This window comes from Quercus lobata, chromosome 8 (assembly GCF_001633185.2).
Source record: "Quercus lobata isolate SW786 chromosome 8, ValleyOak3.0 Primary Assembly, whole genome shotgun sequence".
Classification (NCBI taxonomy): domain Eukaryota; kingdom Viridiplantae; phylum Streptophyta; class Magnoliopsida; order Fagales; family Fagaceae; genus Quercus; species Quercus lobata.
In genome coordinates, this window is record NC_044911.1 from 17341924 (window position 1) to 17401458 (window position 59535).

General features: G+C 36.3%; 8 protein-coding genes across 10 annotated transcripts; 6 read left to right on the forward strand and 2 right to left on the reverse strand.

Annotated features, from left to right (window-relative positions):
• The first annotated feature begins 2044 nt into the window (after positions 1 to 2044).
• LOC115958010 lies at positions 2045 to 2699 on the forward strand. The gene has a single exon (XM_031076371.1). The coding sequence runs from the start codon at positions 2291 to 2293 to the stop codon at positions 2555 to 2557; it is 267 nt and encodes an 88-aa protein (XP_030932231.1). The 5' UTR covers positions 2045 to 2290; the 3' UTR covers positions 2558 to 2699.
• Positions 2700 to 12478: 9779 nt separating this feature from the next.
• Positions 12479 to 13020, forward strand: LOC115958608. Its single transcript, XM_031077035.1, has one exon. It carries the CDS (start codon positions 12738 to 12740, stop codon positions 13005 to 13007), a length of 270 nt encoding a protein of 89 aa, XP_030932895.1. The 5' UTR covers positions 12479 to 12737; the 3' UTR covers positions 13008 to 13020.
• Positions 13021 to 22129: 9109 nt separating this feature from the next.
• On the reverse strand, positions 22130 to 36208 carry LOC115954700. Of its 3 annotated transcripts, XM_031072625.1 has the most exons (6): positions 36032 to 36208; positions 35831 to 35897; positions 35678 to 35749; positions 35226 to 35335; positions 34930 to 34994; positions 22130 to 22981 (listed from the first exon to the last, which is right to left on the reverse strand). In XM_031072625.1, exons 5-6 carry the CDS (start codon positions 34936 to 34938, stop codon positions 22301 to 22303), a joined length of 690 nt encoding a protein of 229 aa, XP_030928485.1. In that variant the 5' UTR covers positions 34939 to 34994; positions 35226 to 35335; positions 35678 to 35749; positions 35831 to 35897; positions 36032 to 36208; the 3' UTR covers positions 22130 to 22300. The 3 variants fall into 3 exon arrangements, 1 of the variants encoding a protein (XP_030928485.1); XR_004083943.1 differs by lacking the exons at positions 22130 to 22981; positions 35831 to 35897; positions 36032 to 36208 and adding an exon at positions 33621 to 33964; XR_004083942.1 differs by lacking the exons at positions 22130 to 22981; positions 35831 to 35897; positions 36032 to 36208 and adding an exon at positions 34506 to 34634.
• Positions 30277 to 30904, forward strand: LOC115954701. The gene has a single exon (XM_031072626.1). The coding sequence runs from the start codon at positions 30510 to 30512 to the stop codon at positions 30777 to 30779; it is 270 nt and encodes an 89-aa protein (XP_030928486.1). The 5' UTR covers positions 30277 to 30509; the 3' UTR covers positions 30780 to 30904.
• Positions 32873 to 33579, forward strand: LOC115954702. The gene has a single exon (XM_031072627.1). It carries the CDS (start codon positions 33148 to 33150, stop codon positions 33415 to 33417), a length of 270 nt encoding a protein of 89 aa, XP_030928487.1. The 5' UTR covers positions 32873 to 33147; the 3' UTR covers positions 33418 to 33579.
• A 2033-nt stretch (positions 36209 to 38241) lies between the features above and the next one.
• Positions 38242 to 38846, forward strand: LOC115957927. The gene has a single exon (XM_031076268.1). The coding sequence runs from the start codon at positions 38511 to 38513 to the stop codon at positions 38778 to 38780; it is 270 nt and encodes an 89-aa protein (XP_030932128.1). The 5' UTR covers positions 38242 to 38510; the 3' UTR covers positions 38781 to 38846.
• Positions 38847 to 39147: 301 nt separating this feature from the next.
• LOC115956517 lies at positions 39148 to 40692 on the reverse strand. The gene is made up of 3 exons (XM_031074869.1): positions 40461 to 40692; positions 39902 to 40325; positions 39148 to 39757 (listed from the first exon to the last, which is right to left on the reverse strand). Exons 1-3 carry the CDS (start codon positions 40690 to 40692, stop codon positions 39148 to 39150), a joined length of 1266 nt encoding a protein of 421 aa, XP_030930729.1.
• Positions 40693 to 53817: 13125 nt separating this feature from the next.
• On the forward strand, positions 53818 to 54501 carry LOC115957906. The gene has a single exon (XM_031076245.1). The coding sequence runs from the start codon at positions 54079 to 54081 to the stop codon at positions 54346 to 54348; it is 270 nt and encodes an 89-aa protein (XP_030932105.1). The 5' UTR covers positions 53818 to 54078; the 3' UTR covers positions 54349 to 54501.
• Positions 54502 to 59535: the final 5034 nt, after the last annotated feature.

The following is a 59535-nucleotide window of genomic DNA, read 5'->3' on the forward strand; positions in this document are numbered from 1 at the left end:
CCACAGAGACCACGACAGAGGTTGAAGAAGGAAAACAGAGGTTGAAGATGACTGTGTTTTGCATTCAGCTAAACGCACCGTTTTCATTAAAAGAAGTCTTAATAGTGATAAGGGCGTTTCGGTCTTTTTTTTTTTTTTTTTAAAGGTAAATGCAGGGGATAGAACCCCGAGCTAAATGTTACAATGGAACCAGGTGTCACTAGACTATAAGGCTTAATGGCAAGCATTTTGGAGTTCAAAGTTTAGTTAAAATAGGCGCGTAAGTCTATAGAAGTTTCTAAACAGAAATTCCAGAATTTATGGGCATTAGATCCCTATAATGTGGAGGATTAGTTGAACATTTATGATTATTATGTAGTATAAATACAGAGCTCCAAGCTCAGATGTGTATTATTGTGATTTTACCGTTAATGAACATAGCTTTTTTCTCTCAAGATTTTCTCTCTCGTTTCTCTCATTTTCTTTCCCTTTTCCCTTACTTTCTGTCACTTTCTCGCTCTTCAATTCTTAAGCTTCACAATCACAAGCTTCATTGACTAGCTTAGTTAATCTTGGAATTAAAGTTTTTCTTCATAAGTGAGTTTTAATAATAAATTCAACGATGTGATTCACCATGTGATCATATGAAAAGAAAAAGGATCTTATGAGACTCCCAACATGTGTGAGTTCTATATATGTGTGTCATGTTGTGAGATTGTAGTATCATGAGATACTATTTCGATTAGATGGGATGAGATGTAACTAAATATTCACACTATAACTAGTAATTTTTTCTAAGATTTCTAGCTAGCAAAGTAGAAAGTCAGACAGGTTTAAAATTTTTCAAAACTGACCAACTAGTTCTTTTTGAGTCTAAACGTTATGACACTATGAGTAAGATGAAAAAAAAATGAATAAAAGTTGAGGACTAAGAGCATCTACATTAGTGGATGTAAAGTCTTGCAAAATGCAAAAAATCCTTCATTTGACACATTTTGACTAAAAAAATACCTACATTAGTGGGTGTAAAATTGTGCATAAATGCACAAGTACTACAGTAACCGTGCATATATGCATGGTTACTGTAGTACTTGCATTTAATATTTTAGTAATTTTTTTCTCTCTCCTTGTCTCTGGTTGCTCTCACTCTCACCTCACTCTCCCTTTTTCTCATTTGATCAACTTATCAAACCACTGCCGCCGATCAAATCATCAGACCAGCACAAAGCTTGATCAAATTGCCGATTGCCACTGCCACGAAGCCTCATCGATCGCCGATCGCCACTGATTTCTCGTTGTATGGTCAGTGGGTTTCGGGTTGGGTGGGTGATGATTTGACTTTCGGATTGAGTTGGTTTCAGATTGAGTGGGTTTCGGCTTGAATGGGTTGGTTTTCCTAGATGATGCTAGTTGGGTAGGTGATGATGGTGGCTGGGTGTGGAGTGATCGAGTGATGATGATGACGATGATGGTTGGGTCTGTGAGAGAGAGGGGTAGTGATGATGATGGTGGTTGGGTTTGTGAGAGAGAGAGGTAGTGAGTGAGAAAATAATAAAAAATTGTAAAAAAATGAATATTTTATTGAATAAATGTATAGAATAGATAGACTAATGTAGATATTTTGTAAAAATGAGCGTGTAAAATAGAAAACAAATAGTTTTTTTTTAGGTAAAATAAATGGAAAGTTTGCATCTCCATAACTCTAAGTTGACTATATAAAGGCCTCTTGTGTGTAAGTTGTATTTCACCCTCCTAGTATCAAGGATGAACACGGATTGATGTAAACGACAAAAAAAGGCAGAGGCAGCACTTTAGATGTACAAGTCATCTGGGCTTATACGCCCTCACTTTCAGTGCATCCCATGTGTAAGAGAGAGAGAGAGAGGACATATAAAAAGGCCTGGCCCATTAGAAAATTTAGTCAACACTGTACACTTACCAATGGCCGAAAAATCTGTTAATAACGCGTCCAAGCAGTAGATATTTCAGGACTTTGGCGTCCGAATCAATAAAACTAGTGCGCTCACCAAAAATATCTGAGAGTTGTAACCTGCCATTTCAAGCTTAGTTAGCCCATGGTTTTGGCGTTTTGTGTCAAAAATACCAGGGCCTCTACTGCCAACTGCCTGTGGTTTTCTACTTTCTTTACCCTTCTTAAAATATTGACCTCCCTACCTATATAAGGAAAGAAACCCCCCCTACAGCTCTCAACAACAACAACAAAATCAAAACCCTCAATTTCTCACACACAACCTTGAATTGAATTCATTTCCAGAAACCCAAATTCAAAAAAAGCTTAAACTTAACAAATATGAATTCAGCTTGCAAAGCTTGGATTGTGGCATCAAGCATAGCTGCAGTGGAGACCCTGAAAGACCAAGGGGTGTGCAGGTGGAATTTTGTTATAAGGTCAATGCATCAACATGCCAAGAACAATATCAGGTCTTATTATCAGGCCAAGAAGCTCTCTGCTCAATCTTCTTCTGCTATTTCTAATACCATTTTGCGGTCCAAGGAAGAGTCTATGAGAAAAGTCCTGGATTTGAGCTGCTGGGGTCCCAATACCATTAGATTTTAGTGTGTTGATTCAAGATACGTAGTCCCATTTTTCCGTGAGATGATTTCTAGCTTAATTAGAGATTGTAAAACTTTCTTTACTTGCCATTGTTGTTTATCTTATTAAAGCAAATTAATGGTCAAATTTCTATATATTATTGACAGATTTTTGGCCATGTGATTGTGAATGCCATGATGGAGAAATGGTTTTGTGTGTAGCACATCACGAGTAGCATTGTTCTTCAACTCTGTTGGATTGATCTAAAGATGTGCGGAAATTATGAATCATGAAACCATTTCCTGATCAATGTAATAATTTTTTCCAGAAAAATCCCTAATGAGTAATGACACAAATAGGCTATCAAGTTCAAGACCTGTTTTGTGAATGGAGTGGGTATCCGGTTCCCACTCTAAATTGCTTCAATTACAATGTCATTAAATACGACATCATTCCATTAAAAAGAAAAAAAGAAAACGAGATCTTGATTTTCTAATTCATTAGGTGGAAAAAAAAGAAGAAGAAGAAGAAGACATTAGTACATTACTGATATTAATTTAAAAGAAAAAAAAAAAAAAACCCGAAATTCCAAAACTTGGCAAAATTGGTTGGGGGTGGTATGGTATCCACCGAAAAAAGAACGTTGTTTGTGCTGGAGCCAACTCACGCATTGATTCTATGGGTCCAAAAGAAATATCTTGGGTGCCAGCCTTCCTGGTAAGTCACTTAATTATTCTATGAGCCCAAAAGAAATATATTGGGTTCCAGGTAAATCATCATATTAAGGGTGTCCATGAGTTGATCCGGGTCAGATATGTGTCCAACCTGTGACCCGACTTGACCAAATCGGGTGAAAATTTTTTAGATCTGCCACCGACAGGTAAAGTATTTGGTTCGGATTGGTCAGATACGCAATGGGTGGTGGTCGAGCTCGATCGGAGTTAAGGAAGAGGAAATCTGGCTGGTATTCCACCAGAAGTGGCTAAATCTGGTCATATGTGGCTGAAATCTTCTAAATTTGGAGAGATTTTGTCAATATCTCGCCAGATTTGGAAAGATCTCAACGAGGTCTCATCGGATCTACACTAGATCTTGTCAGATCTGTTGAGATCTAATCAAATATCTCTTCATTCAGCGGAGATTCGAGGCTATTAGTAGTGGTGGATATCGGTCAAGTTAGTTGGAATCTGATTTTTAAGCCATAACTCGTCAACCAACTTGCCGAAATCGAGTTCAGGATGTCAGAACCTATTGCCAACCATCACAACCCTCGGATCAGGAGGTTTCTAGGTCAATTTTGTTAGAACATACGTGAATCATGTTAGGAACATATGTCAATATTTTATGTAATTGGTTAATCCTTTGACAAAACACACTTTACTTGTAATTGGGTAGATCTAGGATGTGTTTAATACTTCAAGAAATAAGATTTCAAGTTCAAGTGTTAAAGCCATGCGAGTCTGTCCAAGAAACAAGTGAAGATGTGCTAGATTTTAAATCTCGACAACTATCTCGACGGCTAGTATTTATTAAGGTTCAAAAACTGCTGAAGCCCGATGCTTGACAATTAGCTCGATAGATAAGCTATTTATCGAGGTTTATGGAATTCAGTTTTTTAGAACTGATTTTAAGCTAATACGTGTGTATATGTTTGGGCTTTCTTTTCTCACAACCCTAAACATATATAAGGATTATTTTAAAGGCCATCAAAGGTTGCACGAGTGTGAAGCAAAGTTGTGTTCATGCAAATTGTGATCGGAGATAGAATTTGCCCTAATTAATCTTTCTCTTGAAGAAGCTGCTGTGTTTGTATACTATAGGGTTTTGTAACCAAGGAATTTCGTGATCTTCATCGTGTGATGAACTAAAGAACTTTGCAGCCAACATCTTTCTCAAGTTGGTGAGTAAGCGGTGTACTGGGATCCACGCATCGAATTGGTTAGTCACGTACTGGGAGCCGTGATTGAAAATGAGAGATTGTCACTACAGAACAAGTCCAATTGGGTATTGGGGTAAGGGTTCAACTGTAAGTTGGTATAAGGTATTGAGACTTCTTTACTTGTAACCGCTTGTTGTGATAATAGTGAATTCTTGGGAGTGGTGACCTTAAAATCACCCGGTGGGGTTTTTGCCGTGTAGATTTTCTCCATTCATAAACAAACCACCGTATCAATTTAATTTCTGCTGCATTTAGTTAATTGGTGATTTGTTTGTGCTACCACATGTTTTGCATGTTAATTGAATTAATTAATTAACTTGGCTAAATCAATTGGTTAATATATCACAAGGGGTCAATACATTTTTGGCCTCTTAAGTGGCATCAGAGTAGGTACACTCTGATTAGGTGTTAATCTTTGCTGTGTGATCCATTGACCCCTATTTGTCATGGATAGAGGACAGTCTCTTATTATACCTCCTTTATTTGATGGCATTAACTATGTATACTGAAAAGTTCGCATGAGAGCTTTCTTGCAATCATTGGATGAAAAGGTGTGGTAAGCTGTGAAGATAGGCTGGACCAAGCCTACGGAAGCATCGACTGACTAGGACGATGCGAAGATCAAGGCGGCAAACTTCAACAGTATGGCATTGAATGCTTTATTCAGTGTAGTCACGAATGAGGAGTTTAAGAAGATATCCTCTACTGAAACCTCTAAGGAAGCATGGACCATTCTCTAGACAACCTATGAAGGAACCAAGGCTGTCAAAGATTTAAAGCTTTAAACGCTTACTATGAGTTTTAAAGAGATTAAGATGGAGGAGGATGAGTCATTTGATGAGTTCTATGCCAAGCTTAAGGACATAGTGAACTTAGCTTTTAATCTTAAGGAAACCATTCCCGAACCCAAGATTGTTAGAAAAGTGCTTAGATCTCTACCCGAGAGATTTCATGCCAAGATCACCGCAATTGAGGAATTGAAGGATATTGACAAAATTCCTTTGACAGAGTTGGTTGGAAATCTCCAAACCTATGAGTTGGGGTTGACAAGGATAGGGAAATCAAGCAAGAGCAAGAGCATGGCATTAAAGGCTAAGAGTAGTGACATTGATGAGTCTTTAGATGATGAAAATTCTAAGATAAAATCCTATATCACGGGGTAGTTCAAGAAGTTTATGAAGAATGCCAACGCAAAAGGATTTGACAAGGACCAAAAGCAATCCAGTTCTTCGCAGTTCAAGAGCCAAGACAAAGGGAAGAAAGATGCTAGGGATGTCGGTTAGTACATTGTTCCCTCAGGACCAAAGTGCTTTAGGTGTCAGGGCTTCAGTTACATGAAACAAGAGTGGCCTATGTATCTCAAGACTATTGGGAAGAGTAAGGCACTTGCTGCTATGTTGAGCGACATTGAGCCTGAGGATGATTCTAATAATGAGGATGATGGAATCCTAAAAGCCTTCACTATCACTGTAAATCCTACTAAAGGGATTGTTGAAGATGTGGCTGAAGAAGAGGAATTGGTGGAGTCTAAGTTTGAAAAGATGGATGAGCAAAATGACATCCACACAGCTTATGCAAAGTTATATAGGTCTCAAAAAAGCATGAGAAGTTGTATAGGTTGGCCACCAAGAAGCTTAGTGAAGTGGAGCTTGAACGAGAAGAAATTTCTACAAAGTTTGATGAAACAAATCAGACCATTGAAGCACTGAGATTTGAGAATAATTTCTTGGTTGAGAAGGCCAAGAAGCTTGAGGCAGAACTGTTCCAAGTCAGAGCTTAGTTGGAAAGGACTTCAAGTGCAAAGCTCGATAAGATGCTCAGTCTTTAGAAATTTGCTTCTAATCGAACCGATTTAGGGTATGATTTCTCTTCTCCTAGTATTGCTACTTCTAGTACTACTGTTTTTGTTCCTCTTGTTAATAATGTTGAAACTGAGAAAAATGATGCTAAAAATGAATTAGCTAGTGAGAACATAGACAATGATAAATCTATTTTAGGAGCACCACCTAAGCTTGAATAGAAAGAGATCAAGAACCCTAGGACTAAGAAGGGAAATACTTAAAAGCCTAAACAAAAAAAGCAGCATTTTTGTCATCACTGTAGAGTAGCTGGACATACTCGATCTAATTGCTATAAGTGGTTAGCCACTCAACAAAGCAACAACATGATCTCATCGGGAAACCAGAATTAGCTTCTATCTTCTTTTGCTCCTCTTGGAGATCTTCTGAAAGTTTCATGTTCCTTTCGAACTTAAATGGTTTCAATTCTTCTCCCTAACCGCCAGATCAAGGGTTTGCTAAACGGAAAAGTTCTTTCAAGGTGTGGAAGGAAAAAGACTCCAAGTGATTCTGTCACTTTTTCTCTCTTTCCCCCTTCTTGTTTTTGTTTTTGCATTACTTATGTGTTTTGCTTTCGTGTTTTAAGCTAGTCTAGTTTTATGCATTGCTTTGTTTAAGACGTTTTTGTTTGTTTACTTTTCAATTTTGCTTTATTTTTTTTTATATAAAAAGAAATTTGAAAAAAAAAAAAAATACAAAAACAGTGTGTGTTCGTGTACGTTGGTACTTGTGTACCTTGGATGGCTATTGAAACAAAGTTTTCTAAACTTTGTATCATTTGTAGTTTAGATGAGCATCTTTATGCATAACTAAGCAAGTGAGTTTTATGGCTCATATTTGTGATTAGTAAGATTAAGTAATTTCTTGTACTTAACACTCATATCACTCTTTTTTACGGGAAGGACTAGAAAATCTTAAGAGAAAAGCATAGATAACCATCTCACCACTGTTGCCCGCCAATCATGAAATGACATCTATATGCTTCGGTATAGCAAAAGTGCAATGTCAAATGCTTAACATCATTGGGTATTTCTTTTCTATCTCTTATATGCCCATGCATGGTTTGGTTAAAAGAAAAAGATACAAAGAAAAATAAAAAGCAAAAAGAATGAAAATGCTTTATATATGATTGCAAGCGTATATTGTAGGAGATGTGGGAGTTATAGGATGTACCTCAAAGGTGATAGTTTCCATCAAATAGTTATGACTGTGTGTGAGTTAAAGTGATTTTCTCATATCTCAAATCGTCATAACATATAGACATTGATGCAATATTGTGATGTTTTTCACACATAACACTCAATATTCTTTGTTACCATTAATACATGTGTAGGTACAATGTGATTTGACCATCACAAGAATTACATGTGTTAATGTATGCTCACTAAACTGTCTTAACTTATTTTTGAAATATAAAATTAGTTAGACGTGTTTAGTGTGTGTGTGTGTTTTGGATCTATGTGCTTAACATTTTTGTTGTTGTTGAGAGATGATTTTGAGAGCTTAAAATGTGGTTTAGATCTTTGGTTGTGTAGCATACTTGATTGCGTTCATGTTTGTGTTTTTCTCTTCTTGAAAAATTGTTTTTAAGAAATCTCGACAGCTGCTGGACATCTCTCGACAGCTGGGCTATCTATCGAGACCCTTCAGCTTTTTTTATCGCATTCTCGACAGCTTCTCAATAGCTACTTCGATCTATCGAGAAAATTTCTGGATGTTCGATAGCTCCTCGATAGCTACCTTGATCCATTGAGATCCTTTAGCTGTGGACACCTTTCGACAGATTCTAGATAACTCTTTGACAGATAAAACACGCATTTTTAATTCTCGATACCTCTCGATCCATCAAGAAACTGAGATTTCCTATAAATAGGATCCACGCGATTTCTATCCCATTTCTCCCCGATCTCTCTCGATAGAAAAGTATCTCTCCTTCTCCCAAACACCCAAAACTCAATCTTTTCATCTTCCTCACTTCATTTTCGATCTCAAGATTCATGTTCTTCATTTGGTATGATGCTTTCTCCCTCTTTATCATGCATTTCATGATCTTTGACCTAACTTTTGGGTGTTTTGAAATTATTTGAGATTTTTTTTCAAAACTTTTGAGTTTTTGTTAAAGTTTTGGGATGGGTTTTTGTTTCAATGATTTAAAATCATCATGTATTGCATTTCATGAACATGTTAACTATATTTTCATGCATTATAGATGTGTGCTATATATGTTGAATTGTTGTGTGCTGTTAGGTTTGGATTGGGCTGAGCCCACGATATTTTTTTTGGTTTGCATGTCACATGTTCATGCATACGTACCTTCATTTCTTTATATTCTTATATATTGATGTGTTTGGTGCTTTTCTGCGTGTCTCTCTTTCTTTCGATTAGTTGTATCATGGCACCTAAATGAAAATCCACTCTGTCCCAGAACCCTCTTCGTTCTAGGGCATCTTCTTCTTCTGACCCTACACCTTCTCATGTACGGTTTCGTGATGATAAAGCCCGAAAGGACTTTTTGGAGAACTTTTGTTGATGAGGCATTCATTCGAAACGCCAAGTCATCTTATCAGATTTTTCTGATACTAAACTACCTACTATCATTCACAATAGGGGTTGGGGGTTACTATATGACATCCTAGTCACTTGTCCCTCCGTAATCATATAGGAGTTTTACTCCAATATGCACAGAATCGATACTTTTGTACCTCATTTCTTCTCTCGCGTTTAAGGTACACGTATAGTAGTTACTCCAGATATTGTATCCGAGATACTACACATTCCTAGGGTAGCGCATCCTAACTACCTTAGTTGTGCTCGTCTGTGAACTGTGTCCAAAGACAAATCGTCGCCTTTCTTTTGTGAAACATCTTCATCTTGGGGTGACTGTGAAAACACCCCTTGCTCGGGCTTTGCAAAAGGTTCGAGATTCCTAAACATGGTGATGACATTTATTCTTCATCGTTTGTCTCACTATAACTCTATTATAGAGCCTCGTGCTCGATTTTTGTTATCCTTCTTAGAGGATATCTCTATCGACTTCTCTTCTACTTCATTCTATGTGGTAAGCTCATTTTACCTTCGGCTATCATGCATATCCTCCGCCATTTTTTTGTCTCCTTTCCCGAGTCTTCTCACTTCATGGTGATGTGTGCATAGATGCAGTTACAGTTTAACGAAGCAAGGCATAGCTTAGATTGAGGTGGCCTCAGACAGAAACGAAGACTCCTCCAGCTTCTACTGCTCCATCCATCTTTGCTCCTTCATCTTCTGCGGGTGTAGTGACACTTGAGGCCATCATGGCACAACTTGTGCACATGGATGCTCGCCTTGACACTCTCAGTGATGAGTTGTGTTAGGTGAACACCCGTGTTAGTCGTATCGCACAATGACATGCTATCATGGGTGGTTTCACTGTTGCTTCTTTTCCATCTCCACTAGCTTTTGAGGATGAGAGTGACGATGGCTCCGGCAGTGATGATGCTGATGAGGACGATGGTGCTAGCTCGCCCAGTGATGATGAGATGTCTACTTGATGTACTTACCCTTTGTCACTCATGACAAAAATGAGGAGTAGTTTTGATATGAGAGTAGTCATACATAGGGAGAGGGTTAGCATAGGAGAATTTTGTGATAGGAGGAATGTTTATGAGGGATGTAGTGAGAATTTTTTGTATCTTTTTTTTTTTTTTTTTTTTTTTTGTATTTTAGATACATTATCTCTTGTACATTAGTCTTATGACTATCTAGTGAGAGCAAACATTGTACTTATCTTTGATATATATATTTGATGATGTTGTTATCTCATTTTGCTTATCTTTCCATGTGTTGTTTCTTTTATATCTTTATACACATGTTTCTTATTTAATGTATGCAATTTTATACTTCTGTTTCATACTAAGATACTTTGATGAGTTTTGTTTAAAGTATTTCAGAAATATAAGTTGTCAAAGTCTTCTTGCCATAAACTCTCTTCTTGCAAAAATTTTCAAGAGTTTGTGTTAAGATAGATTTTATTGTATTCAACACGTGAGTATGAGTTGAGTGATTTATGACTTTTCTCATATGTTCATTTGTTTGTTGTGGTTTTGTCACAGATTGCCAAAGGGGGAGATTGTTAGGACATGTGAATCATGTTAGGAACATATGTCAATATTTTATGTAATTAGATAATCCTTTGACAAAACACACTTTACTTGTAATTGGGTAGATTTAGGATGTGTTTAATATTTCAAGAAATAAGGTTTCAAGTTCAAGTGTTAAAGCCATGCAAGTTTGTCCAAGAAACAAGTGAAGATGTGCGGGATTTTAAATCTTGACAGCTATCTCGACGGCTAGTATCTAACGAGGTTCAAAAGTTGCTAAAGTCCAATGCTTGACAGCTAACTCGATAGATAAGCTATCTATCGAGATTTATGGAATTCATTTTTTCAGAGCTGATTTTCAGCAAATCAGTATATATATGTTTGGGCTTTCTTTTCTCACAACCTTAAACATATATAAGGATTATTTTAAGGGCCGTCAAAGGTTATGCGAGTGTGAAGCAAAGTTATGTTCATGCAAATTGTGACTAGAGACATAATTTGCCCTAGTTCATCTTTCTCTTGAAGAAGCCGCTGTATTTGTACACCATAAGATTTTGTAACCAAGGAATTTCATGATCTTCATTGTGTGATGAACTGAAAAACTTTGTAGCCAACATCTTTCTCAAGTTGGTAAGTAAGTCGCGTACTAGGATCTGTGTATCGAATTGGTTAGTCACGTACTAGGAGCCATGCATTGAAAAGGAGAGATTATTACTACAGAACAAGTCCAATTGGGTATTGGGGTAAGGGTTCAACTATAGGTTGGTATAAGGTACTGAGATTCCTTTATTTGTAACCGTTTGTTGTGATAATAGTGAATTCTCGAGAGTGGTGACCTTAAAATCATCCGGTGGGGTTTTTGCCGTGTAAGTTTTTCCCATTCATTAACAAATCACTGTGTCAACTTAATTTCCGTTGCATTTAGTTAATTTGTGATTTGTTTGTGCTACCACGCATTTTGCATGTTAATTAAATTAATTAATTAACTTGACTAAATTAATTGATTAATTTATTATAAGGGGCCATTACATTCTTGGCCTCTCAAGTTTGTTTGGCCTGAATGTGTGGGTCGGTTTGGCAGATGGGTTGAACAGCCCTCCACCTAATAAGGGATAAAAACAGATATGGGTTGGATCGGGTTGATCCTTTTTTTTTTTTTTTGTTTTGTTTTGTCTAAGTTTGGTTTTTATTTTTTTAAAATTTTCACACTTTCAAATCTTCCTTTTCTCTGATTTTCACTTTCTCAATTTTTTTTCTCTTCACCCTCCTCAATTTTCCTCTTTCAATATATATAAAGTTATAAACATCAAGTTTTCAATTATTGGGGAAGCCTGATTCAATTTTTATTTATTATTTTTAAAATTTTAAAATCATTTTAATGATTTTTTTTTAAAAATAATACTTATATATCTACAAAAGAAACTCTAAATCCTTTCTTTACCGTTGCGTGCCACTCTATAAAATGGAGCTCAAAATCCAAATCGGGCAAAGAAAATTAGTGGGCGTTGAGTGTAATTTTACGACATCTAAGTCTAACCTTCGTATTTGGTACACGATTCTATTATGAAATCTAAATAGAACTCTAGATTTTTTTATTATTATTATTATTATTATTATCATTTTGAGATAATTCTAGAGACTAGAGGTCATATCTTGGCATGATAGTAAAGGTCATTCACCAAACATACAAGGATTTTGTGTACTGGGAACAACTTTTCTAAATTTTATACTTTAATACCTAGCTATTCTTTTCTCTATGTATTTTTATTTATTTATCAAAAGATTGAACTTTTTTTCTTTTTACTTGGGCTTAAAATTTTTCAATTACTCTAATCAAATAAAAATGTTTTTGAAAAGTATGCAGTTATGATTCTAATCCCCCATTAGCTCCTTTTATTACTTGACAAAAACAAAAGGCAAAACAAAGCTAGATGAAGCAGCCCCACCAACCTTTTCAGCGAAAAAAAAAAAAAAGAAGCTTCAGAATAAAGCAAAGGCCTAGCAACACCACCAACCTTTTCTTTATACACATGTCTCTTTGATTGATTTCTTTATTAGTACTTCGGTATCTTTCTACAGTCCAAATTCAAATTCAAAGGCACAGCCTATGAGCTAAGCAAATGGTTTTGGGGTCCAAATACCAGGGTTTTCTCCCAAACTGCTGGCAAAACTGCCTATAGTTTTGCACCGAATATCTTCTCATCTGCCACTATCTTCACACATTATATAATAAGATCCCTTTCCTTATATTGGGCACCATCAAAGTTCCAAACCCAAAATCTATTTTCCATCTTCCGAACTCTCAAATTTCCATTTGTTTCATTTCCAATTTAGAGCAAGAAAGAAGTATGAGTGCAACAAGTAAAGCTTCTTGGATGGTGGCAGCAAGTATTGGTGCAGTTGAGGCTTTGAAAGACCAAGGTGTTTGCAGATGGAACTATCCTCTAAGGTCACTTCACCAGCATGCGAAGAACAATATCAGATCATACTATCAAGCCAAGAAACTCTCAGTTCAGTCTTCCTCGGCTATATCTAGTAAAGTGAACAACGAGAAGCTAAAGCAGAGTGAAGAGTCTTTGAGAAGAGTCATGTATTTGAGTTGTTGGGGTCCTAACTGATCCCCCCCCCCCCCCCCCCCCCTACACTTCTTGTAAATATATGGCCAAGTTTTGAATCAATATAAATTGCTTCATCCCAAATTTTTGTCTGTTATCCTTATCCCTACCAATTTCATTTTACTAATGGTCGATTTAGGACAGCAGTCGGAGCTTAGTATTCAACTTTTATAGTTATTTTTGCCAAGAATTGTTAATATTTGTATATTTGTGACATGTTCCTCTTTGTTTTTATTTTCGTTTTTTATGAGTATATTTGGGTCATAGAATGAATTGAATTTGGTCGGATTTGAACGGGATAAAGCTGAACTGAGAGAGATTCAAAAGATTTTTATTTAGCCATTTTAAAGTATCTGTTAAAAGAAACGTGATAAAATCTTTCTTTGATTTCTACCGGTGAAAATAAATTGCAATAAAAAATTGTAAAGGGGGTTTTCTGTAGAGTTCTGGATGAGTTTTACAATGGCAAGAAGCAGATAATTATTTTATGAAAATAGCCTCCTTGTCCGTCATCATTGTTTAGCAAAAAAGAAAGAAAGGACAAGGTTATCGCATTTGCTTTCTTGAAGGTTAGCACCTATTGAATGTTAGTAGACTTTAGAAAATTCACGCATTTTCCGTTTTGAAAGAAAGGAGCTCATAAAAATTTGGGGCGAAAAGCAAGAATATAAAATTTTAATTATAAATTTTTGTATTACTTAAGGAAAAAAATTATTAAAAAAAAAATTTGGAGGGCCATCCTGTGGATGGAACCAGAATTTTGCCTTTGAGAAGGTCAAAACAAGAACAACAAATTTTGATAATTCAATTAAGAAATAATTAAGATTCAAAAACAAATTAATTCATGAAATATAAATATAATATCTATTTAGTATTCACAAAATATAAACAAAAAAAATAAACAATTATTTCTTAATACATTTCAACTCAATCATTTATAATATAATAAATTGGAATTGGAAGTTCTTTTAAATTCTCAAAATCATATTTGATTAACTTTGTATTAAAATTTTCAACAACTTCTCTTTTGATGTACTACAAAATCAACGAATCGTTAAAATAATATTGCAAAAGTTAGTTTTGATAATATTTATGAGTGAAAATGTTTGTTCCATATTTGCAATAGAAATTGTAAGAATAAATACTAATGCAACCACTTTGAAAATATATTAATAGTTTATTGATTTTCAATTCCCAAGTAGCCATTGGCATTATTTAAAAAGTATTTTAAATTTTTTTTTGAAGTGCAAATGTACAACTACATATGCTTATAATGGTGAAGTTTCATTTTCAATACTAGATTTATTTTTTTATTTTTTTTCCATAATTTGTGAATTCTTGCACATAAAACTTATTAATTGGTAAACAAATATTATCAATTCTTATAAGATTCATGTACCTCTCAGAAATTCAAAGTTAAGAATAAGCCTATGTTTACTATACAGGAGATTTAAATCTGATAATTGAGAATTTACTACAACATAAAAATCTAATAAATAATAATACACAATTATAAAGTCATTTTACTCATTGGAGAAAAATAAGTGTTAAACAATCCTTTGAGTGGAGTTAGATAGCACATCAACACCCATACATCAAAATTCTAAACTTTTAATTTTTGGTCCTAAATAAGTAAATAACCAAATATCATAAGAAATCATAGTTTTTATATATAAAGAAAAGTTTATATATATATACACACGCGCGCACACAGATATAGTTCTATTAGTAAAAATAGATTTTTTTTTCTTTTTTTTTTTTTTTCAAAAGAGAGCAACGGATCATATATATGAGTTAGGTGGACACTTCAATTCTTTTGGTTTTTGAGGGACTAATTTCCAATTTGGGGGGGGGGGGGGAGTATGAATTTTCAATCGAAATCTCTATCAAACTACATTGTTGTACCAGTATTATTATTATTATTATTGTAGGGATAAGAGGCCCAAAAATATATGTTGGGCCTTGGGCTTAGTCGAAGAGGCTCAGTGGTTTGAGGACAAATCAACAGTAAGGAAGATTTAAGACTTTGAAATTCACGAGCAAGCTATGACTGTGAAAGACAGGGGAAGTATGTCGAGGAGAAGCAACTCCTCAACTAACGAAGTGGTGGTTAGAAAGTGTGTTATGTCGTCCAAGGTGACATTCTAGGAAGTTTTATTGATGAGGATGCACTTTGTGAACGTATAGGACAAATGGGAGATGGGAAATATCTAAGGGAAAGCTTTTACCACCGCATTGAATGCTCTGCATCTAACTCTCTGGTCACATTAATGAAGAAGTGATACCTGGACAGTAGTTTTCAGCCTTACAGCTACTCCCTAGAGACTTTAGGAAGGAGCTGACGTGACAAGGATCAACACCAACAATCTAATTTACACGTGGATGGCAGAGATGAAGGCAAAGGGATAGTATAAAATAGGAAGAAGGCAATGAGAGTGGTGATCGAGAAATTGAGAGAAAAACATTGTAGCAATCAAAAGTTGAACTTGTAATCAGACTTGAGAAGAAATATATAAGAACTGATATCCTCGGATTGTGCCGAGGACAATTTTCTTTAAGTTAAACCAACCTATCTTCATTTTCTGGTCATCTGGATCCACCTTACTTGTTGTCTGACTCGTTAAAGCCCAGTCTTCCAACCCATTCTCTACAAATTCATTGTATTGGGCTCTTTGGGCCTAAGTTCATACCTCATTTGGGCTTGGGATCTAAATTGTGTCCTTATAATTGGCGTTATCTGTGGGAAATTTTGGTGCTGTAGTGAGTCTAACATTTAACTATGGTAGATTCAGGTCTGAATCAGGCAAAATCTATGGGGTCTCAATGTCAAGATCACTTCCGTAATCTTGAACAAAGAAGGGACCGAGAAGGGAGTGTACATACTACCCATATTAGTATGAGCCAATCACGGGGTGGGAGCCACCTGTCTCATGAAGAAAATGCTAGAAACATGCAACAGGAGATTAATCACTTGTAGAGGAAGTTGAGCCGCGAATGACGGAGGAGAACTCCTTCAAGTTCTATTTCTTCTTCTAGTGGAGAAGAAGATGGTAGCTACAGGCCCAGATCGAGGACTCCTCCCAGTGAGTCTTTCTCGTGTGATGAGGATCACCACCGTAGGCATAGGGGTAAAAGCCCATCCCATAAAGGTCGGGGAAACGACGCTATGAGTAGGGCATTGAACCAAATTTCCAAATCACCTTTCACACGCAGGATTGAAGCAGGAAAACTTCCTCGACGCTTCACTTAGCCAACATTTACCACGTACAATGGGCGTACAGACCCTGTGGAACATGTTAGCCACTTCAACTAAAGGATGGCAGTGCACTCCAAGAATGAGACCTTGATGTATAAGGTATTCTCATCTAGCTTAGGGCCTGTGGCCATGAGGTGGTTTGATGGCCTGAGTGCAGGTTTTATTGATTCTTTTAAGGAGCTCACCCGGACATTTGAATCTCGTTTTATTACTTGTAGTAGGGTTCCTCGGCCCTTAGATTCCGTGTTGTCTATGTCCATACGAGAAGGAAAGACCTTGAAAAAGTACTCAGATAGATGCTAGGAGATGTTTAACTAGATTGATGGGGATTTTGATGATATGGCTATAAGGACCTTTAAGGTCGGCCTGCTCACCGAGCATGATTTGAGAAAGTCCTTGACTAAGAAGCCGGTAAGGAGTGTGCGTTGGCTAATGGATCGTATCGACAAATACAAAGGGTTGAGAAAGACCAACAATAAGGAAAGGGAAAGGCTAAGGTTATCCCTCAGGACATGAGGGATTTCAGGTTGGACAGATACAATAATAGTAGGCCCCGAATGGATTTTGTTGGCAATCTGGGTCTACGGCTCTTTAGGTGGTAAAAATGGTATTCCGAGAGCCAGTATATCAAGTCTTAGAGAAGATCAAGAATGAATTATACTTCAAATGACCAAACAAGATGGGAAGAGACCCCATGAGACGCAACCAAAATCTTCATTGCCAGTACCATCAGGAACGAGGGCATACCACCGAGAACTGTAGAACTCTATGGAATCATCTGGAGCAACTAGTCAAAGATGGAAGGTTACAATAGTTTTTGTATCGGCCCAATGGACAAGGAGACCAAGTAAGGTCAGGGGCTCAGGGGAATACTTCTTTAAGGCCCCCTTTGGGCACAATTAATGTCATCATTGCTGCTCTTGGAGTACTGGTTCTCATCCTTCCAGGGTGATGTCTATAGCTCAGCTACCTGCCGAGGACTCTAATTATGAGCTGAAGAGGGTTAGAGTGGAGGTCCAACCAACATTAAGCTTTTAGGACGAAAATAAGATTGGAACCATACAGCTACACGAAGATACTTTAGTGGTCATCCTTAGGATATGAGGGTATGATGTGAAGAGGGTGCTGGTCGACCAAGGTAGTGGCGTAGAGATTATGGACCTTGACTTGTACAAAGGGCTGAACTTCAAGCTTGAGGATTTGACAACCTATGATTCACCTTTGGTAAGCATTGATGGGAAAGTTGTCATCCCAAGGGGTCAGATTAGATTGCCCGTGCAAGCAGGTCTAGAGGTAGTAGAAGTAGACTTCATTGTGGTGGATACTTATTCCCCCTACACTGCCATTGTGGCAAGGACTTGGCTCCATGCCCTAGGGTTGTCTCTTTAACTCTGTACTTGAAGGTGAAATACCCTTCGGGGGACCAAATTGAAGAGCTTGTAGGGAGTCAATCCATGACTGGGTAGTGCCTCGTGGCTGTAATTATGCATCAGCTTGAAGCTTAGTCCTCGGCCTCTGATGAGTGGGGCTCATAGTAATCAAGGGTTCCGGTCCTATCTATGGATGCGGTGTCGGAAGAGGCAAAGTGTGAGAGGTTGGACGAAATTGCTATAGATGGTGATCTGGATAAGTTTTTTCAGGTCGGAGCTTAGTTGCCTCCTCGGGAGAAGGAAGAAATTTTAACATTTCTAAGGAGGAATATCGATGTGTTCGCATGGAATGCTGATTAGCCTCTTGGGGTGGATCTAAACTTCATTTGCCATCATTTGAATGTCAACCCAACTGTCCTCCCTAAGAAGCAACCACCTCGATGCGCATCTAAGGAGCACTCTGATGCTGTTAGGAAGGAGGTGAACAAGTTTAAGTAGGCTGGGCTATAAAGGAAGTCTTCTACCCTAAGTGGTTGGTCAATACAATAGTAGTAAAGAAGAAGAATGGGAAGTGGCGAGTGTGTGTGGACTTTACAGATATGAATAAAGCTTGCCTTAAGGACCCTTTTCCCATGCCTCGGATAGACTAGTTGGTGGATGCCACTATAAGCCATCCCCGAATGAGCTTCCTGGATGCCTTTCAAGGGTACCATCAAATACCTCTAGCTTTGGATGATCAGGAGAAGACAGCTTTTGTCACCCCTATTGGGAATTACCACTACAAGGTGATGCCCTTTGGTCTAAAAAATGTAGAGTCTACTTATCAGAGGATGATAACCAGGATGTTTGAACCACAACTAGGAAAAAACATTGAGATTTATATATATGACATGGTGGTTAAGAGTAAGTTGGAATCAGAGCATATTAACGATCTCCGGAATATCTTTGAGATCTTGAGGAGACACAAGCTGTAACTTAATGCTTCTAAGTGCTTTTTTGGTGTCGGATCAGTGAAGTTCTTGGGGTACATGATTACACACTGCGGAATTGAAGTCAACCTTGACCAAATTAAAGTAATTAACAATTTACAACCACCTTGGAATCCCAAAGAGATCCAGAAGTTGACAGGGATGATTGCTGCTCTAAACCAATTCATTTCTTGATCAACAAACAAGTGTAGACCTTTTTTCTTGTTGTTGAACAAGTGGAAGGGGTTTGAATGGACCAAAGAGTGTGTCTTGGCCTTCCAATAGTTGAAGGAATACCTATCTCGGCCACGTATTATGTCTAGACTCGAAGTGGATGAGGTTTTGTTTGTTTACATTGTTGTGGCTTCCAGTGTGGTGAGCCTGGTGCTAGTACAAGTTGATGTGGTGAACAGAGGCCAGTTTATTACGTGAGCAAGTCACTACATGAGGCCGAGGTCCGTTACCTACCACTGGAGAAGGCCATTTTGGCAGTGGTGCATGCTACGCGTAAGCTACCCCATTACTTCCAATCACATACAGTTGTTGTCCTAACCTAACTTCCACTTAGATCTCTACTTCGAAATGCTGATTACATAGGGAGGATTGCTAAGTGAGGTACGATCCTGGGGCTTTTGATATCAAGTACATGCCTCGTACCTTTATCAAGGGTCAGGTCCTCATTGATCTAGTGGCTGAGTTTACTGAAACCCCATTTAAAGAAAAAGCTGAGAAACAAAACATGGATGAAAAATTAGGTTGCATGGTCTCCCGGCAAGAACCTTTACCCTAGAGAGTACACGTTGATGGTGCAGCGAATCAAAGAGGATCTGGAGTGGGGATAGTTGTTATTTCTTCTGAGAATATCATTATTGAAAAATCATTGAGGTTGGGCTTCTCGGCCACCAATAATGAGGCCGAGTATGAGGCTTTATTGGTAGGGATGGCTATGGTTCAAAGAATGGGAGGAAAGGTAGTGGAGATGTTTTAAGACTCGAGATTGGTTGTAGGCTAGGTAGGGGGAGAATTGGAAGCCAGAAATCTCAGAATGCAGAAATATTTGAACCAGGTTAGACACTTACAGTTAGTATTTGAGTCTTTTAATTTATTGCAAATCCCTAGAAGTAGAAATACACATGCTGACTCTTTTGCCATGCTCGCAACCTCCTCGGCAAATTTTACCTCAAGTGATCCTTGTAGAAGACTTGTGTAAACCTAATGAAGTAGGGAGAAACGAGGTTCATATTCATCATATTAGGATGGGTCCTAGCTAGATAGACTCTATTGTACTATTCCTTAAGGAAGACATCTTGCTCGAGAGTAAATCCGAGGTCGACAAGGTACGGAGAAAGGCTCCTCGGTTTTGGCTGTCAGAGGACCAAAAGTTGAACAGGAGATCTTTTTTTGGACCATATTTGCTTTGCATAAATCTTGAGGCAGTGGAGCTACTCCTAGAAGAGTTGCATGAATGGATTTGTGGAAGTTATACTAGAGGCAGGTCCTTATCTCATAGGGCCCTCACTTAGGGATATTGATGGCCAAATATGTAGAGGGAAGCACAAGAATATGCGAAGAAATGTGACCAATTCCAGAGATTTTCCCCAAACATTCACCAACCAGGAGGTGCCCTTAATCCTCTGTCCAGCCCTTGGCCTTTTGCTCAATGGGGCTTAAATATTGTGGGGCCATTCCTCAAGGCAGTAGGGAATAAGAAATGGTTGCTGGTCGGCATGAATTACTTCACCAAATGGGTAAACGCTAAACCACTAGCGAATATCAGGGATATGGATGCCAAGAGATTGATCTAGCAAAATATTGTCACTCGGTTTGGAATCCCTCATACACTCATCTCAGACAATGGTCTTCAATTTGATAGCAAAGCCTTTAGGAGGCATTGCTGTGACCTGGGCATAATAAATAGATATTCCACCCTGGCATATCCACAAGGGAGTGGACAGGCCAAGGTTGTCAATAAGGTCATAGTGAGTGGACTCAAAAAGAGGCTGGATGACGCAAAGGGAAAATGGGTGGAAGAGTTGCCACACGTCCTTTGGACATATCGGACTACACCTTGTAGGTCCACTAGGGAGACCCCCTTTTTAATGACTTATAGGACCGAGGCTGTGATTCCTTTGGAGACAGGATTTCCAACACTGAGAGCAAGCTCTTTTACTACAGACAGCAATGATAGGCTATTGGAGAATAGTTTAGATTTAATTGAAGAGTGAAGAGAAAATGCCATGGTTCAGCTAGCGTACTATCAACACAAGCTTAAGCAGAGGTACGGCTCAAATGTAAGATCAAGGCCACTAGCACCTGGAGACTTGGTTTTAAAAAAGGTTTTGGGCACGACAAGAAACCCAGCATGGGGAAAGTTAGGGCCCAACTGGGAAGGGCCATATGCGAATCGCATCACATCAGTGGCTAGAATCAGGGCATATTATCTTGAAGATTTGGATGAAAAGGTTGTACCCCACACTTGGAATGTAAACAACCTGAGAAGGTATTATTATTAATGAAAGTTTTCTTTACCATGTTTTGGTTTATTACATCATGCATCATGCGTCCTATTATTTTCCTAAGTATCAAACAGAATCTCGATCATGCCTGGCTCCTCGGACCACATACCTTGGGTAAATTGATATTTTAATTTATTTTCTTAAGTGTTAAACAGAACCTTAGTTATGTCTGGTCTCTCAAACTACATGTTTTGGGTAAATTAATACTTTAGTTTATTTCACTAAGGGTTAAACAGAACCTTAGTTATGCTTGGTCTCTCAACCCATATGCTTTGGGTAAATTAATACTTCAGTTATTTCACTAAGTGTTAAACAGAACCTTAGCTATGCCTGGTCTCTCAGACCACATACTTTGGGTAAATTAATACTTCAGTTTATTTCACTAAGTGTTAAACAGAACCTTAACTATGCATGGTCTCTTGGACCACATGCTTTGGGTAAATTAATACTTCAGTTTATTTCACTAATTGTTAAACAGAACCTTAGTTATGCCTGGTCTCTCGGATCACATGCTTTGGGTAAATTAATACTTCATTTTTTTTTCTAAGTGTTAAACAGAACTATGGATGTGTCGGATTCCTTGGTTCACAAGCCTGGGGGGAAATTAACACTTGGAAAGCTCACCCTAGGTCCTGATTAAAGGATTCCAAGGGTAATGTAGTAAGAAATTCTTAAAATGAGATACCTCAGGCACCCTTTTTTCCTACTAAGTATTTCATTTGCATCTAAGGACTTAACCACTCTTCTTACCATGCATATGGGTATAATTTGTTTCAGTTAATGGCAAATTATTACTACTAGCTTTTGTTATAGTGTGGGTATCCGCACTTAAAAAAATCACACCAACCATAGAGAAACATTGCAAGGAAAATAAAGATTTATGAAGCCAAAGTTGATATCTTTCCATTAAATAAGGAAAAGGAGGATACATTACAAATAGTGGCAAACTGCCACAAAAAAAGAAAAGAGAAGAAGTACAAAAAATAAAGGAAAAATCCTAAAACTATGCCTTAGCACGGGGTGGGTCGTCCTTGAGATCAGCATCCTTGGCTGTGGAGTTAGCATTTTTAGCCTTGGCAGCAGCATCCTTGGCCTTGGAGTCAGCGTCCTTGATCTCAGGGGCAACCTCTTTACCTTTGGCTTTTGGCAGGACTTTGGCCTCCTCGCCCTTGCCCTTATCCTTAGGCTAAGGACCCCACTGGCCAGCCTCCTTGCCCTCGGCCACCTCAGCCTCCTTGTTAGGCCTTTTAGAGACTTCGGAAGGGGGAAGGGAAGCTTGAGTGGTGGAGGGCTGCTCCGAAGGGGGAAAAGTAAGAATAGCGGGAGGAGGGAGCGCTGCTGGAACCTCTCGGATGTCCTCTAGGAAGAAGGTGTTCTCAGCAAGCCTCCACTCAGAAGTAGCAGGGACTTTTGCTCGGTTGAGCGCTTCTGCCCACACCTCCTTGCAGTAGTCTCTACTTACTTCCGCCAGCTCATCTGTTAGCCTTATCTCAGTCTCTTGCACCCCACGCTTGTAGGATGGTTGTTCCAAAGTCTCAGAAGCTTCCTTGGCCGTTTGAGCTGCTTCCTTAGCCTTTTGTAGGTCTGCCCTTAGCTCCAAGACTAACTGTTTCTGAGTGGCCAGCTCTATCTCAATGTGATAGAGCTTTTTGCGCTGGTCTTCAGCCTGGTCCTGGGCATTTTTCAAGCCAGCCTTAATGCTCTTACGTGCCTTTTCTTCGGTTGTCAACTGGGTTGAAAGCTCTTGGTTTTTCTGTTTGGCAGCACCCAGGGCCTTATCAGCCTTGTCACGGAGATTGGCTTCAACCCTGGCTTCGTTCCACACGTTTTTGACCCATTCCTCGGCCACGGAGACCTCCTGGATAACCTGCATATAGGCAACAAAGGAGTACGTTAGGAAAAAAAAAAAAAAGGAGAAAGAGAAGCTTACTGTTGGGAAATTTAGACCCCGGTTGATAGAATTAACAAGTTTTAAACCTATGTTGTTAATTAGATTTATTATGAATAAAACTTGTTAAAACAAACAAACATCAATATCATGTCAAAATCATGCAGTAGAAAAATAAATAAGACAAGATATGATGACCTAGGAAAACCAATGAAGCAAACTAGGTTCACAATAAAAAAACCTGGGGGGAAACCTTCCCGAAAAACAATCCACTATAGTAGAGAGAAGTTTCAAATCTAGTACAAAACCTTTGTCCCTAGACTCTACTATGGGGGACATTTTTTTTATGTAATTGGCATATCCTTTGACAAAACACACTTTACTTGTATTTGGGTAAATCTGAGTAGGTTCAAGATGATCATTACAAGTTGTTAAATTGAAGACATGAAGATTACTCAAGAACTGCTTAAGAAAAGTGCAATCTGCAGGTCTTGATACCTCCGCGACAGAAGCTCGATCTGTCGAGATTCATTAAAGCTCGACAGATGTCTCGATCTATCGAGCTTACGGGTTTTCAGATTATAGCCAGAAACGTTTTATTCTAAAAGACTATTTGTTTATGGGTTTGTATAATCCTTATTGGACTAGGAAAACCCAAGGTTTATGTAAACCTATTTGGAATAGGAGAGCCCATTAAGCTCCTATTTAAAGGAGGTGGGAAAAAGAAAAACCTAACCCTAGAGAGTTTCATAAGGTTTTCTTTTTGAAACCCTAGCCTCCTCTTACAGAAGAAAGAGTTCTTACTGCGTTTCTTGTATGCCTTTGGGTTCTGTAACCAAGCAAAGTCTTTTGCACCAACATTGAAGATCTTATTGGTGTTTCTATGTGAAACTGCTGCAAATCAACTACAACAATCAAAGGGTTGCTGTGGAGTTAGTCACGTACTGGGGTTCGTGCAAAGAAGTAAGCCGCATACTGGGATCCGCTCATTAAATTGGTTAGTCACATACTTGGGAGTTGTGCATCTAAAAGGAGAACTGTCACTATAGAACAAATCCAATTGGGTATTGGGGTAAGGGTTCAACTGTAGGTTGGTAAGGTATTTGGATTCCTTTACTTGTAACCGCTTGTTGTGATAATAGTGGAGTTTCGGGAGTGGTGACTTGAAAATCACCCGATGGGGTTTTTGCCGTTAGGTTTTCCCCATTCGTAAACAAATCACCGTGTTATTTATTTTCCGCTGCATTATTAGTTTATTAGTGATTTGTTTGTGCTACCATGCGCTCGTATGATAAATTGATTAATTAATAACTTGACTAATTAATTAATTAATTTCTATCACAAGGAGTTATTCAGTTTATGGCCTATCATCTACGATCCCCGTAGATGAACTCACAGTAGAAATCTTCTATTGCTTCAGAACCTCTGAACTCTTCAATATATGAATGCCACCCTTTGTTGCACGAATCCCAGTACGTGACTAACTAATTGCGCGGATCCCAGTATGCGACTTAATCACCAACTAGAAGTAGATTGTTGGCTGCAAGGTTCTTCACTTCATCAACAATGAAGATCAAGAAGCACTTGGTTACAAAACCTTAAGGCGTAAAGACGCAGTAGCTTCTTTCAGAGAGAATAAGGCATCGATCACCTTTTGCATTCGTTCTCCTTGTATTCTCACATGTGACGGCCTCCAAAATAAGCCTTATATTGGTCTAGGGTTGTGAGAAAATAAACCCTACACAAATACAAAAACTTGGGCCGAAAATCAAATCTAGAAATCTGAATTCCTGTAACCTCGATCGATAGGGAGGTATCGAGGATGTGTCGAGCTTTAAACTTTGACAGATACAGCTATTGAGAAGCTATCGAGGAGCTGTCGAGGAGACAAGAGTTTTCTCGATCGATCCACCAGCTATCGAGTGGTGTCGAGATTGTGATAACAATCAACTGAAGAGCTCGATAGATAGCCTAGTTATCGAGAGGTGTCGAGCAGCTGTCGAGCTATCTGTCCGCAGGTGTCGAGCTATCTATCCAGCTTTAGTGAACAACTTTTCTTCATTTGTTTCTTGGTCTAATCTTCATGGCTTCATACTAAACTTAAACTAATCTTCATGGCTTTAATACTAGACTTAAACAACATGTTTCTCGAAGTATTAAACACATCCTAGATCTACCCAAATACAAGTAAAGTGCGTTTTGTCAAAAGATTAGCCAATTACATAAAATAGTAACATATGTTCCTAACAGGTGAATCACATATGTCCTAACACTCACCATGGCTAGGTCCCTCTTTAAGGACAAGAAGAGCTCTAGTTGCCTTATGCATTTTAAAGCATTCATGTCCTTAGGGAGTAGGAGAGGATGCTATAGAGTTTCGACCACGTGGTAGGAGTGGCCTCCCTGGAACTCCCTGATGGAGGAGTTCCAGGGCAGCGCTGCACCATCCAACTCTAATTAGGGATTCCAAGATGGATGGCGCATGTCAGCCGAGTGCTTGGCCTCCTTACTTTCCATCGAAGAGGTTCGTCCTCTGTCTTTGGCTACCTTTTATTGCTTGGGGTCCTTTGGTGGAACCACCTCCCCCTCTTCGGTCTTTTTCTCCTTCCTCTTCTTCTTCAGGTTGGGGATGGCGAGCAGGCTGGTTATGGGGATAAGAGGGGGAGGGAGAAGAGAAGGGAGGGGCTGAGACTTTGGGGTATCCTTAGATGTTGACCCCTTCTTCCTCCCCACGACGAGGTCCCTCAAGCCTTTTCTCTAGTTCAAGGCCATTTCTTCCTCCTCGTCTTCCGAACTATCGTCTATATGTGCAACTACAAGGTCGAGGGGGCATACAGTAGTAACTCTGTCTAGCTTGTCCTCAGAGTCCAAAACTTGAACCACCTGTTCTCCTTGCTCCTCTTTCTCATCCTCGAAATGAAATTGATCTATCTTAGCCTCAAGTGGTAGGTGAGAGGAGGTTGTTTCTTCTCTCGGAGTCGCTACCTCACGGGGAGAACGGTGGAGGGGTAGCTCAACGGGTGGCAGGTCTTCTCGGGCTAAGAAACCGGGCATTGAAATGTCTATTTGAGCTAGCCTGGGATCACTGGCTTTTATGACGCGACCCACCTCCTGGAATTGATTCGACAGAGGCTCAAAATCGAGTATAAGATGGATGGCTCTCAGTTGTCTATCCTCGCTTACGAACACCTCGGACCTCAACACTTTGTTAAGGCCAGCGAAGTTCACAAGATTGTGGCTAGGAGCTACATATCTTTAATCTATAAATACGTTTGAAAAAAAGTGACATGTTTAGTACAGCGAATACCTCCATTAGAAGTAAACAGAATATTAAAAATCAAAAAATGGTGGTGAAATCACAAAGCTAATGCCCATATATAAAGAAAGAAGGGAAACCTAAACCTAAGGCACCTCACCTGGCTCTCCCTCTAGGACTGGGTAGTGAAGACCGTTGTGCCAATCCCCTGAGGCTATTAGGAAATCATCCTTCGTACCCTTGTTGGATTTAGGGAGGCATGAGACAATCCTAATCACCGAGGATCTAGACTTAAGGTAGTATCCGAGATCTCCAAGCAAGTGGCACTCGTACATCCAGACGACGTCGTGCCAAGTGAGGTTTAGCCCCATGTGCTCGTTGAGAGCATCTACACAACCCAGAATCCTAAAGAGGTTAGGTTTACACTGATGGGGACACAACCTATGAGCAATTAGGTAGTCTCGGGTTACCCAACCCATAGGAAGTGTCATTCCTCCTTCTATGAAAGCTATCATAGGAATGACAACCTCCCTTTCGTTTCTATCTGTAACCACCCGATTTGGAGCATAATACAACAAGGCTACTCCTTATGGAATGTGGTACTTAGCCCTGAAGCCCTCTATACCGGCAGAAGAGTCTACAAGATGCTTAAATCTACCCATCTAGGCATGCTAAAGGGGTATGAAAGAAATTTTCAAGGAAAGGAAACAGAATAGAAGGCTGAGGAGAAAAGAACCTAAAGAAGAAGGAACTTACGAGAATAAACACGTGTGTTGATTCCTAAACTTCTTGAAGATTTAATTTTTTTTTTTTTTTAGAAAAGGACTTGGAAGATTTAGAAACTTGGGAAGCCTTGAAAGTTTGAGAGTTTGGAACTTTTGGAGAGCTTGAGAATTTGTAAAATGAGGAGAAATAACTCCCCTTAGGCACCTTATATAGAAGGTGGAATAGAGTGAGAGTTATCCTACCCAAAATTCGAGGAGAAACGCCAGCCATAGGATCTACATCTCACTGTAGGATGTAGGGAACAAAACGCCGCCTAGAGCATTTAATGAGACATTGCGGATTTCAAAGCATCAGGAACTATTACGAGACAAGCAAAGTGATACTATCACGTGTGGAAAGCAGAGAAACAAATGGATTTCATTCTCCAAAGTCAAAACCCCATTTTTCTCCTAGGATAGGAGGAAAAAAACGGAATTTTGAGGGGCTATTGTGGGGACAAAGGGCCTAAAAATATATGTTGGGTCTTGGGCTTGGCCGAAGAGGCTCAGTGGTCCAAGGACAGATCAACAGTAGGGAAGATATAAGACTTTGAACTTCACGAGTAAGTTATGACTATAAAAGATGGGGTAAGTATGCCGAGGAGGAGCATTTCCTCAGCTAATGAAGTGGAGGTCAAAAGGTGTGTTATGTTGTCCAAGGTGACGTTCTAGAAAGTTTTATTGATGAGGATACGCTTTGTGAACGTATAGGACAAATAGGAGCTGAGAAATATCTAAGGGAAAGTTACTACCATCATATTGAATGCTCTGCAGCTAACTTTCTGGTCGCATTAATGAGGAAGTGATACCTGAACAGTAGTTTTCAGTCTTACAACTACTACTTAGAGACTTCAGGATGGGGCTGACGTGATAGGGATCAACACCAATAATTTAATCTATACGTGGAGGGCAAAGATGAAGACAAATGGATAATATAAAATAGGAAGAAGGCAATGAGAGTTGCGATTGAGAAATTGAGAGAAAAATACTGTAGCAATCAAAAGTTGAACTTGTAATCAGACTTGAGAAGAAATAAATAAGAACTGATATCCTCGGATTGTGCCAAGGACGATGTTCTTTAAGTTAAACCAGCCTATCTTCATTTTCTGGTCATCTGGATCCACCTTGCTTGTTGTCTAACTCGTTAAAGCCCAGTCTTCCAACCCACTCTCTACAAATTCATTGTATTGGACTCTTTGGACCTAATTGCATAGCTTCTTTGGGTTTGAGAGCCAAATTGTGTCCTTAAAATTATTATTATTATTAGATTAACTTCTTCTTTTTTTGAGGAAAAATTATTAGGCTAACTATGTTCTATAAATGAGTCCCCTTACCACAATATTATTCACTTTTTTAGCAATATATTAGGCCACATATTTTAGCTTCAACATTAAACTTTCATAAGCACACACACAAAAAAAAAAAAAAAAAAACCTTAAAACTGGATCTGGGGACAAAAAAAGGCCAACATACTGGACAAAAGCCCATGTGCACTTGCACATGGGCATCTTGGTCAATAAACAAATCAGACTCTCCCTCCCCCTTAACAGTTTTCTCCCCATTTTGGGGGGAAAACTTTTTGGTGAGCTCGGTGAGTAAACACCCAAGTTCCACCCTTTCTTTTCCCTCTCTCCTTCCCAACCAAACACCCTCCAAAAAGGGTTTTTTTTTTTTTTTTTTTCATCCTCCCTAAAATCCCTCTACCAAACACACCCTTAGTGTTCTTGTTGTACCTTTGCCTCTATTTCACCTCTACTTCTCCTTATATTTATATTACATCATTGTCGTCATGCACTTGTTCTTTGATCTCTCTTTGCCTTACTCAACCAAGAACCTGCTCATGCCTGAATGGCTCAAGCTCAGTTACTAATTGACGCCTTTAACCACAACTTCTTCATCTTTTATCTTTTCTCCAATCTCCACCATCCAACCAAATGAAGCATTGACTATTCTTTCTTTTAGGCCGTGTTTGGTTTGACAGAAAATATTTTCCAACTATAAAATAATTGTCAAATACTTACTTCTCAAGGCGTGGTGTCTTCACTCTCCATGTGTAACCTTTTTAATTTTAATTTTTTAAAAATTAAACACTTAGTCTTAGATTGGTTATGACCAAATATTGGTGTTGTAGTTTAGTCCTTTTAAGTAATTTGCACCTGAAACAATAGTTTTAGACAAGCATTCTCCAAATACTCATTTGACAAAAATACCACCTTTCTCATGAGTTTGAACAAACACTTATATGTAATTAAAAAAAAAATGTTCTTCTACAAATAGACCCAATGAATAGAGATGATTTGATACAACCTTTTACTATCTCAAAATTAAAATTGACTGCTAGATTTTATAGTTTATACTGGGTTATTCTTTTCACTAAATTTTTTCTTAATGAAACGTTGAAAATTATTTTAATTAGGATTTTAGATTTTCAATTACAGTGATGGAATCAATTTATTTTTTACAAGCAATGCATCTATACATTCCAAGACCTCCCTTTATTACTTACAAAAATCAAAATATGGGTTTAATCAAAGGGTGGTCTCATAAGCCTCTCCTACATTATTGGCGTGCATTGATCATATGGGGATTGGGTTTATGGTACTTTTCAACCTAATCTAAACCCTTTGAGTTTTTAAATTCCCAACCCTACATAACATGAAGTGATTGGGTTAAGTTGTGTCATTTTTAGTTGTGACAATTTTCTTATGTCTCTGGGTTCTAGTTAGCTCAACTGGTAAAGTTTTTGATGGTTGTAAAAGTGATATGTGGTTTAATCTCCACCTATACCAAAAACTAATTAGTGTCTTGCTCTGATAATAAAAAGTTATTATCAGGAGCGGACACCATAAGTTGAAACTCTAAAAAAAAAAAAAAAAATTTCTTATGCCTAATAAAACAGAAGGAAATAAATTTAATGAACAAATTTAAAAAGCATATAATTTTTAAAATATTAATAGAATGGATTGGGTCCATCACTTGGTTAAAAATCTCGCCAACCTAAACTTGAGCTTCAAAAGATTTACTATCAATTCAATTCATCAACCCTTGAAAAATTAACCCGAGTGTCGGTAGGATTTGGTTACATCGAAATTTATCGAATCGGCGGGTTGAAAGCAGGCCCCTTCAAAAGTCTGCTTCATAATAAAACGAATAATAGCAACCCCACATATTATTTCTTTATCCATTTGTCATCCCCACTAGTGTCCGAATTGGCTCCATTATTGTTTTTGTCTGTTCTGAGTGGCCGTATGAGCTAAGCAAATGGTTTTGGAGTCCAAATACCAGGGTTTTTCCCCCAAACTGCTGGCAAAACTGCCTATAGTTTTGCTCCCAAAACCTTCTCACCTGCCACTATCTTCACACATTATATAAGATCCATTTCCTTACATTGGGCACCATCAAAATTCGAAAGCCAAAATCTATTTTACATCTTCCGAACTTCCAAATTCCCAATTATTTCAGATCCAATTTAGAGCAAGAAAGCAGTATGAGTGCAACAAGTAAAGCTTCTTGGATGGTGGCAGCTAGTATTGGTGCAGTTGAGGCCTTGAAAGACCAAGGTGTTTGTAGATGGAACTATCCTCTAAGGTCACTTCACCAGCATGCGAAAAACAATATCAGATCATACTATCAAGCCAAGAAACTCTCAGCTCAGTCTTCCTCGGCTATATCTAGTAAAGTGAACAACGAGAAGCTAAAGCAGAGTGAAGAGTCTTTGAGAAAAGTCATGTATTTGAGTTGTTGGGGTCCTAACTGATCCCCCCTACACCTTGTAAATATATGGCCAAGTTTTGAATCAATATAAATTGCTTCATCCCAAATTTTTGTCTGTTATACTTATCCCAACCAATTTCATTTCACTAATGGTCGATTTAGGACAGCAGTCGGAGCTTTTAAGTATTCAACTTTTATAGTCATTTTTGCCGAGAATCGCTAATACTTGTATATTTGTGACATGTTCCTCTTTGTTTTTATCTTAGTTTTTTATGGGTATATTTGGGTTATAGAATGAATTGAATTTGGTCGGATTTGAACAGGATAAAGCTGAACTGAGAGAGATTCAAATGATTTTTGTTTAGCCATTTTAAAGTACCTGATAAAAGAAACGTGATAAAATCTTTCTTTGATTTCTACCGGTGAAAATAAATTGCAATCAGAAAATGTAAAGGGGGGTTTCTGTAGAGTTTTGGATGAGTTCTACAATGACAAGAAGCAGATAAGCATTTTATGAAAATTGCCACCTTGTCTGTCACCAGTAAGGACGGAGCCAGAATTTGTTGCGTATTAATACAAGGTCAAGGGTATTGTATTTGATTTCTTGAATATTAGTAGAATTTAGAAAATTCAACACATTTTCCGTTTTGAAAGAAAGAAGCTCAAAAAATTTTGGGGGCCAGAGGCGAGAATATAAATTTTATTTTTTAATTTTTTTTTTATTACTTAAGGAAAAAAAATCAAAAAGAGGGGGGCATCCTATGGATGGAACCAGAATTTTGTCTTTCAGAGGGTCAAAACAAGAACAGAGTTTTTTATAATTCAAGTATGAAATAATTAAGCTTATCAAAAAAAGAGTAAGAAATACTTAAGATTCAAAACCGAATTAATACATGAAATATAAATACAGTATCTATTTAGTATTAATAAAATATAAACAAAATAAAAACACGAATAGTTGTTTCTTAATACCTTGCAACTTCTCTTTTGATGTATAAAATCAACAAGTTTGTCAAAACATTGTTTTCCATTTTATTGAAAAAGTTAGTTTTGATAATATTTTTGAGTGAAAATGTTCATTCCATATTTGCAATAGAAATTGGAAGAATAAGAACTAGTGCGACCACTTTGAAAACATATTAATAGTTTATTGATTCCTGATTCTGGAGTAGCCATTGGCATGATTTAAAAAGCATTTAACAATTACTTTTTGAAGTGCAGATGTCCAACTACATGTGCTCATAATGGTGAAGTTTCATTTTCAATACTAGTTTTTTTTCTTCATAATTTTTGAATTCTTACATATATAAATTTCAACTGGCAAACAAATATTATCAATTCTAATAGAATTCATGTGATTTTCGAGAATTCAAAATTAAGAATAAGCAATTTTCTCTCAAAGTTAGGAATAAGCAATTCTATTATATGTTTATTAAACTGATGATTTAAATCTTGTAATTGAAAATTTACTATAGCATATAAAAATCTAATAAATAATAATACACAATTATAAAATTATCTTACTCATGGGAGATAAACAAGTACCAAACAATCATTTTAGAGTTGGGGGGGGGGGGAGAATTTTTAATCCAAAAGTCTTTATCACACTACATTGTTGTATAAGTATTATTATTATTATAATATTATTATTAGTCACAAATCCATGCGATGTGTGAGAATATATAATTATTTTGTAATATACTATAACTCATAATTTATTATGTAAAATTTATTAAAGATAATATGTTCACCTCAAAAATTGAACTATTTCTTAAAATATTTTCCTACCGTCTATTTTTACAAATATATCATTTTATTATTTTGAGTTTTTATTTTTTTGGAAAGCCAAACTATTGTCTGGAGCAACCTTAACCCCTTTTAAATGACCCACTTTTAGACCCGAACCCCATTGGCCCGACCTATTCTTAACCCCTTTTAAATGACCCACTTTTAGACCCGAACCCCGTCGGCCCGACCGACCTGGCCTGCCTATTTTGCCACGTCCCAGACCTCCTTTTATTACTTGACAAAGACAAACAGGGCTAGCAACCCCACCAACCTTTTCTTTATCCATTAGTCATGCCCTCATGTCTCTTTAATTTATTTCTTTATTAGTGCTTCTGTCTCTTTCTAGTGTCCAAAACTCCAAATTCAAAGGCACAGCCTATGAGCAAAGCAAATGGTTTTGGTGTCCAAATACCAGGGTTTTCTCCCAAACTGCTGGCAAAACTACCTATAGTTTTGCACCCAAAATCTTCTCACCTGCCACTATCTTCACACATTATATAAGATCCCTTCCCATACATTGAGCACCATCAAAATTCAAAATTCAAAACCCAAAATCTATTTTTCATAATCCGAACTTCCAAATTTCCATTTGTTTCAGTTCCAATTTAGAGCAAGAAAGAAGTATGAGTGCAACAAGTAAAGCTTCTTGGATGGTGGCAGCTAGTATTGGTGCAGTTGAGGCCTTGAAAGACCAAGGTGTTTGTAGATGGAACTATCCTCTAAGGTCACTTCACCAGCATGCGAAGAACAATATCAGATCATACTATCAAGCCAAGAAACTCGCAGCTCAGTCTTCCTCGGCTATATCTAGTAAAGTGAACAACGAGAAGCTAAAGCAGAGTGAAGAGTCTTTGAGAAAAGTCATGTATTTGAGTTGTTGGGGTCCTAACTGATCCCCCCCTACACTTCTTGTACATATGTGGCCAAGTTTGAATGAATATAAATTGCTTCATCCCATATTTTTGTCTGTTATCCTTATCCCTATCAGTTTCATTTTACTAATGGTCGATTTAAGACAGCAGTCGGAGCTTTTCAGTATTCAACTGCTATAGTCATTTTTGGCTATAATTGCTAATATTTGTATATTCGTGACATGTTGGTCGAATTTGAACAGGATAAAGCAGAACTGAGAAATATTCAAATGATTTTTATTTACCCCTTTTATAGTATCTGTTTCAAGAAGCGTGATTAAAATCTTTCTTTGAAGTACAATTTCCCTTTCCACCGGAGAACATAAATTGCAATACGAAAATGTAAAGGTATTTATTTTTGGGTAGATTTTGGATGAATTCTACAATGACAAGAAGTGGATAATAAGCATTTTAAGAAAATTGTCACCCGGCCTTGTCCCTCAACGGCAAGGATGGAGCCAGAATTTGTTGCTTGGAGGGTTAGATGTTAATACAAGGGTATTGCATTTGCTTTCTTGAGGGTTAGAACCTATTGAATATTAGTATAATTTAGAAAATTCAACACATATATAATGCAGCTTGAGTAGCAATACATAGAAAAAAGTTAATAATTAATAATATATAATAATAACACTATCATAAACAAATTTATCATGCGCAAAACGCGGGTATGCGCCTAGTTATTATAAAAGACTAGCCGCAGACCCACGCGATGCGTGAGAATATAAATATTATGTAATGACGTGTAATATATAAAAAATAACAATTACTTCAAGTATTGTCTATCCTAAGCCAAATACTTAAAAATGAACAGACCCATATAAGACCCACAACACAAAAGAGGTAGTAATAAAAGAGGGGAAAAAACCAGCAATCAAAAGAACCAATACTATTAATCTAATCCTTACATTGAATTATAAGTAATAGACATCAGTTGTGAATTTAAATTTGTGCCAAGGAACTGCATAAATTAATAAAGACATTCCACAGGTGCAAGTTATTAACAGTTTTGTACCAAGGAATTGCATAAATCAAATTATTTGCATCAAGGGGCTTGTTGATTTTTTGTGTTTTTTTTTCTAGCAAAAAATTCCGAACCCAAAGAAGTACATTCTTGAAAGTGGGAAACTTTTACACCCACCTAATTAGGAAAGAAGATTGCAAAAGCCGAAAGGTCCATGGGACAATCGAGTGACATCCTAAAAAATCTATATACAATAACTATGAGACATGGTGGGAAATAGAAAACCCCCCACCTTTGCGCAAACATGTCTGCAGAATTTCAATGATACACACAATATGTTCCTAAACCTAGGTATATGGACTATATGACACAGTGAAAAGATAAAACCCGCATCTTTTCTCAAAACATGTCTGAAAAAAAAATACAAAATTAATTGAATCACCCGAAACAGGAATTCAATCATATAAACAGAGAAATAGGTACATAGCTAGCTATGTTCATATATGTTAATTATGCAGGAAAAAACTCACAAACTTCATGTTGCGATGGAGAGGGAAAAAAAATTAGCGACTGCAAGAACTGCAAAGATATTCACCTGCAAATATCATAATGATCAAAATAAATAAAACCCATTATACAAATTTTAACATTTAAATAAATAGATAAAAAAGCAAGCAGGTCCGACAGTATATCTAGACCATCTGCAGCACTGGAGAAGAAACAACTTATGCTACCAGATACAACAATAACAGATGATAGTAAATATAAGGCCCCCAACTATGTGCACAATATTTCTCAAAAAAAAAAAAAACTATGTGCACAATACCTGTCAAGGGACACATCATAAGTAGATTTAGTATCACGTTTTCTGCCCATCCCATAACCGATTTTAACAGCATCTTCCAAGACAATTTGTCTACTTACAAATATTGGTGCCTGCACAAAGCAAATTTTAAATTGATTATAGAAGCTTTAAAGAAACATTCATACATAACCAAGGAATGTTATTAGATCTGTTGAAGTCTCAAAGGACGTCAAGAGGGATAAGGGGGTGGCATTGTTGTGCAGTCCCTGTCAGATTTCATGACACACACACACACACACACCCAAACAATAGCCTATTAAATTTATTTATTTATTTTTTTTTAAAAACCACCAATTGGAAACTCCATTCACATCAAGGTAACTTCAACTGTCTTGAACTTGAAAGTCTGAATTTCATTATTGTGCAAAATTGACCTGTACCAAATTCAATGCTAATCTATGGAAAATATATACCTTGCATCTATTTGCCACATTTATGGCATCTAAGGGACGTGCATCCACACTTAGAATGCCATTTTTCCCAAGCTGCAAATAACAAATGCCTTGATGTAACATAAAACTGAATTGAACATAATCAAGACATACTAATCGTAAATTTCTAACCACCTTGCTAAAATATATTCTGGCAAAGTAAAGTATTAATGACTCTTTTTGTAATTCTCACCATAGTAACCTGAAACCAAAGGGGAAAAGAAGAAAGAGAAAACTTTAAAATAATTGAATAGATTTATACCCCAGTTTTCATATAAAAAAGGACTTAATAAAATAGATGTGCAGTAATATTAAGCCAGAAATTGAGAGACATACACCCAGTCATAGTCACACCTTGGACCTCATAAGTTCTTTTTCGATCAGCAAACTGACTGAAGTTTGCAATATTTGTTCTATTATTGAGATCCAGTGTTACACATGGGAGCATATCAGCACTCCATCTTAATTGCCGAGGATGTCTGTTTCTTTGAAATCTGCCCCCTCTTCAATAGCTCTCACCTAGTCAATATATTACTAAAAGCTGAAGCGTAGCATTTAATGTTGCTACGCTCACATTGAGCCACGTCAGCAGCCATGTCATTCCCATCTTCTTTCCTAAATTTATCCTACAATTTTAAAATAGTTTTTATCAATTTTAAAATACTAATAAAACTACAATTATTTCCAGCCTATGTCTATCATAAAGCCCACTTCCTATAAATTTAATTCCAGCAGCCCACTTTTTCTAAATTTATTTCTAACATAAAAGCCCAAACCTAAGCCTTCTCAACCGAAAACCCTTAGAAAATCACGGTTAAAATTTCTTGGATTTCCTTCCTTTTGTTTCTCACGCAAAAAGCGTTCCTTCCACTTCCCCACCTTCTAACAGCAGATTTCTCACACAAACCGTGTTCCTTCCCCTTCCCCACATTCTAACAGAGGACTATCAAAATGCTGTCCACCATAACGCCCAAACCCATTCTTAATCGCCTTTACTCTATAACACCAACCCTTTCTATATCCCCTCCTTTTGCTCTACCTGTGTTCCACGGTTTCAAAACTTTAGCCCTTCAGCTAGCTAACGCCAACCTCTCTCTCTTCCAATGATAGTTTCAAAACTTCAGACCTTTGGCTTTCTAAAACAGTATATTTGATCATATTGATGTGCTTTTACAAATAGTTAACTCAAACAGACCCCAGCATCAGAGATATTTGACACAACCTTTTACTATCACAACATTAAAATTGACCTCTAGATTTTATAGTTTACACTAGGTTTCACTAATTTTTTTCCTAGCAAAATGTTGAACATTTTTTTATAATCAGGATTAAAAATTTTCAAATACAAATGATGGAATCGATTTGCTTTTTTAAAAGCCATGCATCTATATGTTCCAAGACCTCCCTTTAATACTAACAAAAATGGCAAAACATGGCCTTAATCAAAGGGTGGTCTCATAATATATCCTCTCCTATATTATGGGTGTGCATTGATCATATGGGCATTGGGTTTATGGTACTCTTCAACCTAATTCAAACTCTTTGAGTTTGTAAATCCCCAACCCTACACAACATGTAGTGATCGGGTTAGGTTGTGTGATTTTTAACTGTGACAATTTTCTTAGGCCTAATAAAACAGAAGGGTGGATTTCATTCAGCTACTAACTTCAAAATACTAAAGTAAATCAAAACTACAAATTTAAACAACCCTAAAGTAAAGTACAATAAATTTAGGGTAAAATACTATTTTGGTCTTTAAATTTTACCAAAAGTTTATTTCTCATTTCTAAACTTTGAAAAGTTCTCTTGCCATCCTTAAACTTTGTAAACAGTTTTTTTTCAATAGTTTAGAGACAAAAGTAGGGATGAAAAAGAAATGAAAAGATTTTTTCAATAGTTTAGAGATGAAAAATGAATTTTTTAAAGTTTAATGATGAAAGTAAAATATTTTCAATAGTTTAGAAATGAAAAACAAACTTTTCTATTGTTAAGAGAAAAAAAATTTGTTAAAGTTTAAGAATGATAAATGAACTTTTAGTAAAGTTAAAAACCAAAATAGTATTTTACCCATAAATTTAAAAAGCATATAATATTTAAAGGACAAAATTTAGGTACGGTACTTTGGGTGTTATTCCTTAGGTCCCCTCTTAGGATTTAATTATGTGGTTACTTAACTAAAAAATACACTTCCATCTTATGAGAAAAAATCTACATAGTAAAATTTTAAGAAAAGAACTGTACCTAAGTCATGCCTGTATTTAAATTATTAACAGTCTGGTTTGGACCCTTTTAGATTAGTTTGGCTAAAATTCTGCCAACCTAAACTCAAGCTTCAAAAGATTTACTCCCAATTCTACTCAACCCATGAAAAATTAACCCGAGTGTAGGTTGGATTCGATTAGATCGAATTGGTGGGTTAAAGGTTAAAAGTAAAACTTGAAAGCAAGCCCCTTGAAGTCTGCTTCATATGTAAAACAAGTAATAGCAACCCCACCTATCATTTCTTTTATCCATTTGTCATACCCACTTGTCTTAGTTGGTTCCTTCTCCATTATTTTGTCTGTCCTGAGTGACCGTATGAGCTGAGCAAATGGTTTTGGAGTCCAAATACCAGGGTTTTCTCCCAAACTGCTGGCAAAACTGCCTATAGTTTTGCTCCCAAAATCTTCTCACCGGCCACTATCTTCACACATTATATAAGATCCATTTCCTTACATTGGGCACCATCAAAATTCGAAACCCAAAGTCTATTTTACATCTTCCGAACTTCCAAATTCCCATTTATTTCAGATCCAATTTAGAGCAAGAAAGCAATATGAGTGCAACAAGTAAAGCTTCTTGGATGGTGGCAGCTAGTATTGGTGCAGTTGAGGCCTTGAAAGACCAAGGTGTTTGCAGATGGAACTATCCTCTAAGGTCACTTCACCAGCATGCGAAGAACAATATCAGATCATACTATCAAGCCAAGAAACTCGCAGCTCAGTCTTCCTCGGCTATATCTAGTAAAGTGAACAACGAGAAGCTAAAGCAGAGTGAAGAGTCTTTGAGAAAAGTCATGTATTTGAGTTGTTGGGGTCCTAACTGATCCCCCCTACACTTCTTGTGAATATGTGGCCACGTTTTGAATGAATATAAATTGCTTCATCCCAAATTTTTGTCTGTTATCCTTATCCCTACCAATTTCATTTTACTAATGGTCGATTTAAGACAGCAGTCGGAGCTTTCCAGTATTCAACTTTTGTAGTCATTTTTGGCTATAATTGCTAATATTTGTATATGCGTGACATGTTCCTCTTTTTTTTTTTTCTTTTTTTGAAACTGAAAATTTCATTAATCAAAGACAGAATAGGTACAGAGCAGAAAACACCACAAGACAATAGCAGGACACAGCACCAACAGAGACCACAGACAGCAAAGCCAAAAGAAAAGGAAAGAAAGACATACATAAAACATTAGATCCCATCTAGCCTACACAAACTTGCTAGATTCTCAGGGACCTCATCAAACCACTTACATTCCTCTCCTGATCTTTTGTCCTGTTGAGCTAGCTCATGGGCTATTTTGTTGCTATTCCTGCAAATGTATCTAGCTTCTGCATAAATAAAACCATTCATTCCTTCCAAAATGCCATGAATTATATGGCCTGCAACTCCCCACACATCTTTGTTGCATATTGCTTGAACAGTTTGCATTGAATCTCCTTCCAAGATGATTTGATTTAATCCCAACTCCTTAGCGAGAACAATGCCCTGCTCCATAGCAATTGCCTCAGTCTCTTCCACTGCAAATCTACCCGAAAGGGGCTTACTCAAAGCTGCAACAACTTGATTATTCCAATCTCTAATTATGACTCCAATTCCAGAGTTCCCTTCCTTAGCTGGTATTGCCCCATCCACATTTATAAGATAAACATCTTTAGGAGGAGGTTTCCAGGCCCTATCCTTTGTCCCTTTTTTCTCTATTATTTGAATATTTGCCTCCTTGAAGTCTTCTATCAAACGGATAGCCAATCCCCAAACAAGTTCAGCAACAACACCACCATTCTCATTCACCACCTGGTTCCTATTATACCAAATTGACTAGGCCACCCCAAAAAATTTCTCCAGGTCACTTTGAGTTCCCTGGTTCATCAAGTTGAGAGCCAAATCAGTAACATCCAGACTGCAATCAAGAATTCTGATAGGGCAGTCAATCCATTTAGCTCACACTGCCTTAGCAGAAACACTTATAATGGCATGCTCAACTGTTTCAGGATCTTTTTTACAAATGGGGCACGTGACATCCATTTGGATTCCTTTTTTGAACAAATTGGTCAATGTGGGAATTGCATTCATACATAACCTCCAAGCAAATATTCTAATTTTTCCCGGAATATTCAAGTGCCACATCCTCTTCCATAGCGAAGCACACACATCACCCAGAGAAGATTCACCATGGTCTTCTTTTTCTAGGATCCTTTTAGCCACGTAATAAGCACTTTTCACTAAAAATGACCCTTTCTTATTACCCAACCAGATTATAGAGTCCTCGGGAAGATGATAACTAATAGGGATGTTAAGTATTGTTTCCACCTCAAAAGGCAGGAGAATATTTTCCAGTCTATCCCTCCTCCATCGTTTTGTATCCGTATCTGTAAGTGCAGATACCATAGGAAAATCTCCAAAATCTTTTGGTGGGGAAACAACCTTGTATATTGAAAGAGTTGGCAGCCACTTGTCATCCTAGATATGAATCAACTTCCCGTTTCCAACTCTCCACCTTGTACCTTGTCTCAATACTTCTAGACTTTGATGTATGCTTCTCCAAGCATAGGATGGGTTGCTCCCTATTTTTGCACTTAGGACATCACTGTTAGGGAAGTACTTTGCTTTGTACAAACGAGCCATCAGTGAGCATGGATCTACTAACATTCGCCACCCTTGTTTTGCCAACATCGCCAAGTTGAAAGCATGAAGATCTCTAAAATCCATACCACCTTCCCATTTTGATTTACACATCTTAGACCATCCAACCCATGCAATCTTAGACTCTTGCTGCCTTTGTCCCCACAAAAAATTTCTCATCATTCTTTCAATGTCTTCACATAACCCTTTTGGGAGCAAAAAAATCCCATTGTATATGTTGATATTGCCTGGGCTACTGCTTTTATTAGAATCTCCCTTCCACCTATGGATAGCATTTTTTCTTTCCATCCCATTAGCTTCTTCCCCACCCTCTCCTTTACTTCATTGAAAATTTGTTTCTTTGATCTACCAATTAAGGATGGAAGCCCCAGGTATTTTTTCGGATGGGCATCAAGCATTGGGCCAAGAATTTCCTTCACTTCACTTCTTGTTCCTTCATCTGCATCTTGACTAAAAAAGACAGATGATTTGTCTGTGTTTATCTTTTGACCTGACGCCTCTTCATACCTCTGAAGGATGCTTACAAGCTCCCTACTTTCCATTCTTGATGCTTTGCAGTACAAAATGCTGTCATCAGCAAACAACAAATGGGTTATTCTTGGGCTGCCTCTGCATATTGAGATTCCAGAGAGCTTTTTGTTCCTAGCTACCTCCATTATCAATCCTATAAAACCTTCAGAACAAAGGAGGAATAAGTATGGAGAGATGGGGTCTCCTTGACGCAAACCCCTTGTAGGGGTTATACATCCATGAGCTTCCCCATTGATAAGTACAACATAAAAGACAGTAGATATACACTTCATAATTAGATTAATCCATTTATCATCAAAGCCCATTTTTTTCATTATTTTTTCTAAAAAACCCCACTCAACCCGATCATAAGCTTTGCTCATGTCGAGTTTTACTGCCATATAGCTGTCCTTCCCCCCACCCCCCCCTTTCTTTTCTTTAAATAGTGCATAATTTCAAAAGCTACAAGAACATTATCAGTTATAAGTCTGCCAGGAACAAACGCACTTTGATTTTTAGAAATAATGGTGGATAGAATAGGTTTAAGCCTATTAGCAAGAACCTTGGATATCTTATAAGAAACATTGCATAGGCTGATAGGTCATTTTGGTTAGGTTTTTTATTTTGGGGATGAGGGCTATATTCATTTTATTCAAATCTGCCATTGGTGCATTTGAATTAAGAATATTAAGGATTATTTCAGACACATCATCACCAATTATATCCCAATATTTTTTATAAAAGATAGCAAGCATACTGTCGGGACCTGGGGCTTTTGTCGGATGCATACTGTGGATAGCTTGGAAAATTTCCTCCTTGTGGAATTCTTTTGTAAGGTGTGCATTCATCTCTTTAGTGATTTTCCTTGGTATCAGTTCTGCCACCTCATTATCTCTAGTTGGGATGAAGTTGTGAATAACTCCCAGAAATAGTCAGTAGCTACATTAGCAATGTCCCCCGTTCCTTCACACCATTTTCCTTCTTTGTCCCATAGCCCATTAATTGCATTCTTCTTCTTGCGCTAGGATGCTTTGTAGTGGAAGAATTGGGTATTCCTATCCCCTTTTTGATACCACTGAACCCTTGATCTTTGATGCCATTTCATTTCTTCCACGTCGAAGAGCTCATTAGTTTCCTTGCTAATCCTGTCAATTTCTTCCCCATTGTTCCTATCCAGATCAGCCTAGATTATAGCTTGAAGGCTCCTTCTTTTTTCTTGAATTTTCCATGGAATATGGCCTAGATCAGAACTATTCCATCTTACTAATCTAGTTGCGCAGTCTTTTAAACCTTCTACTAGCCCACTTGAAGATTGCAGCCCAAAATGGTTCTTCCATACCTCCTGAATGATTTCTCTACATTTTTCATATTTGATCCAAGCTACCTCAAAATGGAATCATCTCTTTCCACGGTTGGGTGAGGCTTGTTTGTCAGTCAGTAAGAGAGCACAGTGGTCCGAAGTCGATTCCACTATGTGGAATACCTTTGAAGTACAATATAGCTCCATCCAATCAGCTGTAGCCAACATCCTGTCCAATCTAAGATGAATTCTCTCCCCATCAGATCTTTGATTGCACCAAGTGAAACTAGGTCCCACATACCCCATATCTTGAAAACCACATTCATTAATTACATTTTTGAAGCTCTCCATCTAGTTTTGAGATCTTTTTGTTCCTCCACATTTCTCAGTTGCTGACAGGATTTTATTATAATCTCCCATACACATCCATGGCATCTGGTATTGAGAATTCAACATTCTAAGGAGATTCTAGGACTTTCTTCTCAAGTTTGTATCAGGATTCCCATAAAACCCCGTAAGTCTCCATTTGAGGTCCAAGGAATGATTAGTTACAATCACATCAATATGGAATCTCGAAAAGCTTTTAATTTCAACCTCCATATCTCTGATCCACAATAGGGAAATTCCACCACTTTTACCTTCACTAGGGACAACTAAACCATTTGGGAAACCAATCCTTTCTTTTACTTTTGTCATCCTTCTAACACTTGCTTTTGTCTCCATAAGGAAGACAATTTTGGGATTTCATTGTTGCACTAAATCGCGCAACGCTCGAACTGTCTGGGGATTCCCAATTCCACGGCAGTTCCAGCTTAAGGAATTCATGGCTCTCAGCGGTGCTGCCTAGCAGCCACCATCGTTAAGTTAAGAGAAATTAACTCACCTGCACGTGCCTTCTTCTACATGCCTTCCTCCTCTTCTTCCTCTGCCCAGAGACTACGCTTTATCCCCACTGTACTATCATTGAATTCCATTGCTGTTTCATTGCTTACTGTCTGACCCCGGGCTAGCTTCTTCCACCTTCCTTTTCTACCTTGGGCTTTTTCTATCTCTTTATTATTTCTCTGTTCTCCAACTGGATCTTTTTGGGCTTTTATTGGGCTAGTTACTTCCTCAGTTTTTGCAGTTTTTATGTACTCTTGGCCCACTGATGGTTCCCAAATATTACTACTGATTGACTGCTCTTGGTCAATACTTCCATTTGGCCCAGACATTTGTTTACCTGCCTTTTCTTTTCCTAGGCCCACCCTTCCTACTTTTATTTCTCCAATTTGGCTATTTTGAATTTGAATTTGAAATAAAGAATTTGACAAATCACTATCACTATCTGACATAATAGCAGAGTTTCTACTGACCTTTTACTTCTTGAGATTCCCGCTTGTTTCCTGGCTCCTCCTTACTGCATCTTGTTCTCCCTTTCCTACCCTCTCCGATGATGCATTTTGTCCTATCGCCGCCAGATTTTGAATTATGCTTTGTGTTACCATTGTCTTCGTCTGATCCTTCTTTTGACTGCCCATCTTACTTCCTCCCTAAGCTCTCAACCAATCACCATACTAAGGAAGTTCTTCCATTTGCCTTTCCAAGCACGTACAATGCCGATCATCATGTCCCATTACTCCACAGAGAAAACAAAATACAGGAAGTTTTTCATAGTGGAAATAGACTTGAAATTTCTCCCCTTCCGGGCTAGCCACAACACCGCACTGCCTTAGTGGCTTATCCAGTGGGATGTTCACACGGATCCTCATGAATTTCGCTTGATTTGAAGACCCTAATTTCGAATCCATAGCCATAAAAATTCGAATGCTATTGCCAATGTCCCTTCCAATTCTTTTCGACATCATATTGAATGGCAAGCCCCAAATTTGTAGCCAAAATGGGGAATGGGTAAAGGAGATGTTATTTGCTGTCATCCCCTTTTCCCACCTTTTGAGAAGCAAGAGATTGTTCTCAAAATTCCATGGACCATTAGTTTCAACCCATCTCATCTGATATTCGCTTGAAAATTTGAACTGGTAAGTATCATTCCTTACATCCACAATCCTCAAATCTGACTTTGTTTTCCATGCCGATCGCAGCGTGCTCTTCAAAGCTCTCAGATTTTGCTTTCTGTCTGACAGTAATCTTCCTACCAAACTCAGTTCGCACTCTTCGATCAGCTCCCTTCTGCCTTCCCTTGATACCGCAATCTGTGTTTCTTATTCTTTTGTTAGCTTCATGTGCTTGAGTTCTTCGATTAGATCTTCCTCCACGGCCGATTGACTTCCTAGGATGATTACCTTTAGTTGAGATTAGAAAAGAGAACCTAACATTTGCCAGAGAAAGGATATCTACTATCTAGGTAGAGAGAGTGCTCGAGAAATTTCAAGAGAAAAGACTCCTACTTGGGAGAGAGCGTTTAGTTTTTTAGAGTATTCTTCTTTTGTGATATGTTCCTCTTTGATTCTTATCTTCTTTTATATAGGCATGTTTGGGTTATAGAATGAATTGAATTTGGAGGATTTTTATTATTATTTTTTGATGTTATATTTGGCCGAATTTGAACAGGATAAAGCAGAACTGAGAAATATTCAAATGATTTTTATTTATCAGGGGCACTAAGATTGGTGGTGTTAAAAAGTTATATTGGTAGAGCCAAATTTATATTTTTTTTTTGGCTTCATAGCTACTGTACACAGCTAAAATTAGTTGTGCACGGCAGCTCATATGCAAATAATAAAATAAAATAAAATATTAAATTGTTGTGTTCTACTTTTTAGTTAAAAAATATTTTTTAGTTGTGTTTACATTGCTTTTTAATGAATTTTTTATATTATTTTAATCAAATAGTTAAAAATATAGATTTATTGATGTTGGATGAATTGTAAAGTAAGAAGGTAAAATAGATAAAGTAGCTTTTTGTGAAGCCATATTGCTAAATTTATGGCTCCACCAATATGAATGTTCTTAGAGTAATTGTTTCAAGGAACATGATTAAAATCTTTCTTTAAAGTGCAATTTCCCTCTCTACTGGAGAAAATAAGTTGCAATTAGAAAATGTAAAGGGGGGTTTTGGTTAGATGTGGCAAATGGGCGGGTTGGGTTGCGGATAAATGGGTTGTAGGTTAAAATGAGTTATTTTATGCGGGTTAGAAAATGCGTTGGGTCAATTGGGTTGACTCGTATTTTTCACATGAATTTTTTTTAAGAAAACAATATATATTTGGCGTTTGGAAAGGCAAGCAGCAAATTACTTAATGTAAAATGCATTACTTTGAATTTCTCACTTAATACTTGTTCAATAATTTTAAAATTATACCAATCCCAACATTACTAACCAAAACAAAATAGCACAAAGGATAAGTAAAACAAATACACAAGTTTCATTTCTACACAATGTCAACATCCCAAAACATTTAAAAAAAAAAAAATTACAAATGCCTTATTGGATAACTAATTTGACAAGGAATAAAAATATATATGAAATTTATGATCTGGAAAACTAATTTTATAATCTATTATCAATTGTAGTTGACACCCTCTTTCAATTTGAGAATATACATTAAAGTTTGTTTACTTATTTATACATTGTCTCTTTTATGAATATCATGTCATTATTAAGCAACACACACTCTTGAAAATATCATAATTTATTTTGAAAAGCCATTTATTTTGGACATGAATTGTTAAAAAAATAGACCTAAGCATTCATAATTTATGCTAATTTCATTGATACATTGGCCTCACTCTTTTTACATTTATGAATGTTTCTCATACATGTCTATAATTTTAAATATATGTTTTTAACTCTATTGTGACCAAATTATCTTGGCATGTACTTTGTTATTTGATATTTAAAAATCTTTACTCATTACAAAATGTCTCAACCATTCATTTTTCAATTCATTTGCATGCAATTATGTAATGGTCTCAATTGTTTCCTTAAAACTCACAATTAAACCAATTTTGTCTTAATTTTATTATATTTTTTTCCAATTTTTTTTAAAATGGTTCAGGTCACGGGTCGGGTCAGGTCAAGTTGGACCGGGCCAGGAAATTCTGACTTGTTTTGCCATGTATAGTTTGGTAGAGTTTTGGATGAGTTATACAATGACAAGAAGCGGATAAGCATTTTATGAAAATTGCTACCTTGTTCGTCAACCGTAAGGATGGAGCCAGAATTTGTTGCTTAGGAGGGTTAGATATTAATATAAGGGTATTGCATTTGCTTTCTTGAGGGTTAGAACCTATTGAATATTAGTATAATTTAGAAAATTCAACACATTTTCCGTTTTGAAAGAAAGGGGCTCGTAAAATTTTGAGGGCCAAAGGCCAGAACATAAAACTTTTAATTTTTTCTACTTAAGGAAAAAAAAAAATCATTTAAAAAAAGTAGGGGGGGGGGGGGCATTTTAGGATGGAACCAGAAATTTGTCTTTGAGAATATCAACACAAGAACAATTTTTTTTTTTTTTTTTTGATTAGTAAGAAATACATTAAAATTCAAGACGAAATTATCTATTTAGTATTAACGAAATATAAACAAAATAAAAACATAAATAATTGTTTCTTAAGAAATTTCTTACTGATCATTATTTCTGATATATTAAATTGAAATTGGAAATTCTTTTAAATTCTCAAAATCATATATGATTAACTTTGTACTAAATTTTGCAATAGCTTCTTATTTGATATACAAAATCAACCAGTTCTTGAAAATATCGTCTTCCATTTTATTGAAAATTTTGGTTTTGATAATATTCATTAGTGAAATGTTTGTTCCATATTTGTAATAGAAATTGGAAGAGTGAGTACTAGTACAACCACTTTGAAAATATATTAATAATTTATTGATTTTCAATTTCATAACAGCCATTGGCAATGGCATGAATAAAAAGTATTTAACAAATATTTTTTGAAGTGCAAATGTTCAATTACATGGTGAAGTTTCATTTTCAACACTAGTTTTTTTTTTTTTTTTTTTAATAATTTGTGAATTCTTGCAAATAAAAGTTGTTAACTGTTAAAAAATATTACCAACTCTACTAAGATTCATGTGCCTTTTGAGAATTCAAAGTTGAGTTAAGAATAAGCAATTTCACTAATATGTTTACTAAACTGATGATTTAAATCTTGTAATTGAGAATTTACTATAATAATACAAAATTATAAAATCATCTTACTCATGGGAGAAAAACAAGTACCAAACAATTCTTTTTTTTTTTTTTTCCCTCTTAATTGTGTAGTCAAAATTCTCAAATACTTTACAAGGAGGTTTGGTGTCTTCACCCTCCCTGTATAGCCTTTTTAATTTTAATTATTTAAAATCAATACTTAGTCTTTTTTTGAGACAAACGATAGAAAATCAATATTTAGTCTTAGATTGGTTACGACCAAATATTGGTGTTGTAAGTCCTTTTTGGTAATTTGCACCTGAAAGAATGGTTTTAGACAAGCATTCTCCAAATACTCATTTGACAAAAATACCACATTTCCATGAGTTTAAAGTTTAAATAAACAATTATATGTAATATTAAAAATCGCATTTCCAAAAATGCAAAATGCAAAATGCAAAATGTAACATTGCTTTTATTATTATTATTATTATTATCAATATCAATATAATACTAAAAGTTGAAACGTAGCAATTAATGTTGCTACGCTCACATTGAGCCATGTTAGCAGCCATGTCATTACCATCTTTTTTCTTGAATTTCTTCTATAATTTTAAAATAATTTTCCTAAATTTTAAAATACTAAAAAAATGAAAATAATTCTCCACCTTATCTCCACTATAAAGCCCAAACTTTATAGCTTTAATTCCACAATAAAGCTCAAGCCCAAGCCCAAGCCCCAGCTTGTGTCACGGTTTCAAATGCCCTTCTGTCTCCTCACCTTTCAGTTTACTGTGTTTCACGATTTCTGTCTCCCCACCTTTTAAACGGCAACCCTTCATCCGTGTTAATTTTTCGGCGGTTTCAATTCCTCAACGGCAACCCTTCAGCTTTTGCTAACGCCAGCTAGAACAACAGTCTCTCTATCTTCCCTCCTTTGTCTCTTTCTCTCCTCACAATATATTAATACTGACAAAAAGTGGATGATTCAATTCGGGTATTTGTGCTCTATTCTTGTGACTGCCCCGCATAATTATTCAATGTAAGGATTAGATTATTTTGATTGATTTTTTTTTCTTTAAAAAATTTGTTACTGCCTCTTTCATGCTATGATATGGATGATTGTTATGTTGATTTTTCTTTGTATTTGATTTTTTTAAGGATGTTGAATTTTTGATTGCTATGTTTTTTAATTGGAGCTCTACCTCTTTTATATTGTGGGTCGTATATGGGTCAGTGTGATTCTGATTTCTTCGTGTAGTGCTGTTGTGTGGATACCTCAACAATTTGGTTTGGTTAACATATGGGTTTACTCTTGCTAGGGATACGCCACTGGGTGTTTTAATTGGAGTTCTAACTCTTTTGTGTTGTGGGTCATATATGGGTTTATGTAGTCATGTAGATATTGTTTAATGAGAGAGGCTAAATAGTTCATGTAGACTTATTTCCCATATGTTATGAGGGGTTGCTCCAAATTAATATAAAGTGAATTAGAGTGGTCCAAAATTTCCCATATTCGATGTTTTGGTAATGACGCTATTAAAATTCATCCCCAGCTACGCAAATTGGTCCAAGACAGATCCCAGCCGTAAGTTTTCTCATATTGAATCAACCAAACAATTATCAAAGGTTGCCAAATTCCCTTACAGTTTTTTTTTTCTCTCTCTTAAATTTCTAGTTATACTTTAAGAAGCAACAATAAAATGGGATGTTCTGTTCTCTTCAGCTACAAATGATCAAAATTCAAGAGCTGCATGTGATGACAAACCAAATAAGAGAAGCTCCAGATTTGTTTGCGCAATGGTAATACAAAAACAATGTGGTTAGTCCATCTTCTAGTCTCTTTTCTTTTATAGATTTTTTTTTCCTTGTGTTATTTCCAAGTGTAATTCCCAAATTTTGAATGTTCCTGTAGGGTTATTTGATGATTATCTAGTTGGGGAGAGGTAAGAAATTTTTTTACCTGCAAACAAGTTTAGGTATTTAAATTTCTCCTTCAGCTCAAGTCATTATTTTCTTTCTCAGCATAACACAATGCAAGACTAATGCAATGATATATTTTTCTAGCTTAGATTATTGGGAGAATTTATGTGAAACAATCTTGGAAAATATTAAGGGTCTACTTAGATCCTTAGGAAGTTTTAGGAAACATATGCATAATTTTTTAGATCTGTAAAATTTTCATTTGCCCAAACTCAAACACTCAAAAACACCTCATACAGTCTAAGTTTCATAGACTACAAAAAATCTTTTTTTACAAATTCTTGATGCAATAAGCTATTCTTGGTATAAAGAATGTATAATAAAAGAACACCAAAGTCTGCTTAAAATTCTGCAGGGCAAGGATTTTGTTATTATAAAGAAAACAAACTTTTCCCTATCCTAGCTGCCTTGACTAAGTTAAGTAGGAAGTATCTTATTCTTTTTTCCTTTTCCCGTCTTGGATTTGTTCATTTCGCATGATAAGTAATGTCTGTAATTCCGTTTATCAAAAGCCAAAAAAAAAAAAAAAAATGTCTCTAATTCCACTGTTTTACCATTTCATTTTTCCATCTACTCTACTTAATAGAGTGGAGAGTGGCCCCATTTATGATGACTCAATTCTTGATAGAGTCTTATGCAAGAATTGGAGTCTCATTTCTAATATCCCTTAAGTCCAAGTAATGGAATGGACTGGATTCATCTATATGGTTTTGTACAAGTGATTTTGCTATAATTTGGGTTCTCCTTTGCTGTAACAGTATCAGTCTTTGTGCTGTATATGAAGGTTGCAGGTTGTAGCTAAAGTTGCAATATGCTATACAGAATGATGCATAGCTTACTCTGCTGTTTGGTTGTTTGGCTTGCGCCAGTGTTTTTTTTTTTTTTGTTAGATAGGGATTAATTTAAAGATGTTGAGTTTATTTATGTTGCATGCATCATGTGTGCATGCATCATGTGAGCCTAGATTTTTGGGTTTGTTCTTCTCCTGTGTGATTTCAACGACTATGTGTGTAGGTATGTGTAAGTATTTTCTGTCATTTTTGTGTGTAAGTATTTGGTTTAGGTCTTATCTTGTGCGATTTCAACGAACATGTAGTGTAAGAGTACAACTTTTGCTGTCATTTGTGTTTTATGGCTACTGAAATTGTTGTATAACTTAATCTAGTCCTTTGAATTGATTCTGTTGTGGACCTATTTTACATGTAATTTAATAATTTTATAGAATTTGAGTTTGATTCATTTCTATCTGTTTAAAAGATTCAGTTTTTGGAAATTCTGAGAATTGGGGTTTTATATATATATATATATATATATTTTTTTTTTTTGAGATGTGGGTTTGTTTATAAATCTATTATAGGATGCTGGGTCTTGTATATTAATATTTGAATTGTTGTAATCTAAGATTTTTTAGGGATTTTTATAGGTTTCGGGTCATCGAGAAGATGGGTTTGATTGAATAAAGAAAAGGGGCTATTTGGCACAATATTTGTGAATTCATTAGCTTTCAGCAATAATTATGTTTTGTTTGGTATTTGAGGTAAGGTAGGAATAGAAAATTAATTTGGGTTTTTGACTGTGGATTGATTTTGATGTTCAATGTAACAGAACCTTGTGCTATTAGGGAGCCTGGTACAACTTTTCATTTTAGTCTTAGAGTGGCTGTATAGCTTGGGGACTGAAACAAAATAAGTAGTAAGATTAAAGATTTTGTTTTTTTGTTTTTTTTTTTCCAAGCGCTTTTCTCATCAACTAGAGGGTTGTTGTAATTTGATTCAATGAACCACCTTATGCTGGTTGGTGACACATTAGGCAACAGTTTGGATTTAGAAGTTGATGACTTAATTAAAGTGTGACAACATAGCGGATAAGGCGAATGTGGAAGGATCATATCAAACTCAAGAGGCTTAAGGAAAGACCGAAGATTGTAGCCCAACAAGCTGCAAAGAAGTAGAAGCCCAAGTAGACCATTGAGATTAGGCTCGGAGGAAGTAGAACACAAGATGAGATTCTCAAGTATATGTTGAAGCTGATGGAAGTTTGCAAAGCTCACAGCTTTGTCTATGGTATCATTCCTAAGAAGGGTAAGCGAGTGATGAAGAGATTGAAGCAAAAGAATTGGAAAGACGAATGTGAAAGGATCGTATCAAACTCAAGAGGCTTAAGGAAAGACCGAAGATTGCAACCCAACAAGCTGCAGAGAAGCAGAAGCCCAAGCAGATCACTGAGATCAGGCTCCGAGGAAGTAAAGCACATGATGGGATTCTTAAGTATATGGAAGTTGATGGAAGCTGAATGGAAAAACATTTTTTTTCCAAATATAATTAAATGAATATAATCTCAATATTAGAAGGAATTCTACATAGTTAAGAAAGTTTTTGACTCTATTATAGAAACTGACAAAAAAAATTAGATTGAGAAGTGCATTTTTTTTTAATATAGTAAAATTACAAACTTGATATCTAACTTCTGCATTTCGTAATACATTTCTCAACGTATTTTATTGACAAGCTTATATTAGTGGTACTTCAAATGAATGTAAGAACAACAATGGAAGAAGATACAAAAAGTACTTTAAAGTTGTCTTTCAATTTATTGGAAATTGATATTTTAGCATTTATTGGATATTTTAATTTAAGTTTGATTTATATTTTCCATTTCGTAATTTAATGTTTCATATCAAGGATAGGAATCCTAATGTTGAATCAAAGATGAAAAAACAAAGAATTGTTTAAATCTTCGTACACAATAGCTTTCCCGTGCATCGCACGGGTTAGCGACTAGTTATTATAAAAGATGTGCTTTTACAAATAGTTAACTCAAATAGACCCAAGGAATAGAGATATTTGACACAAGCTTTTACTATAACAACATTAAAATTGACCTCTAGATTTTATAGTTTATACTAGGTTTCACTAACTTTTTTCCTAACAAAATGTTGAACATTTTTTATAATAAGGATTAAAAATTTTCATTTACAATGATGGAATCAATTTGTTTTTTAAAAAGTCATGCATCTATATGTTCCAAGACCTCCCTTTATTACTAACAAAAAAGCAAAGCATGGCCTTAATTAAAGGGTGGTCTCATAATATATCCTCTCTTACATTATGGGCGTGCATTGATCCTATGGGCATTGGATTAATGGTACTTTTCAACCTAATCCAAACTCTTTGAGTTTGTAAATCCCCAACCCTACACAACATGTAGTGATCAGGTTAGGTTGTGTGATTTTTAATTGTGACATTTTTCTTAGGCCTAATAAATGTCCGTTTGGGAACAACTTATTTAACTGAAACTGAAAACTTTTTGCTAAAAGTACTGTGAATAAAGGTAAAAATTAGCTGAAATATTTCAGTAAGACCCATGAATCATACCAAAAAATGCAGTGGGACTTATGAATAGTAGTAAAAATATGTTGGAAAAAATAATCAATGCCAAAGGCACACTAAAATAGAAGAGTGGTTTTCATTCAGCTACAAATTTCAAAATACCAAAGTAAATGAAAACTACAAATTTAAACAACCCTAAAGTAAAGTACAATAAATTTAGGGTAAAATAATATTTTGGTCTTTAAATTTTACCAAAAATTTGTTTTTCATTCCTAAATTTTGAAAAGTTCTATTGTCATCCTTAAACTTTGTAAACAGTTTTTTTCAATAGTTTAGAGACAAAAGTAGGGATGAAAAAAAAAAAGAATTTTTCAATATTTTAGGGATGAATTTTATTTATTCTTTATTTTTTTAAGTTTAAGGACGAAAGTAAATTATTTTCAATAGTTTAGAAATGAAAAAAAACTTTTCTATCGTTAAGGGAAAAAAAATTTGTTAAAGTTTAGGGACAACAAATGAATTTTAGTAAAGTTAAGGAACTAAAATAATATTTTACCCATAAATTTAAAAAGCATATAATATTTAAACTATTTTTTTTTTTTGCAACAATATTTAAACTATTAATAGTATGGTTTCGGTCCCTTTAGATTACTTTGGATAAAATTCTGCCAACCTAAACTCAAGCTTCAAAAGATTTAAGATTAATTGTAAATTACACCCTTGAAGTTTTGGGTTGATTAAATTTTACACCCTAAACTTTAAGGTTGTAATTTATAATTTACTCAAAGAGTTACTATCAATTCAACTCAACCCATGAAAAATTAACCCGACTGTAGGTTGGATTCGATTAGATCGAATAGGTGGGTTAAAGGTTAAAAGTAAAACTTGAAAGCAAGACCCTTGAGTCTGCTTCATAATAAAACAAATAATAGTAACCCCACCTATCATTTCTTTATCCATTAGTCATACCCACTTGTCTTAGTTGGTTCCTTCTCTATTATTTTGTCTATTCTGAGTGACCGTATGAGCTGAGCAAATGGTTTTGGAGTCCAAATACCAGGGTTTTCTCCCAAACTGCTGGCAAAACTGCCTATAGTTTTGCTCCCAAAATCTTCTCACCGGCCACTATCTTCACACATTATATAAGATCCATTTCCTTACATTGGGCACCATCAGAATTCGAAATCCAAAGTCTATTTTACATCTTCCGAACTTCCAAATTCCCATTTATTTCGGATCCAATTTAGAGCAAGAAAGCAGTATGAGTGCAACAAGTAAAGCTTCGTGGATGGTGGCAGCTAGTATTGGTGCAGTTGAGGCCTTGAAAGACCAAGGTGTTTGCAGATGGAACTATCCTCTAAGGTCACTTCACCAGCATGCGAAGAACAATATCAGATCATACTATCAAGCCAAGAAACTCTCAGCTCAGTCTTCCTCGGCTATATCTAGTAAAGTGAACAACGAGAAGCTAAAGCAGAGTGAAGAGTCTTTGAGAAAAGTCATGTATTTGAGTTGTTGGGGTCCTAACTGATCCCCCCTACACTTCTTGTAAATATATGGCCAAGTTTTGAATCAATATAAATTGCTTCATCCCAAATTTTTGTCCGTTATCCTTATCCCTACTAATTTCATTTCAATTTTGTACACCAGTTGGAACTTTTGTAGTATTCAACTTTTATGGTAATTTTTGCCAAGAATTGCTATAATTTTTGTATTTGTGACATGTTCCTCACTGTGTTTTTAAATTGAAGTTTGGGTTATAGAATGAATTGAATTTGGTCGAATTTGAACAGGATAAAGCTGAACTGAGAAAGATTCAAATGATTTTTATTTAGCCATTTTAAAGTATCTGTTTCAAGAAACGTGATTAAAATCTTTCTTTGATTTCTACCGGTGAAAATAAATTGCAATCAGAAAATGTGAAGGGAGAGGTTTCTTTAGAGTTTTGGATGAGTTCTACAATGACAGGAAACAGATAAGCATTAATTTTATGAAAATTGCCACCTTGTGCGTCATCAGTAAGGAGCCAGAATTTGTTGCTGGGGTGGGTTTATCTATTAGTACATGGGTATTTTGTATTTGCCTTCTTCAAGATTAGAACCTATTGAATATTAAAAGAATTTAGAGAATTCAACAGATTTTTTTGAAAGAAAGGAGGTCATAAAATTTTGGGGCCAAAGGCACGAGTATAAAATTTTTACGGCGTAAATGCACTTTTAGTTAATACATTTTGACTTTTTTCTATTTTGGTTCTTAGATTTTCATTTTACCACTTTTAGTATCTAAACCAATTAACGTGTGATCTTTAAGTCCTTATCGTCACCCAACTAACAGAAAATGCTGACATGATTGACGGCACAATAAAATAATAATTAAAAAAAATCTATTTTAGCATTAAAAAATTGCCACATCAACATCTAAATTAAAAAAAAAAATTAATTTATTAATTTTAACTAAATTAAAAAAAAAAAAAAAAAACTGGGGAATAACATGATGAAAACAAGAACTCCAACCTAGATCAAAGAACTCAAGAACACAAACCTAAACACATAATTTTCTTTTTCCTGACCGGTGACTGCCCTTAAATCACTACCACAAATCCATCGGAATCTGCCACAACACCATCAACTATCCACCATAATTCCAAAACAATAAACCCATCCACTACCCACACAAACCCATCGGAGTAAACTACCCCACCCAAATCTGATTAAAAAAAAAAAAAAAAAAAAAAAAAAAACTCAACTAGTCCAAGCGCCATTCCTCTTCGATTTGAGAATGAAACCCATCACCAAACTCCAATCTATGAACGAATCCCACCACCAAACTCCGATCTGTGCCATCACCGAAACCCACCACCAAACTTCAATCTAGCCACTAACCATTACCGATCCAGCCATCGAACAATCATGCAACCTATCACCGACTGACCCAAACTCTGATCTGTGCCATCACCAAAACTTCACCACAGACGCCGATCACCACAAACCCACACCCTCCACCACGCCGATCCACAAACTTAGACCTCCACCATGCCGATCCCTACAAACCCACGCCCTCCACCTCACCACGGCAAGTCGGCAACACCATATGCACAAAAACCCACAAAAAAAAATGCCAAAGAGAGAGACCCATTGATTTGAGAATGGAGCTTGAGGCATATGGGTTTGGGTTTGGGTTTGAGCAAAATCAAGAGATAAAGAGAGTTCAAGAAGGCTAAGCACCAAGATAGAGGGAGAAAGAAGAAAAAGAAGAAGAAACAAAGAAGAAAAGGAAAGAATGGAGGCGGAGAAACTGAGAGACCGATCTGGGGAAGAAAAAGAAAAAGAAAGAAGAAAACAAAAAAGAAAAAGAAACCCACAAGCACCGTTGAGTTGAGATAGGAGAGTTTCAGAGAGTTGTGATCTGGGATTGTGGTGTTTTGATCTGTATTGGGCTTGATTTTTTGTTTTTAATTTTTTTCATTTAGTTAAAATTAATAAATTAATTTTTTTTTAATTTAAATTCTGACGTGGCAATTTTTTAATGCTAAAATAGATTTTTTTTTAATTATTATTTTACTGTGCCATCAGTCACGTCAACATTTTCTGTTAGTTGGGTGACGGTAAGGACTTAAATGTCACGCGTTAATTGGTTTAAGAACTAAAAGTGGTAAAATGAAAATGTAGGGACCAAAATGGAAAAAACTCAAAATGTAGGGACTAAAAGTGCATTTACGCCAATTTTTATTTTTTTAGTTGAGGAAGGAATCATTTTTAAAAAAAAATTGGGGGCCATCCTATTGATGGAATTAGAAAATTTTCTTTTAAGCGGGTCAAAACAAGAACAAATTTTTTTGATATTTCAAGTAAGAAATATATTAAGATTCAAAACTAAATTAATACATAAAAAATAAAGATAATATCATATATCTATTTAGTATTAATAAAATATAAAGAAAATAAAAATGCAAATAATTGTTTCTTAATACATTTCAAATTTGAATAATTTCTGATATATTAACCTTGTACTAAATTTTGCAATTTCTCTTTTGGTGTACAGAATCAATGAGTTTGTTAAAATATTGTCTTTCATTTTGTTGATAAAGTTAGTTTTGATAATATTCATTGTTGAGTTAAAAAAGATTGACCCCGGTGAATTAATTCAACTATTTAAGTTGATTAATTAGGTCAAATTACATGCAAATCATGGAGGTATCAACAAATCACGAAATAATTAATATGCAGTGAAAAATAAATAACTCAGTGATTTGTTGATAAATGGAGAAAACCTCTTGCAAAGCAAAAACCCCACCAGGTGAATTTAAGGTCACCATTTCCAATAATCCACTAATCAATAATCAAGCTAGGGCTGTCCACAGGTCGGGTCGGATCGGTTTTGGACCCAACCCGGACTCAACCCGCCGGCGTCAGATGGAGGGCGGAGGAACCCGAAATCGACTGCTGGAAAAATTGGTTGAGTCGGTTTCAGGTGAGGGTGAGCATCGTTCAAGCCAGGTGGGTCGCCGGAATTAAGAAAGCATCAAAATCTGAAGAAAAAAAAAAGCGTGTCGAAATTTGGGAAAACTCACCAGAATCTGGAAAAGTTCATCGGGTTTTGGAAATATTCGCCGGATTTTGCATTTTCTCGCCTGATTCTACATTTTTTTCGCTGAACATTGCTGGGATTTGGTCAGTTCTCCTCGAATCTAAGCTCGATCTTACCAAATACTGTCGAGTTCTTGCTAGATCTCCTCAAATCTAAGCTTGATCTTGCCGGAGTTGGCTAGATTTGTATATAACATCGGTCGGGTCAGGGGGCTCGGGTTTTGGAGAAGTAAACCTGCCACTTGACTCGCCAGCATTGGGTCTTGGGCACAGAAACCCGTAACCGACCCACAGGTGTGTTGGTTTGGGCTGAAATCGGGTGAAGATCAGGCGGTTTGGTCGGTTCAGCGAGTGTGGGTCGGGTTTGGACATCCCTAAATCAAGTGGTTACAAGTATGAGAAATTTTACCACTACCCTTACTAGGGTTGTGCATCCAACCCACCACAACCAACCCGACCCAACCTAACTCGCTGGATTGGGTTGGTTATTAGGGGTGAATGGGTTGGGTTAGGTTATGAATTTTTTTTTAATAGTGGGCTAGGTTAGGTTTGGATCATAACAATCACAACCCGCCTAACCCGACCCAACTCACCTATATATTTAAATTTTAAATTATTTATATTTAATATATATAACTATATTATATAATTAATAATTTTTTATTTAATTTTTTCCCTTATTCAACTCTTCCTATATAAAACTCAATTACTTCGCAATCTTATTTCTCTCTCTACTGCCTCCCATTCCCACTCTCTCACTCCACTCTTATTTGTTTATAACTGAGTTGGGATACTAGTTCATGTATATTTTGTTTCTCAACTCAGTTGGATATATTTTGTTTATAACTGAGTTAGAATACTAGTTTATGTATATTTTGTTTATCAACTTAGATTGCAAATGAGATATATTTTTTTACTCAATTAATAATAATAGTAATAGTAATAAAAATTGTCCAACCCATGGATTCAACCCAACTCAACCCGATCCATGTGAGTTGGGTTAGGTTAGGTTGAACCCTTGTGATGGTTTGGATTTTTTTTTTTAACCCACCATGGTGGGTTAGGTCAAAAAATTCTATTAACCTAACCCAACTCGACCCATGCATACCCCTAACCCTGGCCTATCCCAAAGTATCAACCTACAATTGAATGTTTGCTTCAATACCCAATTGAACTTGATTATGTAGCAGATGTCTTTGCTTTGCACAAATCTCCAATCTGTGACTAACTCCTTTGCATGGATCCTAATACATGACTGACTCCCGCAACTTGATTGATTATTGATGACTGTAAAGTTCTTCACTTCATAAACGATGAAGACCAAGAAGCACTTGGTTACAAAACCCTAAGGCGTACAAATGCTGTAACTTCACACAAAGTATATGAGTTCTAGGTCATTGTTTCCTTACTTGATGACTTTTAAAATAAGCCTTATATATGACTAGGGTTGTAGAAAAAGAGACCCTAATCATTTAAGTCATCATGGGCTGAATTTTAGATCTGAGAATTATGAAATCATAATTCTTGATAAATTGAGCTTGTGTTGAGCTTTTTCATTAATCTTCGATAGTAGTTAGTGTCAAGCTTTAATGAAACCATAGTTTTAAAAACTGGAATGGACAAAGAATCGGAAAAGGGACTGATTACCGGTTTTATGGTCCGACCGGAGTCAAATCGATGGTCAAACTGATGATGTCATAATTAATATAATTTAAATAATTAAATAATTTTTATATGAATTTTGAATTTTAATAACTTATTTTAAGAAAATATAAAATATAATTTTTTTTCTTTTTTTGCATACTTCCTTTTTTTTTTCTAGCCAGTAATTATTGACAAAAAGGGAATAATCTACTATTTAGGTTTCATATATTTATTTTTATAAATAATAGTCTAACTTTAACTATTTATCTATTAAAAAAAAATTAAAAAAACCCCCCAAAGTCAAGTGACTAGATAACTCATTGACTTACCATTTATTATGACCAATCCACTTTCCCACCATCTCACTCCTAGCCACACACCTATAACCTTCTTTAATGATTTTTTTTTACTGTCAAGAACTTTTATTTTTTCAATTCTCAGTGTTTTGACCTCTAGTACCTCCATCTGTGTGGAAGTTAGATCTCCAT

Coding starts and splice junctions, on each gene's coding strand:
- LOC115958010 (XM_031076371.1), top strand. CDS start 2,291: ATGAATTCAGCTTGCAAAGCTTGGATTGTGGCATCAAGCATAGCTGCA.
- LOC115958608 (XM_031077035.1), top strand. CDS start 12,738: ATGAGTGCAACAAGTAAAGCTTCTTGGATGGTGGCAGCAAGTATTGGT.
- LOC115954701 (XM_031072626.1), top strand. CDS start 30,510: ATGAGTGCAACAAGTAAAGCTTCTTGGATGGTGGCAGCTAGTATTGGT.
- LOC115954702 (XM_031072627.1), top strand. CDS start 33,148: ATGAGTGCAACAAGTAAAGCTTCTTGGATGGTGGCAGCTAGTATTGGT.
- LOC115957927 (XM_031076268.1), top strand. CDS start 38,511: ATGAGTGCAACAAGTAAAGCTTCTTGGATGGTGGCAGCTAGTATTGGT.
- LOC115956517 (XM_031074869.1), bottom strand. CDS start 40,692: ATGTGTAAATCAAAATGGGAAGGTGGTATGGATTTTAGAGATCTTCAT. Junction 40,326..40,460: donor TCTAGAAGTATTGAGACAAG/GTACAAGGTGGA, acceptor CTGCACTTACAG/ATACGGATACAAAACGATGG. Junction 39,758..39,901: donor AGTGTTTCTGCTAAGGCAGT/GTGAGCTAAATG, acceptor TTGGTATAATAG/GAACCAGGTGGTGAATGAGA.
- LOC115957906 (XM_031076245.1), top strand. CDS start 54,079: ATGAGTGCAACAAGTAAAGCTTCGTGGATGGTGGCAGCTAGTATTGGT.